At 38.6% G+C, this 72,089-nt stretch overlaps 6 protein-coding genes and 1 non-coding gene across 7 annotated transcripts; 4 read left to right on the top strand and 3 right to left on the bottom strand.

Moving 5' to 3' along the window:
• The first annotated feature begins 8,833 nt into the window (after positions 1-8,833).
• LOC119002674 (olfactory receptor 51F2-like) lies at positions 8,834-9,782 on the top strand. Its single transcript, XM_037068695.1, is given in 2 exon segments — positions 8,834-9,492; positions 9,494-9,782. Coding segments are annotated over 2 exon segments (948 nt in total).
• A 7,195-nt stretch (positions 9,783-16,977) lies between these two features.
• On the bottom strand, positions 16,978-17,928 carry LOC119002673 (olfactory receptor 51F2-like). Its single transcript, XM_037068694.1, has one exon. It carries the CDS (start codon positions 17,926-17,928, stop codon positions 16,978-16,980), a length of 951 nt encoding a protein of 316 aa, XP_036924589.1.
• Positions 17,929-29,660: 11,732 nt separating this feature from the next.
• Positions 29,661-38,967, bottom strand: LOC119002672 (olfactory receptor 51F1-like). Its single transcript, XM_037068693.1, has 3 exons — positions 38,907-38,967; positions 37,440-37,495; positions 29,661-30,626 (listed from the first exon to the last, which is right to left on the bottom strand). Exons 1-3 carry the CDS (start codon positions 38,965-38,967, stop codon positions 29,661-29,663), a joined length of 1,083 nt encoding a protein of 360 aa, XP_036924588.1.
• Positions 38,968-42,064: 3,097 nt separating this feature from the next.
• Positions 42,065-42,228, bottom strand: LOC119002681 (U1 spliceosomal RNA). The gene has a single exon (XR_005069791.1). It is a non-coding gene; the product is annotated as a U1 spliceosomal RNA (small nuclear RNA).
• A 1,311-nt stretch (positions 42,229-43,539) lies between these two features.
• On the top strand, positions 43,540-61,534 carry LOC119002652 (olfactory receptor 51E2). The gene is made up of 3 exons (XM_037068669.1): positions 43,540-43,734; positions 57,065-57,363; positions 60,113-61,534. The coding sequence occupies exon 3, from the start codon at positions 60,163-60,165 to the stop codon at positions 61,114-61,116; it is 954 nt and encodes a 317-aa protein (XP_036924564.1). The 5' UTR covers positions 43,540-43,734; positions 57,065-57,363; positions 60,113-60,162; the 3' UTR covers positions 61,117-61,534.
• On the top strand, positions 50,240-51,184 carry LOC119002671 (olfactory receptor 51F2-like). Its single transcript, XM_037068691.1, has one exon. The coding sequence runs from the start codon at positions 50,240-50,242 to the stop codon at positions 51,182-51,184; it is 945 nt and encodes a 314-aa protein (XP_036924586.1).
• A 9,251-nt stretch (positions 61,535-70,785) lies between the features above and the next one.
• On the top strand, positions 70,786-71,771 carry LOC119002645 (olfactory receptor 51I2-like). Its single transcript, XM_037068655.1, has one exon. It carries the CDS (start codon positions 70,786-70,788, stop codon positions 71,746-71,748), a length of 963 nt encoding a protein of 320 aa, XP_036924550.1. The 3' UTR covers positions 71,749-71,771.
• Positions 71,772-72,089: the final 318 nt, after the last annotated feature.

Raw genomic sequence — 72,089 nt, 5'->3', positions numbered from 1 at the left:
TCCAGAGGTGCCCGAACAGAGACCTGAGGAGAGAGTGGAGTCGAAGAGTGGACCATTGCAGAACCACCGCCAGACTCCCCACGACCCGTGAGGACCCTGGGCACCGGCTTGTCGCCCCAGGGAGAATCTGAGAGTCCCTGCCAGGTGCCTGCCTCGAGACTGTGAAGAATAACCCGAGAGAGGAGAGTGGAATGGACAATTGCTCCTGGGACTATTACACCATCATTGGACTCCTCACCATGGTAGGGGGACTTGAACTCTGGTATACTGCCCCAGAAGATTGGACCACGAGACCGAGTAACCCTAGGGCTACTATACCTAGGTTTGGTTTGTATATTCATAGCTATTGCTTGCTTTGTCTAACCCACCCAACATGAACCCCTGGCAAATGCTCTTAATCCTATTGCCCCTGCTAGCCTATGGGTCAGCCCACTGGGAATATAATGAGACCATCGTAGTCCAAGAATATAGGAAACAGGGGAGGTGGACAACCATAGCCACCATAGGCACAAAAGAGTGCCTTGCGCCCTGCAGAGGAAAATTAGTACTCAAGATCTTTGGAGGGTCCTTCCAAAGCCTAAATGGGTGGGTTTGGTTCAGGGACCCGTTTGTCTGTTTCAAAGAAGATCAGACTGATGAGTCATGCAATCGGTGGCCGGAGACCTATAGGGGTTGTGCCTACAAATATTGCCAAGTCCACCGCACAAATGGCAGAGAAATTGTTATAACCCTAGATAAGGCAGAAGACCCTATCTGAGGAAAAGGAGTTAAAGGAAAAGTCTACATAGGCATGGCCTTTTCAGGACCAGTAGGAGATATAATAGTTTTTAAAAGGAAAGATCTATACCTTGTTCTCCACATGCTGAAAACAGTTCAGAAAACCATTGAAAGGGCTGAACCCCAGGTCAGCCAAACAGATACTCCTTTCTCTTGGATAACTCTAATCCAGGAGGGAGCAGCCCTCCTTAACCTCAGTGACCCAGGAAACTTCACAGATTGTTTCCTCTGTGCCTCCCTAAGCAAGCCCCCACTAATTGCAGTCCAAGTTAATGCCACTCCTCAGAATACAGACCACGGCAGCCAAGGTAGACTCCTAGGGCCCGTCCAGGGCCCCCTCTATCAGTCCCCAGAGAGGAGTTTATACCCGAACAGTACCAGCTGGTGCAAGGGGGACAAATCACCTCCCCTTGTACCCCCACCGGGGCTATTCTTTTGGACTAATCAGACATTAGTCCCAAGTATCAACTGTTCGCACTCTCGTGTTTACCTCCTAGTAGCACTAGCCCCCCACCTACTAGCCTACTCACCCGGAGAACTAGAAACCAAGTATATAAACTCCACTCTCCACCAAAGAACAGTATTCCTCCCTGTACTGGTAGGACTAAGTTTCGATGCTTCACTCGCCAGTATCAGTGTAGGAGGAGCAGGATTAGCCACAAGCTTGCAGTCCCAAGAGGCCCTCGGCCAAGAACTCCATGAGGCCTTAGGATCAGTAGCAACCTCTATGGCCTCCCTGCAAGGCCAGATCCTATCTCTAGCTAGAGTGGCCCAGCAGAACCGGGGGGGGCCTTAGATCTCCTAATGGCAGATAAAGGAGGGACCTGTATATTCCTAGGAGAAGAGTGTTGCTATTTTGTTAATGAAAGTGGCCTAGTTGAAGAGAACATACAACACATAAATGAACTTAAAGACAGACTACGGCCTGGAGCCAGGATGGGAGCGACCTCTTGGTGGCAGAACACTCTTTTCTCCCTCCTAGCCCCCGTCCTAGGACCCCTGATCATCCTCATCCTAGTTATTACCGTAGGACCCTGGGCCATCAGGACAGTAGTCAGCCAGTTAGAAGGAGCACTAGTACGGAAGACCACTAGCCGCATCCTTATGCTCCAGCAACAACAAGAGCAGAGAGTCCCATTATTGGATGCTGAGACAGACGAAAGTGCTGTCTAAGCACCCACAGGGGGGAATGATAGGGAAAAAGCAGATTCCCGGGCAGGGCACATGCCTGGGTTGCAGACCAGTCCGTGGCAAGGGGCCAGTTCCCAGCAGGGGAAGCACAAGAGGCAACCATACATTGATATTTCTCTCCCACTCTCCTTCCCTTCCCCTCTAAAGATAAATAAATAAAATCTTTTAAAAAAAGAAAGAAAGAAAAGAAAACCAGTCAGCTAACTGCTCCATCATGCAGCCTTCCTAAAAGCAGGCTTCACTGTTGCCTTCACTCCAACCTTAACATTCACTCCTCCACATTAAAATTCTACTTGTATGTCAAAGCTCATCCTTAAACATCTTCTTCATTAAATTTTATGACTGCTTCACTGATATCTGAAGCAGTCATAAAATAGCAGTCTATCTTTTCTTCTCATAATTGGCCTTTTATTTTTTTTTCGTTTATGTGCTTTTGGCTCTGTTTTATATAAATAGTGGTAGTACTAGTATATCCATAAAGCTTTAAATTTCTTAAGTTAAAAAAATACCCTATAGTCCATTAATATTTGACAAAGAGGGCAGAAGCATAAAGTGGAGTAAATCCTGAAACACCAGTTCAAAAGAACCTATGCATCCCTCTGTTCATAACAACACTATTTACAATAGCCAAGTGCTAGAAACAGCTTAAGTGCCCATCAATAAATAAATGGATCAAAAAACTGCAGTACACTTACACAATGGAATGCTATATGGCAGAAAGAAAGAAGGAATTCTTACCCTTCGTGATAGCATGGATAGAAATAGAGAGTATTATGCTAAATGAAATAAGCCAGGGAGTGAAAGACAAATACCATATGATCTCACATAAGTGGAACCTATCAACAAAACAAACAAGCAAATCAGAACTAGAAACATGGAAATAAAGAACAAACTGATAGAGACCAGAGGCAGGGGAAGGCGGAATAATTGGGGAAAGATAGGGAAGTGTCCAGTCAAGGAATATATACAAAGGACCCATGGACAGGGGCAATGGGGTAGGGATTGCCTTTGGGAGCAGAGGTTGGCAGGATAGGGGAGAGCAACAGGGAGAAAAATGGAGACAAGTGTAACTGAAAAACAATTACAAAAACAGAAAAAAGAAAATGTATGTTTATGTAAAACAATTACAAAAAATGAAAAAAGAAAATGTATGTTTATGTAAAACTAAATGCCTTTATTTTCTTTGATGCTGCTACAATACCTAAAAAAAATACTTTTAACATAACAGATGCTCAATGATGGCTGTCAAATTGAACTGAGCATAATATACTATTAAATAGGTCATCTGAATAATTTCAGTGATAAGTCACTCATTTCAATGTTTGGCATGTATAATGTAAGAAATTTGTCTTATAACTGATGTCAGCTTTTCTATCTCTATTATATAACAATCATAGCTCTGACTTTCCAAAAATATATAGACAAAAGGCAATTTTTGAGCTGGTAATCTCAGTCTCCAGAACTAATCCCAGTTTCCCTTGGGCCCAATTTTACTAAGAATAATTCAAGTCATTTTTTTCATGAATAAGAGATTTCCCAGAACTAAGCACTATTATGTAATTTCTAAAAAATTCCCAGGTGCAAAGAGAAAAAATAATACTCACTCACCCTTTGCTCCTATATCCAATTGATCTGTACCATATTTTGTTTCCACTCTAACATGGAAATTTTTTGTAATATATTTCATTGATTATACCATTACAGTTGTTCTATTCCCCCCCCTTCATTCCCCTCCACCCTGCACACCCCTTTCCCACCCTTCCTCCCCCTTTAGTTTATAACCACGTGTCTCAAGTTCTTTAGATTCTGTAATTCCCCTACTATTCTTGCCCTCCCCCTGTCTATTTTCTACCCACCATCTATGCTACTTATTTTCTGTATCTTCTCCCCCCTTCTCCTCCTCCCACTCCCCTGTTGCTAACCCTCCATGTGATCCCCATTTCTATGGTTCCACTCCTGATCTACCTGTCCTCTTAGTTTGATTTTGTTTTAGGTGTGGTTACTAATAACTGTGAGTTTGCTGTCCTTTCAACCTTCATACTTTTTATCTTCTTCTTCTTAGATAAGTCGCTTTAACATTTCATATAATAAGGGCTTGGTGATGATGAACTCCTTGAATTTGATCTTATCTGAGAAGCACTTTATCTGCCCTTCCATTCTAAATTAAAGTTTTGCTGGATAGAGCAATCTTGGATGTAGGTCTTTGGATTTCATGACTTGGAATACTTCCTTCCAGCTCCTTCTTGCCTGTAAGGTCTCTTTTGAGAAATCAGCTGACAGTCTGATGGGAACTCCTTTGCAGGTGACTGCCCCCTTATCTCTTGCTGCCTCTAGGGTTCTCTCCTTCATTTTAATCTTGGCTAATGTAATTATGATGTGCCTTGGTGTGTTCCTTCTTGGGTCCAACTTCTTTGGGACTCTCCAGCTTCCTAGATTTCCTGGAATTCTATTTCCTTTGCCAGACTGGGGAAGTTCTCCTTTATTATTTGTTCAAATAAGTTTTCCACTCGTGGCTGTTCCTTTCCCCCCTCTGGTACTCCTATAATTTGGATGTTGGAACATTTAAAGATGTCCTGGAGGTTCCTAAGCCTCTCCTCATTTTTTTGAATTCTTGTAACTTCACTTTGGTTACTTCACTTTGGTTTGGTTGTTTCTTCCTTCCTTCTGGTCCATCCCCTTGATTTGAGTCCCAGTTTCCTTTCCATCACTATTGGTTTCCTGTGCATCTCCCTTCATTTCAATTAGTTTAGCCTTCATATGTTCCTCTAATTTGTGGCTAAAATCAACCAGTTCTGTAAGCATCCTGATCACCAGTGTCTTGAATTGTGCACCTGAGAGGTTTGCTATTTCCTGGTCGCTTAGAGTTATCAGCTCTGGGGCTTTGAGTTTTTCTTGAGCCATATTTTGGACTGTTCATGCCTGTTACGTATGAGGAGAAGAGCCCTAGGTGTTCACCAGGGCCAGGCCACTCAGTCGCTGGGTTGTGATGCTGTATGTGGGGGCGGGGCCAAAGGAAACTCTTCCCCTGCCTTTTCATTCTATTCAGGACTTTACTAATTGAATGAAGGCTACCCACTTTGGAGAAGGTAATCTGCTTTACTAAATCTACTGATTCAAATGCTAATGTCTTCCAGAAACACCCTCACAGACATACCCAGAAACAATATTTAACCCCATAGTTGGGCATTCTGTGGCCTAGTCAAGCTGGCACACAAAGTTAACTACACATACACATGCAAACGTGCGCACACAAATCCATTTCTTGACAACTCAGAATTCAGGTTTCAATCTAGGCATCATAAATTAGGAAAAACAAGTTTTTATTCTCTACAAAGAGCTTTTTGTTGTCCTCATACATGCTAGATTCACTCTTTACCCTCTCTAATTCTGTCTTAATTTGTCTGTATTCTCTAGTTGACTAGTTGTATTTAGGGCTAGGCACATTTTTCTATTGAACATTTAATTTTCCAGCCCTGATCTGCAGTAGATGTGTGATATATGTTTGCTGAAGGACTAAATGAATACATCCATCTCATTTCCAGAAGTTCTGTTTAGACAAAGTGAGCATTGTATCACGTAGTATTGGAAGGTCACTACCGCACTGTTTCCGGCTCATTCCATGCATGAGAACACTGCTTAACATCTTACTAGCATCCTTTCTGCTGGTTCAAGGTTTACCCTATGTACGACACACAGGTCAAATGGAATTCTTCTCAAATACAATACTTCAGTCATTCAAACACAATGATCTGTTTGTGCTTAGTTTTCTCCTCCTGGCTGATTATAAACTTTATAATTTCTAAGTGTTCTTTTTTTATATACACTCATCATTATTCCTTCAGTTCATCTTGTGAGTAATAAGGTTAATAAAATTAATTTTTTAGGCAAATGGGAAATAATTTGACAAAGTTAATGTAATTTTGTGGAAGGAACTAAAATATTTCCAAGACACTTTCTAATTCTAAAATTCTAGGATTCTGCATTACACAAAAATGCTGTAAACCAAGATATTTAAAGCCAATGTCTTAAATCACTTTAAAGGAAGTTTCCAAAACCAAAATTGTTATTTTTAAAATATTTTACTTATTTCTTTTTAGACAGAGCAAACGGGAGGGAGAAAAGGAGGAAGAGAAACATCAATATGTGGTTGCCTCTGGCACACCCTGGACTGGGGACCTGGCCTGCAACCCAGGCATGTACCCTGACTGGGAATCAAACCAGTGACCCTTTGGTTCGCAGGCTGGCACTCAATCCACTGAACCACACCAGCCAGGGCCCAAATTGTATTTCTTCCTGAACTCTACTGCTGTTATATTCCTGCCTGTGGACACTGGCCTTAAATATTGACTTTCCTGTTAATTTATTTTATTTAAATAAAACCTGCTTAAATTTAGATTGATTGTTTTAGCTTCAAGATCATTATTTTTCTATGACCTTCTCCCATTTTTCTATATGTGCCACCTTTAAAATGTTTTCCTAAAATTTTCTAATAAGAGATTTTTAGTTTTGCATATTAATTTTTAAGTGATGCTAGAAAATTGAGTCAGAAATTGATGTTTTTCATTAAATAATTTTCACTCAAATAATTATGAAGTTAATAATTATGAACTTCATGAATCAGCTTATAAACAACATAGTAACTATATCATAATCACTATAATACACATTTATTATTTTCAGCATGGGGCCATTTCTATATTTCTTACATATTTAGGATACTGAGTAACGCCCTCAAGCTTATTTCTGTGATGCCTTTTTAAACTGCAATTGCACAGAATAAGAAAATAATAATGGATATTCTGAAATTCAGTCATCTTTAATATTAACATTAGATAACATCAAAAGCAGGAGACTCTTTTGTGATGAACCCAAACTGAGCAGCCTCAGATGTGAGATATGGTGAGATCTCAGTAGCCTGTGAATGCAGGTATAAAATTTGAGACTCGAAGGCAATAGTAGCTGAGGATTAAACAAAAAGTAGTCAACACTAAAATAAGTAGAAAAGCTGTCATACACTATGATTTGGAGGCAAATGCTTCAATAACTAAGAAGGTAAAACTGGGTAGGTATAACAAAGCTATAGAAGTATAAGGGGGGACCAAAAAAAACCAGAATTACCTTCTGGAGGTAGCCTCCTTACAGTACAGGCTTCCCCCACTAGGTGAGTGTTCTAGGAACCCATCTGTAACATCAGTGAGTAAGTTAGCATAATTGTGAGTGGCTGTGTTCAGCTTCAGTGAATTTTTTTAAAGACTCTCAACACCTTTGCACATTTCATGACAGGTGATTTACAAGAGCACCTGCCCACACTACACCGAGTGTTCAGCAGTTTTTGAACAAAAACCAGCATGACACCCATGCCTCACCTTCTCTATTCACCTGATCTCTTCTTGAGCGACCGTTTCCTGTTTCCCTGCATGGAAAAAGTTCTTGAAGGGAAATATTTTGCTGATGTGGAAGAGGTGAAACAAAAAATGACAGAAGAACTAAACGGTGTCACAATCAACAAATTCGAAAACTATTTTGAGAAGTGGGGAAAAAAGTCTTGTTGGGTGTATTACATCAAATGGAGAGTACTTTGAAGTTGACTGAAGGTTAAACATGTGAGAATAAATACACAACTTTTTATAAATAAGTTCTGGGGATTGGGGGGTCCCTCCTCATGTGTTCTCCAAATTAAGTGGCAAGTGGCATGACTCTGAATGTTGGTGAAGGACCAATTGGATGCCAGCCAATGAATGACTGAGGCTATGAGAAAAGAAAACAGTCTTTGAGACTCAAAAAGAAGAAAATGTACAGTATTCAGAGTACCACCACATTGGCTTAGTGGAGAGTTTAGCAAGATTTCCAGGACATAAGGGGACTAGATTACAAGAATTAAGTCAATATGGGAAAGGAGAAGAAATATTACCCAGGACCTTGCCTACATAATACGTCTTATACCAGATGTGATCTAATGTTAGAGTGAAAGCTCAAATGTGTTATTTACCTTAATGAAGACATGCTCTGTAAGTTTATTTTTCTGAGGTTATATATGAGTAAAGGGTAGCAATGATTGCAAAAACACTAGGCTATAGAGGGAGGTATCTAATACCAGGCCTCTGTACAGCCAGTTCACTCTTAGCCCTGAAATTTAATACAATTGACTCTGGGAGGACAAACTGTCAAAGGTGATATTATAGAGAATGTTCATTGATAGTTATGCATCAACACAACTGCAGAGAGACAATAGCTAAGGAAATTTAAAAATGAAGATCAGAAATGTAACCCTACACTAAAAACAACCATAGCAAAAGAGGAGTAAGATCCATTGACAAGGAAATAATAAATAGGATATTTTTGACTTGTGTAAAATTATTTTCTTAAATAAATTTATTTTCTGAAAGCTATATAGCTTTGAAATGTGTAAGTTCAATGATGATGTACTAGTATTAACACAAATACTTCAACATCCATATTTTTGTTCAATAATAATTCTTGTTAAAACTAATTTTACTTTGAGATCTTTATTATATTTGTAGTATTTTCAGATTATCTTGATCCAGTTTTCCTCTACACAGGGGAGTACAATGGAAGGGGAAAAGAAAATGCTTAAGGTTGAAGTAGAAGGTAACAAAAAGTACCTCTGAGATTTAAAAAAAAAAAAGACTTCCTCTTGTGAATTGGTTAACAAGAATCATGGAGAAAAAGATCAATATAGCCAAAAGAAAAGAAATTAAAACTTAGGAGCGAAGAGAAAAAAATAATGTCCACTTTGATTTATGTAGCTACAGTTAATATAAGTCATAACAAAATTGCTGAATTGTATTTTCATTTCTCATTCTAGGACAGTTTATTTCAACAGAATAATTATTCTGTAGTAATCATGTCATCTTTTCCTAACATCACTTCCTCTTCTCTGACCTTTTTCCTGACGGGAGTTCCAGGATTAGAAGCCTTCCACCCCTGGATCTCCATCTCCTTCTGCTGTTGCTATATAACTGCCCTCTCTGGGAATGGTATCATTCTATTTGTCATCATCACTGAGTCAAGTCTCCATGAACCTATGTACTATTTCCTCTCTATGCTCTCAACCACTGGCCTGGGCTTGTGTATTTCAACACTAGTCACTATGCTGGGCATATTCTGGTTCAATGCAAGACAGATCACTTTCCATGCCTGTGTTGTCCAGACTTTCTTCATTCAACTCTTTACTGTCATGGAGTCTTCAGTGCTCCTAGCAATGGCTTTTGACTGCTTCATTGCCATTTGTAACCCGCTGAGATACAATAACATCTTGACTGAGTCCAGAATCATCAAATTGTGGTTTGCCATTCTTGTCAGAGGGACAGTGATCCTAATGCCTCTGGTTCTGCTTCTTAAAAAACTATCCAACTGCCAAAGCCACGTACTCCATCATTCTTACTGCTTTCACCCTGATATAATCCAGCTCTCATGTTCAGACAATAAGATTAACAGTATTTTAGGACTTTTTGCCCTCATAGTCACTGCAGGAGTGGACTCCATCTTTATCCTTCTTTTCTATTCAGATTATCAAGACCATTTTAAGCATTGCTTCCCCAGAAGAGTGACATAAGGCCTTTAGCACTTGTATCTCCCACATAGGTGCCATTGCTGTCTTCTACATCCCTCTCATTAGCTTGTGCTTTGTCCATAGGTTTGGGGAAAAGGCACCTCCTTATGTACACACTCTTATGGCCAATGTGTATTTGCTTATTCCACCAGTGATGAATCTCATTATTTATAGTGTGAAAACCAAGCAGATCTGGAGAGCCATTAAAAAAGCCCTCTTTCCCGGAGTGTCTGAGGTCTGAATCTCACTCCTCTACAATAAAATCTACTCCTTAGTTTTCACTTCCAAGACCTAGTGTTTAATCAATAATATCTTTTCTATCAGTGACTCAACACCTGAAAAACTAGGTAAGGTGGAATGGGCTGGGTGGGGGAATGCCATTTGACAGAAATGCATTTTTTATTTTCAATAGAACTATTACTAATCTTCAAGTACTACTTAGGAATGCCCTATGAAAAACCCTAATATTATGAAAATGTTAGTAAAGTTTTAAAAGCATGAATGGCAATAGCTAAAATAAACACTTTGCCCACTACACCAAACTTCTAAAACTGTACTTAACTCATATCTTTCTGTCCTGTTTTGTTTTCTGAAAGTATACATAATAAAAAGTTAAGTTTTGTTTAATCTTAGATTAAATTAGATCCTTATTTAGAATTCTTGTGCATAATTTAATTACCATCAATTCATTTTTTAATTTACTGAGAGTCTACTATTTCTGAAAATTGTACAGTATGGTAAAGTGTCAGAGACAGACACAATATTGTCACAATTAGTGAAATATGTATATAAGAAAAGTAACCAGTCAAAATCTAAAGTATTTGAGTGACATGTTACAATTTACACATATAAGCAACCCCACTCTAACAAGACAAGCAACCCAATTAAAAAATGAGCAAAGGATTTGAACAGACAATTCTCCAAGGAGGCATAACAGAGGATCCAGAGACACATGAAAAGATGCTCAATATCGCTAGCTATCAGAGAGATGCAAAGTAAAACCACAATGAGATACCTGGTCAGAAAGGCCATCAGAAACAAAGCAACAAACAACAAATGTTGGAGAGGTTGTGGGGAAAAGGAGACCCTAGTTCACTGTTGGTGGGATTGCAGACTAGTACAACTATTATGGAAAACAGTATGGAATTTTCTCAGAAAACTAAAAATGAATCTGCCTTTTGACCCAGAAATTCCACTGTTAGGAGTATATCCTAAGAACACTGAAACACCAATCCAAAAGAACCCATGCACCCCAATGTTCATAGCAGCACAATTTATAATAGCCAAGAGTTTGAAGCAACCTAGATACCCATCAGTAAATGAATGGATAAAAAAACTATGGTACATTGACACAATGGAGTTCTATGCAGCAGCAAGAAAGGAACTCCTACCCTTTGCAACATCATGGATGGAACTGGAAAGCATTATGCTGAGTGAAATAAGCCAGGTGGTGAAAGACAAATACCATATGATCTCACCTTTAACAGGAAGCTAAACAATAAAACAAACAAGCAAGCAAAATATGACCAAAGACACTGAAATAGAGAACAGGCTGACAGGGACCAGAGGGGAAAGGAGAGAGAATCACAGGGGAAAAGGGGAAGGATTTACAGGAACAAGTATAGAGGACACATGGACAATAACTAAGGTAGGGGGGGAATGGGAGGGAGATGGGGAGCACTAGGGGAGTGGGCAGAGTTGGGAATATAAGACAGAAAACTGCACTTGAGCAATAATTAAATAAATCTTTAAAAAAATAATATATAAAAGGAATGTGTAATCCAACCTGAGACAATCAGAAAACAATTACAATGTGTTGTTTGAACTATAAAGTCAAGAACTGGAGAGATAAACATTCAGAATGGCAATGAGGAGAGCTAGGAGCTTGGTCCCCAGGAAAACTATTATAAATAGCAAAAATCATGTATAATACAGGTACATGAATTTAAATTCTTAGGAAATTGCCTTAAGTGCATGCATGCAAATGAAAGACTATTTATTTAAGAAAATCTGTTAAATCACTGAGAACAATGAGAGTCACTGTTCACTTGAATTGCAGCCAGCTTTTGCCTCTCCCTTTCCCCCTGGTTCAGCCTATTGATAGCTCCACTCCAAGTAGGTGTAGCCAAGAACACAGGGCTTCCTTCCCCACTTCTCTATCCCACGTTCACCAGCTCTCAGCGTATGGCTATAGTATCTTTTTGAAGAAGGGTAGGCCACAATATTTCTCATTCCCCATATCCCAGCTCCAATTATGGAAGCTAAATTCTTGGTGAGTATAGTCAAGAAGTCAGAAGCTCTCTTTATCCACTCAGCCCCACTTATATATATAATAGAGGCTCAATTCCAGATATGGCAGTCAGAGAATATTGCAGTGCCAATCACCCTTTCCTAGCTCTATCATAAAGCAGAGCTGCAAGCTGAAAAGCTGAAAATACTGTGTGTTATCCAGTCTAGTGCTATGCATGCAAAGTGGCTCCAAGTCTAGTGGCTCCAGTCTAGTGGCTCCAAGAGAAGTGAGTGAAGATAAAATCAAATGATAAATCAACAAAAAAAATTAGAAATTCATAAATATTGAAAATTAAACACTACATTCATAAATAATCAATGCTCAAAAAGTAAATCACAAAGGGAATTAGAAAATAGTTTGAGATGAATAAAAATATAAGATGAAACAAAAGAGTGCTTATAAGAAAATTTATAGCCATAGATGCCTCTATTAAAAAAAGGAAATATCTAAAATCAATTACCTAAACTTCCACTTTAAGATATTGGAGAGAAAAAGGGGAAATGAAACTTAAGTTAAAAAAAAGAAAAAAACAAATTGATTGGACTGCCGGCCAAGATGGAGGTGTAGGTGAAAACACTGTGCCTCCTCACACAACCAAAATTAAGGACAACATAGATTTAGAAACAAAAACACAACCAGAACAGACAGAAAAATGAACTGTACGGAAGTCTGACAATCATTTATCCAGACCAGTAAGAAGGGCAAAGTCAGCAGCCAGTGGAAAGGGGTTGCAGCAGGAAAAGGTGGTGGCTGGCAGACCCAGGTGCAGGGAGGCAATGGGCAGACCCAGTGAGGTGTGCAAGGTGGTTGCCTAACTGTGGAAACACATTCTCATGCAAACAAACCGGGCAAAAACAGGCAGCAAGACAGACTGGCCCAGCACAACCCAGGGCCCCAGTGACTGGAAATAAAGCCTAAAGGCACTGATTGAAAACACTTGTGGGGGTTAAAGTGCTGGGAGAGATTCCCAGCCTCACAGGAGAATTCGATGGAGAGATCCACAGGGTCCTAGAACATATACAAGTCCACCCACCCAGAAACCAGCACCAGAAGGGCCCAATTTGCTTGTGGGAAGCAGCAGAGGGGACTAAAATCCGAGAGAGAGTGGAACAAGCACAATTGTTCCCTCTCTGACCCCGCCTCCACATACATCATCACAACCCAGCAAACTGGGTTGCCCCACCATGGTGAACACTTAAGGCTCCGCCCCTCATACATAACAGGCATGACCTGACAAAAAAATTATGGCTCAAACAGAAAAACAAATCAAAGTCCCAGAGCCAATACTTTTAAGGGACCAAGAGATAGCCAACCTATCAGATGCATTGTTTAAAATACTGGTGATCAGGATGCTCACAGAACTGGCTGATTTTGATCACAAATTAGATAAAAAAAATGAAGGCTACACTAAGTGAAATGAAGCAAAATGCACAGAGAACCAATAGTGAGGGGAAGGAAACTGGGACTCAAATCAATGGAGTGGACCAGAAGGAAGAAAAAAAACAGCCAAACAGAAAAGAATGAAGAAACAAGAATTCAGAAAAATGAGGAGAGGCTTAGGAACCTCCAGGACACCTTTAAACGTTCCAACATCCAAATTATAGGGGTACAAGAAGGAGAAGAGGAAGAACAACAAGTGGAAAACTTATTTGAACAAATAATAAAGGAGAACTTCCCCAACCTGGCAAAGGAAATAGACTTCCAGTAAGTCCAAGAAGCTCAGAGAGTCCCAAAGAAGTTGGGAACCCAAGGAGGAACACACCAAGGCACATCATAATCACATAGAAGCAGTAAGAGATAAGGGGGGAGTCACCTACTAAGGAGTTCCCACCAGACTGTCAGCTGATTTCTCAAAAGAGACCTTACAGGCAAGAAGGGGCTGGAAAGAAGTATTCCAAGTCATGAAATCCAAAGACCTACATCCAAGATTGCTCTATCCAGCAAAGCTTTCATTTAATATGGAAAAACAGATAAAGTGCTTCTCAGATAAGGTCAAGTTCAAGGAGTTCATCATCACCAAGCCCTTATTATATGAAATGTTAAAGAAACTTATATAAGAAAAAGAAGATAAAAAATATGAACAGTGAAAGGACAGCAAACTCACAGTTATTAACAACCACACCTAAAACAAAAGCAAACTAAGTAAACAGCTGAAACAGGAGCGGAGCCACAGAAATGGACATCACGTGGAGAGTTAGCAACAGGGGAGTGGGAGAAGGAGAGTATGGGAGAAGGTACAGAGAATAAGTAGCATAGACGGTGGGGAGAAAATAGGGGGAGGGCAAGAGTAGTTTGGGAAAAGTAGAAGCTAAAGAACTTATGACACATGGACATGAACTAAAGGGGGGGATGGTGGGGGAGGGAACATGCAGGGTGAAGGGGAATGAAGGGGGGAAAGTGGGACAACTGTAATGGCATAATCAATAAAATATACTATTAAAAAAGGAAAATAATGATGACTATGTTGGTGGAAATTAATAAAATAGAAAATGAAATAAATAGTAGATCATGTAAACAAACCAAAACGTGGTTCTTTGATGACACTGAATTAATAATTTTACCAACTACTTCCAAAGAAGAAACACGCAGGTCTAAATGGATTCACCAAAGCTAGATCTAGATGGATAGATTCACCATGTTTAAATGGATGAATTAACTAAATACCTAAAAAAATATTAATTTTTTACAACTTTTCTAAAGAAACAAAGAGGAAGGAACACACTCTAACTCTTTTTATGAAACCATTTACCTTGCAGAGAATATTAGAAACCTGTATATTTTATGACTATAGATATAAATCTCCTCAGTTAAATAAATACTAGCAAACAAAATCCAGCAACATATAAAAAGGGTTATATATCATGAGCAAGTGGGATTCATTTCAAAAATGCAAAATTGATTTAACATTGGGGAAACAATAGAATGAAGGACAAAAGCCACATGATAGTACCAAGTGATGAATAGATGCAGAAAAAGCTTTGGACAAAAATCAACACCAATTTACAACAAAAACATTTAAAAAATAGGTAGAAAAGGGAATTTCCTCAACTGATAATAGATATCTATGAAAAATCCACAAGTAACATTATACTAAATGATATAGACTGAATGCTTTCCCCTAATATGATAAACAAAGCAAGGATGTCCATTTTCACCAATTTATTTCACATTATGTACATTCTAGCCAGTCAACTAGGAAAAGCATTGAAATACAATCTATCCAGATTGTAAAGGAGGAAGTAAAACTACTTTTATAAGCATATGATCTGATTTTTTGAAGAGAACATTATAAGAAATTGACTAAAAATTATTAAAACTAATAAGTGACTTAATCAAAGTTCACAACAGCAACATATAAAAAATTAATTATATTTCTTTACACTAGTAATGAACAAATCAAAAACCAAACTTAGGAAATAACTTTTTTCCTAAGGTATGGTATTTTTGATACCATAGCATCAAAAATAATAAAAATACTTGGAAATAAATTTACCCAAGGAGGTGCAACATTTTCATATCAAGAATAATACACACACATATACACACACGAAAAAAATGCTTTAAAGAAATTTTAAAATTCTTAAGCAACTGGAAAGATATGCTATATTTGTTGATTTGAAGACTTAATATGGTTAACACAGCTACACTCACCAAATTGATTTGTAGATGTAACATGATCCCTATCAGAATTTAAGTTTGTTTATTTGTATTTTGGGATAGCTGGTCCCAAAATACATGTGGAACTTTAAGACTTAATATGGTTAACACAGCTACACTCACCAAATTGATTTGTAGATGTAACATGATCCCTATCAGAATTTAAGTTTGTTTATTTGTACTTTGGGACAGCTGGTCCCAAAATACATGTGGAACTTTAAGCTAAAATCATCATGCAAAAAAAGAGAGCAAAGTTAGACAATTCATACTTAACAATTTAAAATTTTACCACAAATCTACTCATCTAGACAATGTGGTCCTTCATAGGATAGACATAGAGATTAATGGAATAGAATTGAGAATACAAAAATAAACTCTCACACTTCTTGTTAATTGATTTTTGACACAGGTGCCAAGACATTTCAATGAGGAAAGAATAGTGTTTTTAACAAACGGTGCTGTCATTCAAGTGTTCATTAACTAAAAATTAGCTATATATAACATGACAGATTCATACAATGCAGTATTTGCCAATGAAAAGGGTTATGTACTTGCACTTACTATGAAATAGATGACCCCTGAAAATATTATGCTAACTGAAAAGGCCAGTAGCAGAAGACTACATTTTATATGAGTCAATTTATATAAAATGTCCAAAATAGGCAAATTTATGGAGACAGAAAGGAGCTTAGTAGATGCCTGAGGCTGGATGTGATGGAAGGTAATGAGATATGACAGTTCATGGGTACAGAACTCCATTTGTGGATTATAAAAATAATGTAAAATGTACTGTGACAATAGTTGCATAACTCTGTAGCAGACTATAAAATATTAAACTTTTGCATATTAAATAGGTGAATTATACAACATGTAGATTAAATTACAATACAATAAAACTGTAATAGTTTGTTAAAAATGAAGAAGATTGGAGATTACATGAGGAAGGTGGAGAGAGTACACATGCCCAAGCTATTCTTACCTTAAAAAGAGAAGAAAATATGTCTGGAAAAAGATAATTCAATACTAACACCAAAATATAAGTACAAATATAATCAGTAGTATATGAATTTGGGGAACACATGAAATATAGAAAGAAGATCAAATAACATTGATAAGCAAAACTGTAGTTCAAAATAAGTACAAGAGAATATTGAAGGGGAAATGGAGGCTACTCTAAGGGATGTCCAAAGTTCTGAGGTGTAGGATTAGAGAATTCTAGTAAAATATCCAATCATTCTATTTCTGTTTCTCTAACTCTAATCTAGCTGCATTTTGCCACATTTTAGGGCACAGGTAAACTTGCCTACCTGAAGAAAATAGTGATAGAGAATTTTGAACCTAAGTTTTTTTTGTAGACCAGTCTTCTTACCTAAGGTGACCTTTTAGAATCCTTTTATCCAAGCCTGAGACTCAACATTTTAACTGCTCTAAGTGGCATTTTACTTACTCATCTATGCAATAACCAGAAATAGGAAATTTAAAAATCCATCTAGTTCTTCACTGCCATGGGATGGAGAACTTTCAGCACAGCCCTGCGTATTTGTTTGGTCTTCACACTGTAGATGATGGGGTTCATCACAGGGGGGATCAGCAGGTAGGCATTGGCAATCAGAGTATGTACATAGGGTGGGGCCTGTTTTCCAAATCTGTGGACAAAGGACAGACTGATCAATGGGATATAGAAAACAGCAACAGCCCCAATATGGGAGATGCATGTGCTGAAGGCTTTCCTCCTCTCTTCTGGGGATGCAATGCTGAGGACAGTCTTAATGATCAAAATATAAGAAAGGATGATAAAGACTGAGTCTACCCCAGCAGTGGTGATCAGGGCTGTCAACCCAACTGCACTATTAATCCTGGTGTCTGTGCAGGAGAGCTTCATCACATCAGGGTGGAAGCAGTAGGAGTGGTGCAGCACGTGGCTGCGGCAGTAGGACAGTCTTTTAAGAAGCAGAACCATAGGAGTCAATATTAGTGTCCCTCTGGTGATGATTGCTACTCCAATCTGTGCTATTTTAAGATCAGTTAAGATAGAGGCATATCTAAGAGGATTAGAAATGGCTACAAAACGATCAAAGGCCATGGCCAACAGCACTGAAGATTCCATGACCGTGAAAAGTTGAATGAAAAACATCTGCGACAAGCAGGCATTAAAGCCAATCTTCCTGGCGTTGAACCAGAATATACCCAACATGGTGACTAGGGTGGATACGGACAAGCCGAGGTCAGTGGTGGACAGCATGGAGAGGAAATAGTACATGGGTTCATGGAGGCTGGGCTGAGTGACAATGGCAAAGAGAATCAGGCTGTTTCCTGAGAGGGCAGTTATATAGAGGAAGCAGAAGGGAATGGAGATCCAGGTGTGGAAGGCTTCCAGCCCAGGAACACCAGTTAGCAGGAAAATGATGGAAGAGGATGTGGTATTCTGGAAGTCGGACATGTTGAATTCAAACTGCAGAATCTTAAACTGAGTATCCTGCAATGATAAATTATACCTCTTTATAACACAGTACTTGAAATTAATTTTATTGGGTAAACATTCATAAACTATAATATCTATATTATATATAAAGCTCATAAAGAGTGATTAAAAAAGAAAACTTAGACCATATCTAATTAAGGAGCAGAAAATAGAAAATGAACAATTATATGAGGATACAGGATTTGTACACAAACAAATCTAACAGTGGCCCATTTTATTTAAATTCACATGTCTGTTCAGGGAGATTATAGCCACCACTTCCTTACTTCACTTGGCAGGCTGCCAATGAATGTTGTTGAAACATGTCTGTAGGGTTCTATGCCATTTTAGATGAACAGCAAACCGTATATGCTGTAATTCAATTTAGGCAATAAAGTAAGTTAACTTCCAGTGACCCCCCCAAAATATTTTCTTCATCACTGTGATACTTTCTGTCAATCCACTTGATTATATCTAATCATAAGGAAGAGATAATGTTTGTTGAATCCCTAGTAGTGGTTCGTGGTTGTGATTATATCCTGTGTGAACATACATCCCATTTGTAATATTATAACTTGAATTGTACCTAATTAACTTTCATACCACACATCAAGTCTAAGCAGTCAAGACAAACAGAACTATTTGAGTACAGAGGGTCTCAAAGGTCAGTATTATGAATATTCTGATATTATGAATTTTTATTTGGCATCCCAAATCAATTTTTTAGGATTATATATTCTAAACTCTTATGGGTTCAAGTATGAAGTGATATATTTATTGGCTGAGTAATCCACATGATAAATAACTAAACTGTGTGTTCCTAAAATTCTCCATCTCTAAAGTATTAATACTATAATACCCCACAGAATTATTGTGAGAATAAAATTAGTTAATGTATGTGAAAAACTTGGCTATCACACTGTGATGTGAAAGGTCACCAAATATTAGCTGTTGTCACTTTAAAAAATTAAAACTAAAACATTATACAATCATTTTTACATTTCCTTTTACACTTCTATCTGCATACTCCTTACATTTATCCATGTGTTTTATCATCTGATAGGTGAGGGAGAAGATGGGAATATTCTTTCTCTGACTTAGGCAGTGCCCCCTGATTAATTCTTCTTCATTTGGTTTCTTCTTCCTCCACAGCTATGGTTTTCTGAACCTTTCTTAATTCTTCCCTTATTCAGAAGAAGAACTCCTGCTCCTTGCCAAAGATAACGCTACCACCTGGCTTCTCCATCAATTTTGGAATTAGTTTAATGTTTTGGAACATTAAATTACTGAGTGTATCCTTTAACCAAGACAATAGGGATGCAGAATCAAATTAGGTACCATACCTTCTCTCAAGGATACTTATCAAAGGATAGGATAGTGAAGAAAACAAACAAAATGTTGTGTAATAGACACAATAAAGGGTTTGTGTTTAAGATACAGAGTCTGTATATATTAAAAAGTTGTGTGGGGAAAGGTCAAGAAAGGCTTCCTTGGGAACATGAAGATTACTTGTGCAGGGGATAATAAGTAAAAATCACCATTACAAACAAATGTTCTAGGCATGAAGATGTTCTAGGCATGTCCAAGTGGTGTATATTTAGATATTCCAGAATGCCACTACAGTATGAGATACAAAGGGTTAAAAGATCACATTTGAAGGCAACTGGGATCCAGCATGGAATTATCATTGAGAGGGTAGGGAATGTGAAAATTCTCTAAACACTGACAAAAAAATGAATACCTAGATCTCTTTCTACTTCAGGAAATAACACCAACATTTTTTTCTTTTTTCTTTTAATTTGTACTCCCTTTCATTGGTAGCAATAGCATAGTCTCTAAATATGCCAGCTTCTTTTTTAAAACTAAAACATAATGTAAAACAAACAAGCAACAAAATCCTCTCTTATTAACCATGGCTCCCTGTAGCATGAATGCACTTCTCTTAACCAACAACTTATTGAATTTTTGTTTATCCTCATTTCCCTCTTTAATCATTCACACCTACAGTTGAAATCTGGTTGTTTTTAGACTGAGATGTACTCTATTGAATTAGTTCTCTGTTGCCACATAAAAACTAGCACAAATACATGGCTTAAAACAAGACACATTCTTTATCTCTTGTCTCAGTAAGTCAGACATCTGAACAGAAGATAAATGGAATCTTTGCTCAGGACTTCATGAGTCTACAATCAAGGTTTCAGGCAGGACTGTGTTCCCAGCTGGAGCTCAGGTCCTCATCCAGACTCATTCACATTGTTGGCAGAATTGAGCACTGTGTGATACAGGACTGAGGTCTCCATTTTCTCACTGGTGTGGGCTGAGGGTTACTCCCAACCACGTGGACCTGTCACAACAAGACATTTTGCATCTTCTAATTTGGTAGAGGACTCTCTCCACTGCTTCTTGTCTCTTTTAAAGGTTCAAACGATTAGGCCAGTTTAACCCAGAATAATCTCCTTTTGATTGACTCAAAGTTAAATAATCAGGGACTTCACTTCCATCTGGGAACTGCCATACAATATAACAATCATAGGCGTGATACTCCATCACATCCATAGGTCAACTCACACTCAAGGAGTGAATTTACACTGGACAATGATATAGGGGTAGGAAACTTGAGGGCCCTTTTCAAATTCTGCCTACACAACTGTCTAGGTCATCCAATCTCCAAACTTACCTAAGTTCAAATCTTACATGGTCTTTGATTGACTGTCTTTATCCTCCAGTTCCATCGCCTCCATTTCAAAATAAAACTCTCATTAGTCTTCACAGGAACTACAGCAATATTCTTATAAATAATTTCCCTGTACTGACTTGCAAGTGTTTCTAAATTCTCATATTGATGCAAGTGTGATATAAAAAATCATCTTCATATCACTCCCCATGCAGAGTTCTTCATTGCCTTCAGCATGAAGTTGAATCTCTTTATCTCTCTACCGCAGCAATCAAGGCTATTCCCACTACCCCCTAACACTACTCCCAACTCCATACAGTCAACCTGCACTTTTTCTTACTTCATCAAACTAACAAATGTAGCATGTTCTTTCACAGTGCTGTAATTTTCTTCATTCGTATATATTTCCCACTTTTCTTTGAACGAGCCTAAATTCCAAATTCTAAAGATTCACTGTTTTCTCTTTTGGTTTATTTTTGAATTCAACATTAATGTATTACTTCTAGAAGCATTTTGTGGCATCACCTTTTCTAGATCAAGTCAGAAAGAAATGCTTCTTCCTCTGAATTCACCTTCTTTTTGATTATACATCTGGATTAGTAGTTGTTCTACTGTGTGATCATAACTTTCTCAAAAATATGTCTCTTCAACTAAAATAAGCTATGGTGAGGGGTGGGTACATAATTGCTTATCTACCCTTATATTCCCAATATCTTGCATTGTATTGTTCAGTGTGAGAAGATAATAGATACTTTCTGATATAATTTAAATCCAAGAGTTATAAACTGACCAAGGACTCTGGAAATACATCAGGATCTCCATACATTCCAGTGTTGACAATTCATGCCACATACCCTGAAATTACTCATGTGACTATTGGAAGAATCTCACTGAACTTTCTTTTATTCTAAAAAAATGAGAGTACTCTGTGTATGTATGCTTGTGTGTTGGGGGTTTTTATGGAAGGTTCTGTCTTAGTATTTTAAATAAACTTTTATGTGCTTCCCTCCATTTTTGATAATTATTCTCCCTTATGTAAATATAATATTCCAGCGCACTGTGGAAGCATGTTGCAGGTTCTGTGAAGGACTGCCTCCCCTGAATATAGAAAGTCACTAATATGGTTATAGGATCAGGCACACCTAGGCTCAAAGGCTGGCTCTGCCACCAACTAGTTGAATCACTCCAAATAAGCGCTTTACATTATATTCTACTTCTGTGAAACTAGTAGCTTACCAAAAGCATTCATATGTGAGGATTAAATGAGATAGTATTTATAAAACATTTAATCTGCTAACTAGTGTGTGGGATTCATTTAATAACAGTAAATGTGGATGAGGATGATGTTGGTGACGGATAAGGGCAGTGGTGCCAATGCCCTGATGGTGGTGTTAAAACATGACACAACCAACTGGAAAACTCACCATTGCAAAGGCAGGCTAACAACTTGTTGTAAGCATCAACACGTATGGTCCATAGATCATAGAAACCAAATCAGTTAGAGTATGGTGTCCCCAAACACAGATTTAAGGGGAAAACTTTCCACAGTTTTCCATAAGCACCCATGAGCACACATTTCAATTAATAAATCTCCCCCATCCTTAAAGGAAAATAGTATGTGTAAAGTCTCATTTTTCCCTGGATGCAGTAGTTTTACTTACAAAGTATGGAGATGTGGTCTTTCCTGCCCTGTTCGTCAGGAAGGGCCTCGGCAGCTGGGGACATGTTATATTTAGGGATAGATGACATATATAAGGAGCCAAAACTCAGGCTGCCTGAAACCTCTTAATCAGAAAACTCCTGGGAAATAGTAGGACTATCTTGCACAGGGATCTCCATTAGCAGAGCTTGGGAGCAGGGATAGCTTTCCTTTTGTTTTTTTCTTTTCCTTTTCACATCATCCTATTTCCTTTCTTTTGCCAAATGTGTGTTTCTTCTCATATTGCCTGAGAATGCTGCTTAAGTCTTTTTTGATTGGTGAAAAGTGTTTATGTAGAGGATTATAAAACAAAATTGAAAAACTTTAAAGTATATTAAAATTAATAATATCAATTTTAATTATAGGAATAATCAAAATGAAAAATGTAAAATATCCCATTATTTAATTTTATTGTTGTTGTTTTAGAGCGGTTTTTTTCATTGTTGTTCAAGTACAATTGTCTCCATTTTTCTCCCAAAATTCCCCCACCCCACTCTTCTCCACCTCCCACCCTTGATCCTACCCCCCTTTGGTTTTGTCCATGTGTCCTTTATATGTGTTCCTGAAAGCCCTCCCCCCATTTTCCCCCTATTATCCCCTTCCACCTCCCCTCTGGTTACTGTCAGTGTGCTCTTACTTTCAATGTCTCTGGTTTTAGAGCAGTTTTAAATTTTTAATTTTCCTCTCACAGCAAAATTGAGAGGAAAATACAGGGAGTTCCCAAATATACCCTCTCCCCACACATATATAGCTTTCCCCATCAGCACCATCCCCCACCAGGCAGTGCGTTTGTTACAACTAATGAACCTGTATTGATTCATCATTATCACCCAAAGCCCACAGATCACCTGAAAACTCCTGTTTCTTAGATTCTGTGTTTCTTAAACCACCCTTGAGTTTCCTTGCACTGAAACTACTGAGCCAATATAAATAACTATTTTTGGAAATAACTCTTTCCCCCTCTGAGAATTATTTTCCATAACCAGACCACCAAGATCATAAAAATAGGTAGCTCCCAGTACAAAGCTTCACATCCACTGCTATCACAACAACATGCATTGGTCTCATTAGTTCTTTTTTAAGGTAGAAGAACTAAGGCAAAGATTAGAAAACAGGCTCAGAGGAATCAAGTTCTCACACTCACCCAATAAGCCAATGGCAAATTCAGGAATTGAACTTTTTTTCCAGACTCCAAATGCCATGTTTTTGCCAATCCTTACTTTAAAAGAACTTAATTTTTTTTAATTGTGGAATAAATGAACACATGTTCATGACTATATTTGTAATAAGTATTTTAAACATTGCAGCAATTATTTTAAAATCAGCATAGCAAATGAACACATTGAATATATGGTATGCTAACAAGTTTACTAATTTCTGAACTGTTGTCTTATAAACTATCTGAAGATTATACAGCCCCCAACATATTCAGAAAAGATTTCAATGCACTAAACACTGACCTCATGCAAAAAAAAAAAATTGTGGGTCTGGAAGGGGAGGTCATTTAGTTTTATCCTGTTCTCATTGAAGAGTCATTCCAGGGAACCGTACTTATTTGTTTGTTTGTTTGTTTGTTTGTTTGTTTTTGGATAAATGTGATGTGTAACACTGTGTAAGTTTAAGGTGTACAGTGTGTGTTACTTTGATATATTATATGATTTCTGATATACCAGTATTTATTGCATTAATAATTATAGTATAATATTGTCAGTGGTCATTATACTGTGTATTAGAGCTCTGTGGCATTTTTACCACTCATTACAAGTTCATACACTTAGACACCATCATTATTATTCACCTCCTACTCCTTGGTAATCACCATTTTACTCTGTTTATTACAGATTTAGCTTTTCTAAATTCCACATGTAAGTGATATTGTACAGTTCTTGTTTTTGTCTAGTTTATCTTACTTAGCATAATGTATTCAGGATCCACTCATGTTGTTACAAATGAGAGAATATATTATTTTCTCATGGGTGCACAATATTCCTTTGGGTGTATGTACCACATTTTTTGTTCATTCATCTGTGAATGGGTATTTGTGTTATTTCCATATTTTGGCTAGTGTGAATAATTCTGCGATAAGCATGAGAGTACATATATCTCTTCCATAACCTGTTTCATTTGTTTTGGGTGTATACCTAGAGGTGGAATTGCTGGATTATGTGATAGATCTATTTTTATTCTTTTGAGGAACCTCCTTATTTTCTATAGTGGTTGGACCAATTTATATTTCCACAAACAATATATAAGGGTTCCCTTTACACTACATCCTTGCCAGACCTTGCTGTTTCTTGAGGAGAGAGCCAAGAGAAAGAGAGAGAGAGTGGGAGAGAGAGATTGGGAGAGAGAGATTGCCCTCTTAAACCATCTCCAGAGAGGTTCTCTTTTGCCAGAAGACATAGGGAGTTCTCAGGAAGACAGAGTGACAGATCTATCACATTTGTCAAAGAGAGCTCTTATAAAGAGCCCTGGTCTCTTACCAGAGCTGTCTGGTAAGAGACATTTTCCCAGCAGAAACACAAATTCCTAGGAGAGAACTCTATATAGCTGTGTCCTGCTAACCTTTTGTGCCCCGGATGACAGAGTACAAAGGGCAATTTATTTTCAGTCTAGCTCACTCTTACTTCCCCAAATGTAGTCCTAGGGAAGAATTTTAATTCAAGTTCAACAGCAATTTGACCCTGAAGAGCTGCAAGTCAAAACTTTCATAGGGCAAAAGTAAGGAACAGATGGTGTTGATGAATTACCCATGGGTTTGCTCGTGGGTGGTTTGCCAGTATCAAAGCAATCCTACCGTATAGAACCCAGGTAGGAAAGAAGTTGTTCGGCATTTCTTTTACAATTATGAAAGTATCCTAAAACTTTTTATGATGATAGTTGCACAACTCTGTGAATACAACAAAAACCATTAAATTTTGCACTGTCAATGGATGAATTGTGTTGTATGTGAATTGTAAAACAGTAACAACACTGTTAACATGAAAAACAATGATGAATTGAAGATTATAAGAAAAGTGGAGAGAATACACATGCCCAAACTACTCTCAACCTAGAATAGGGGAAATGTGCATTTGAAATAAAGATTAAATCAATAGTACATAATAAATCAAGAGTATAATTAAAGATCTATAAATTTGGGAAAATCATGAATGACAGAATAAATTGTTGACACCAGGCTTCTTTTCGGACTGAAACATACTTTGTTGCATTATTTGCTATTGCTGCACAAAAACTAGCATGAATTAATGGCCTAACACAAGACATTCATTATCTCACATTTCAGTAAGCACACAACATAAACAGAATCTCTGTCCAGGATTTCACCAGCCTAAAATCAAGGTTTCAGGCAGGACTGTGTTCTCATCTGGAGCTCAGGGTCCTCATCCTGACTCCTTCACATTGTTGGCAGAATTGAGCTCCTTGTGGTATAGAACTGAGGTCTCTGTCTTCTTGCTGATGTGAGCTGAGGGTTGCTCTTAGCTTCCAGCTGTTTGGGCCTGTCTGCAAAAGGACATTTAGCATCTTCTAATCCAGCAGAGGAGTCCTCTGTTGTTTCTTGTCTCTTTTAAATGCTCAAATAATTAGCATATTCTCCCTTTTGATGAACTCAGAAGCAAATAATCAGGGTACCTCATTTACATCTGTAAACTTCCTTTGCTATACAATGCAACATAATCACAGATGCAATACCCCATGACATTCATAGGTCCACTCACACTCGAGGGGTGAACTAGCATTTAGGGGTCAGGAACCTTGAGTGATCTCTAAGAATTCTGCTTATACAACTGTCCAGGTCATCCAATTTCCAAACTTACATAAGTTCACATCTTACATGGCCTTTGATTGACTTTTCTTATTCTCCAGTTGCATCACCTCCATTTAAAAAAAAACTCCCATGAGTTTTTGAAAGAACTACAACAATATTCTCATAAGTAATTTCCCTGTCCTTAGTTGCTAGTGTTTCCAAATTCTCCACATTGATGCAAATGTGATCTCAGAAATACATCATCACATGAGTTCTCACACAGAACCAGCTCATTATTGCCTTTAGCATGAAGTTGAAACTCTATCTTTTCACCACAGCAGTCAAGGATCTTCCCAATATCACCAAAACACACTCTCACTGTTACCTAACCTCTTCCAAACCCCAGAAACCTTTTTATATAGTCCACCTGGTTTTTTCCTAGTCACTAAACTGCCAAATGCAGCAGGTTCTTCCGCACTGCTATGCTTTCCTTAATTCATGTACTTCCCACTCTTCCCTGAATGAGCTAAATTCTTCAGGCTCATTATTTGCTCCATTGACCCATTTATGAATTTAACATTAATTTATTACTTTAGGAAGATTTTTGTGACATCACTTTCTCCACTTCAAGTCTGAAGAATTTACTACTTCTCCTGGAGAAACATCTGTTTTTATTTATACATTGGAATAGTTGTTATTTCATTCCATAATAATAAGTTCTTTGAAAAAAATGACTCTCTAACTAAAATAAGCTATGGGATGTGAATCATCGCTAATTCATCATTATACTTCAAATACCTTGCATTCTTTTCTGTATAATGCAGGATAACAATATACACTTGATGTAAGTTACAGAGCTGTAAATCAAGGATCTGAAAATATATCAGGACCTAAACAAATTCTTGTTTTGTCTATTTCAATTATGCTGTGCTTCCCCGAAATCACACAGGTGGCTATTGGCCTTATCTTACTGAGCTCTCCCTCCTTCCCACAGAGTAATTTGTGTTTGTGCCTCTGTGTGTATATATGGTTTTTTTTTGTTGTTTTTTGGATGAAAGATTCTGTTCTTTTATTGTACACGTTTATGTCTTCCCTTCCCCATTTATTGATAGTAACTTTCTCCTTTTATAAATTAACACTGCAAACCCACTGTAAAAGCATGTTGCTAGTTCTATGGAGAGCTACCATGAGTTATCTCTCTCTGTGATTACAGAGTCAGCTATATATTGATAGGGTCGGGCAAGCCTAGATTCAAATGCTGGAACTGTCACCAACTAGCTGAGGTTCTCCAAATAACAACTTTACATCAGATTCCACTTTTGTGAAATTAGTAGCTCATTTGTAAAGCATCGAATATACTATCACATTTAACAGTAGGAAGCACTTAATTATAGGAAGTGAGAGTGAGGACAAGGATGGTGGTGGTGGTGATGGTTAGCAGCAGTACAAACAGCTGGCCTTAAGGGACAGTTTTAAAATGTAACTCAACCCAAAACTCTCATTTCATCAGTTTCATGGGCACCTACCACCTGCCCCAAGCAGCAAAACATATGTTCCATGGATTAAGTGGACCCCATGAGTTAGAAGAGAATGTACCCACAATACAGATTGTAGGAAAGAGCTCTTTGCAATTAATAAATCTCCCTCATTCTTATAGAAATCCAGTGTATGCCATCTGATTTTCCCCTGAGTGTAGTATTTTTACTTATAAAGTATGAGATGTGGTATTCCTAGATGGGGTATTTCAGTTTCAAGGAAAGAGCCTGAGGAGCTGGGGAGGTGCTTTACTCAGCAGTAGGTGACATACATAAGAAGCCATGACTCAGGCTGCACAAAATCTATTAATTAGAAAACTCCTGGTGTTCATTTTTGTGGCCCCTGAGTGTGAAGCTTCCTAAGGTTCCATTACCCCTCACAACTTCCTTCCATTCTGTCTCATTGCACTTTCTTTTACAGGGACTGATGTTATAGTTTCTTGATTGTAAGTCTTGAAAAGATTTTGTTACAAGTTTGTGAGGGTAAAATTTGAAACAAGAACACCTGTTCTGTACATGGGCTCACTCCTGATCCCCACACTATGCCCTCACTCTGCTGATAAATGTATCCTCCAGCATCACATGGATGAATTTTATACTCTTTTTAGAAAACTTTTTATTGCTGCCAAGAACAAATAAATACATAAAACCTTCACCAATTCTCTCACAAACACTTTATCTACCACATTCCAGAGTTTTTCACTGGTGATACAGAGAATAGACCAAAGTCACTTCCCTTTAAATGCTCAAAACCTAGTAAAGAGACAGACATAAACTCGGTGATTACAACAGGGCATGTTTATGATGAGCACAGTAAAGCATGTTTTCATCTGCAGGAAGATCAGCCCAAGTCTGTCAGGAGACAAGGGTGCACAGAACATAGAAAGAACAGAGGTGACTAATATCATGTTCCAAACACCTGGAATCCTGGGTTGAAGTCAGGGAGCAAGTGAGGAAGCTAAACCAGAAGGCAGGATCCACGTCATGGAAATCCTGGCATTCTGAAGCATTTGAGTCTAAATAACATAATAGAAATAGCTCAGCTAAGAGTTTAATCTTTCTCCTATCTTAGAAAAACAGATTTCTACAGCTCCTTTTGAAATAACTGTGGAAGTCAGGTACCTTACTTGAGGCTCCAAAATATACTGCAGTTCCCTGCTCAATGTCAATGTCAACCTGGATGGCAAGACTATCAAAATTTCCCTCTAAGCCATAGTATATCCATTATGCAGAACTATTGATTTAGAAATATTTGCAAACAATTTCAATGTTCTCAAAAATCTTAGCAGGCTCTTCATCACTTACTCTTCCAAATTTTGTATCAGATTAACCAGATTTATTTTCAGCATTGACTCAAACAGCCTTGAGTGAGCATTGTTACAACAGGTCTGTTAAAGCAAAACTTATAAAAACATATAGACCTCTGACAACAGGCTCTTCTTTTTTTGATGCAAGTGCCTCAAAAATGGCTATTTGAGGAAAATACACACACACACACACACACACAAAACTGCAAGCCACAAGACTAGATAAAGAGCCAGGTTGCCCCCCTAAAGAGACCTAATGGAATTTTTGGATTAGCAAGTAACTTTTCTACTCACATTTATTCTTGTTTGTTACACTTACTCATGTCCCTTAGCCATGAATAATCTGTTTTGGAGAAATAATAATCATTACCAATTAACTGTTAAGAAGTACTGAAACCTAGACTTTCCTACTGATCTAAATTACATCAGATATCCCTTGAATAGCTACATGCTCTAGAGGTGATGAGAGTGTCTAGACCCCAAAGCATGACTTCATCCATCCAGGCTTGTAGACGTATTTTAGCCATGGGCCTATTCTGTGCCCAGTGAAGTATCTGTGAAAGCACCAGAAGTCCACAAGACCCAGTCCTTTTTCTCAGTGGATTTACTGCGTAAGTAGCAGGTTACCAGTTCATCAGAATAGAGTGAAAGTATGCATACACATGCTTTTTCAAGGTATACTTGTAACTTACACCAGTGGATATGAGTTAGAGGAGACTTTGTAAAGCTATAGTATTCTAAAAAATTCCTAAATTAGTTTAGAAAGAAATATTTTTAGTACAGCCTTGCGAATTTGCTTGGTTTTTACACTGTAGATTATGGGATTCATTACAGGAGGGATAAGCAAATAAACATTGGCAATGAGAGTGTGCACAATGGGAGGGGCATGCTTCCCAAATCTATGCACCAGTGACAAGCTAATCATGGGGATGTAGAAAATGGCAACAGCACTTATGTGTGAGATGCATGTTCCAAAAGCCTTTTTCCGCTCTTCTGGGGAGGCAATGCTGAGCACAGAGTGGATAATTAGAATGTAAGAGAGAAGGATCAGGACAGAGTCTAAACCAGCAGTAGAGATGACAATAGCCAGGCCAAATGCACTGTTGATCTTGGTGTCTGTGCATGAAAGCTTCATCACATCTGGGTGGAAACAATATGAATGGTGCAGGACATGACTACGGCAGAAGGACAGTCGTTTAAGGAGCAGAAGTAAAGGCACTAAAGCTGTTGTTCCCCTAATAACTATTACAAAGCCAATTTTGATGATCCTTGAATTGGTTAATATTGTGGCATATCTCAGTGGGTTAGAAATGGCAGTGAAGCGGTCAAAGGCCATTGCCAGAAGTACTGAAGACTCCATGAATGTAAAACCATGGATGAAGAACATTTGGCCAATGCAGGCATTAAAGCTGATTTCTTGAGCATTAAACCAGAAAATACCCAGCACAGTGACCAATGTGGAAAAGCACAGTCCTAGGTCCGTGAAGGATAGCATGGAGAGGAAGTAGTACATGGGTTCATGAAGGTTCGCCTCAGTGATGATGACAAACAATATCATGCTATTCCCAGAGATGGCAATTGCATAGAGACAACAGAATGGGATGGAGATCCAAGCATGGTAAGTTTCAAAACCAGGGATGCCAGTAAGAAAGAAAACTGTAGGGTGGAAGATGCTCTGATTGAAGAGCATGATGAGTGAAAGAAGTAGATTACTCTAGAGGGAGAAAAAGCATATCTGTAAAAACAGAGAAGAAAATATTTGCCACTCTCTTCTATATATCAAATAATTTAGGATCACTAGTGAACTTTTTTCCATTCTTCAATGGAAGTGCATATCCAGTTATTATTTTCTTAGCTTTGAAGTTGATCTTGGGTGAACTAGGGGAAGGGACAGAGCACTGTAGAAGACAGGTAGGTTTTAGCAAGACTTTCACGTGTAATATCGAGGCTCAGTACATTTCAATATACATATAAAATAGGAGGTTAGATAGATAATGGCAATATGTTTTCCAGGTTTATAATTCTATGATCATGAAGAGATGAGGTATTTCTGGGAAACCATATGACAACACAAAATACAATTAATCCTGCTTTTCTTCATTTCTGTTTCCAAGGCAAAAACCCTTAAGAGTACAATAAAATTTCTAAGTTCTTTTTAAGTATATTTTATCAACTGTGTTATTCCAGTTGTCCCACTTTTCTCCTCTTTGTTCCCCTCCACCTTGCGTCCCCCCTCTCTACAGCATTCATCCCTCTTAGTTCATATCCATGAGTCATACATATAAGTTCCTTGACTTCTCCATTTCCTATACTATTCTTAACCTCCCCCTGTCTATTTTGTACCTATCATTTATGCTTCTTATTTCCTGTACCTTTTCTCCCATCTCTTCCCTCCCTAACCCCACTGATAATCCTCCATGTGATCTCCATGTCTTTAATTCTATTCCTGTTCTAGTTGTTTGCTTAGTTTGTTTTGTTTTTGTTTTGTTTTCTTAGGTTCAGTGGTTGATAGTTGTGTTTGTTATCATTTTACAGTTCATAGTTTTGATCATCTCTCTTTTCTCAGATAAATCTCTTTGACATTTCATATAATAAGGGCTTGGTGATAATGAACTCTAAGTGATAATGAACTCTAACTTGACATTATCTGGGAAGCACTTAATCCGCCCTTCCATTCTAAATGATAGCTTTGCTGGATAGAGTCATCTTGGATGTAGGTCCTTGCTTTTCATGACTTTGAGTACTCCTTTCCATGCTGGAACCCTGTGTTGTGCAGTCTGTCTTGCTCCCTAGTCATTCTTCCTAGTTTATCCGCATGCAAATGTGGGACCACCCAGTCTGCCAGCTGCTACCTCACCTTGCTTCCTCTCTGCCCCAGCTGCCCATCTCTGCCCCTCCTACCAGTCTGGTTGAATGTTTCTTCTTAAATTCCTTGGTTGTCAGACTTCCATACAGTTTGATTTTCTTGCAGTTCTGGCTGTTTTTTGGTTTTAAATTTGTCATTGTCCTTCTTTTGGTTGTGCAAGGAGGCAAAGTATATCTACCTATGCCTCTATCTTGGCCAGAAGTTCAAAATATATAAGTCCTTGTGTACCCAGTATGAAAATAAGATAATAAAGATAATATTAAATATTTGTTGTAGACCACTCTGCCTGGTTTTAGGAATTGTATTTGTACCCCTTGTGGCTAAGGGCGAGGGACAACCTCTGGAGTGCCAGCCACAGGAGACAAAGCTTGTCTCTGGTAGCAAATGCTGCCTCAGTTTCCTCTCCCTGCCCCCAAGGCTTGGTCAAAAGTCAATAACAGGTAAGACCCCTCACAGTGGGGGGCAACCTAAGCCAGACTCGATCACTTGGGAGGCCTTCATGGAAGAACTCGGGGGGCTGCAACAAAGAGCAATGGACTCTCGCCGCCCCCCAGCTTTGTCAAAGCCCAAGCGCCCATGTTCTCTTGGAGAAGTGCTTCCTGGTTCTAATCCCCTTAAGCCTGAATACCTGTTGGGGGGAGGTGCAGCTCCTTGCCTTGCTAGAGCATGTCCTGGGGGAAAATCTGGCATCACAAAGACTTGCTGATAAACCTGTGAATTCTGCTCCGCTAAGAGTGCTTTCATTCATATGATAAGGGTCGGAGAGGATATGAGTGTATCTCCCAAAGTTTCTGCAACTCTCTTCCTGACAGACACTGACTCAGACTCTGAAGTCCTCAGATATTTTTGAAATGTTATCTACTGTTTGATCCTTGCTGCCCTGTATTCCTGTGTATTAGAACCCAATAAAAGCCTTGAAGCGGGGGGCTTGGGGCCTTTTTCTCCTTGGAGAAACTGGCCGCTGCTGGCCTTTGTCTCCCCTGAGAAACTGGCCACAGCTCACTTCTCCCCAAGCAGATCCGTCATGTCTCGGTCATTATTCACTTTCGTCTGTGGCACCCAGGGGAGACTCGTGAGAGAAGTCGCCCCCACAAATATTCATCAAAAAACTCAATCAGAAAAACACTTACGATTGATCAAATATGAAGCAGCTATTGATAAAATCTAAATATCAGGAAAAAACAGTTAAAATTGTGCAAATAGACCATAGTGAGTGATAGATATTAAAATGCTTATACAGGCAGTAACTTGAACCTAATATTATTTAAGGAAAATTCTCCTGAAAGACAGACATCCTAAAGGTAACCTCAACAAAAACAATAAAATTCAATGGAAGCTCTCAGACATTAATTGGAGAGGATGTCTCAAAAGCTTGAATTTCCACCTTTGCCAAAGGGCATTGAAAATGTATTGGGGCAGTGAGTTTCCTAAGAAACCATCACTGATGCTGAATTCACCTCTATTTAGATGAAGGATGATGATTATGAATCATCTTCTTTGTTTGAGGATATAAGCATGCATTTACCCAGCTCAATAATTCTATAGAATCAAAGAAGTTCCTCTATATTGATTTTTGTACTCACTTTTTCTGATACTCTACTTTTATCTACAGAAGGAATGTATGGTTTCTAAAGTCTGAGTTCCTCTTTCAATCATTGATGCATGCATTCTCTCAACAGATATGTTTATCTCTATGAAATGTCAGTGTGTACAATGGACAGAATTAAAATTTGACCTGGTACTCCAAGAAGGTTTGTACATGACTCTAGCAAAGAAAATATCTGAGTATAAGTTAACTCGATAAGTCTCATTCCACCCCCAAATCGAATGAACAGGTAGTGGCTTCAACTTGAATGAGAATAATTGGTTATAAGAGATGTAACCAAGAAGGTTTTTGTCTAGGTATTTGAAGAAAGAGAAAAATGCTCAATATAGAAAGCCTCTTGAGGATTCACACACACACAAAAAATAATGGCTGAAAAGCTTGACTTGAGACAGTGCAAAACAAAAATAAAATCCAGGAGTTTGGAGTGAGCACTTTGACATCAGTTGGAAGACAAGCCTCATTTTTTCACCCGTGACATACTTGCAAGAACCTCTGTGATGCCCTCCTGATAATGTCTTCAGAGTTGTCAAACTGGGGTCAGGATTGAAGTCACAGAAGTGGTAAAAATAAGTTGGAGTAATAAAATCTAAACAGAAGGAAGTCTGAGGAAACAACCCTGAGAAATTTAACAGTACTCAAGGAGAAGACAACGGAAATATCTATTATTAAGGCTGTAGAAGCATAGCCACTAAGGCAAAAAGGACCCCCAGGAAAATGCAAGGACCTCATCAGTTTTGCCCAGGCCTATAATCTCAGAGCCAGGAAAAATGCCTGGCACAGCAGCATCTAAGAATATCTGCTGAATATATGAATGAATTGCATCTAATCATAGTTAGAGACCCCAGACACTTAATGTCAGGCACATATTGTGATCCCGAAATATGACCCCCCTCAAGTTAGATGTAAAGTCATGTAACCATGTTGGCATATATTAAAAGAGATGACAAACTAATGGATTTCTTATTAATCTGGTAATAATTCTCGATACTAGGACTTCGTACAAATTTAGACATACTGATAAAAACTTCTCTTTCTAGATAAAATGTTAACAATCTTAAAGGCATAGTTCTTAAGTTTAAAGATGTGGAAACAGCTCTCAAGTTAAGGCTCTTTTTATAATAGCAAATAAATGAAAAGACCCCAGGGGGTTATCTAGGTTTCCAAGCTAGCCTTCTCTTTAATAACAATAGTAATACATGCTTCCTATGTGTCCCCAAATTTTCTTTATTATATTTTTCTCAGAATCCTTCTTTCCACTGCCCTGCATGCTTCTCACAATATTCTTTTTCAACTCAACTTATATAATCAGAGGAACATAGTAAGACTACTCCAATGCAGGGAACTGTATCAGTGGCTAGGGTAGCTTTTGTTTATTTTTTATTTTTAATTATATGATTTTTTTTCTATTTATCTTTAGAAGTGGGGAAGGGAGGGAGAAAGAGAGGGAGAGAAACATCAATGTGTGGTTGTCTTTCACATGTCCCTAACTGGAGACCTGGCCCACAACCCAGGCATGTGCCCTGACTAGGAATTGAACCAGTGACCCTCTGGTTCACAGGCCAGCACTCAGTCCACTGAGCCACACCAGCCAGGGCTTAATTCTATATTTCTTAAATCACCCTTGAGTGTTCTTACACTAAAACTAATGAGCAAATGTTAAATAACTATTTTTGGAAAGATATATTTGAATAATTTTTTCTCTCCCAAGGAGAATTCTTCCAGGGCAATGATTTAAATGTGCTTGTAACCAGACCACCAAGAATATAGATAGACTTCCCCAACTATAAAGCTTCATATTCATCCCTATCACAGTAACATGCTTTGGGTATTATTAGCTACTTTTTATAGATGAGAAAATTGACACTGAGAGTAAAAAATCAAGGCTCAGAAGAACCATGTTACTTTCTTCTCTCTGACTTTAAATCGTATGCTTTGTCACTCCTTATTTAAAAAGAACTTCAACTTTTTAAAAATGTGGAATGAATACATGTTCATGACTTTATAACTATAGTCTATATTTTAATGACTATTTTGAACAATACTGAAATTGTTTTCAAATTAATAAACCATATGAATATATATAATATCTGCATGTGTTGAATATATACTAATGAAGTTATTAATTTTCTTTAAATGTTTTCAGAAAATACTTCAATGTACTGAAATACTGACCTCATACAAAGAAAAATTCCTGGATCTGGAAAGGGAGTGCATTTGATCTTGCCCCCTGTTTTTGAAGAGTCATCTCAGACAGTAGCAGAGAGTCTTTTAAAGTCAGACGGAAAGGGGCTAAGGCTGGGGAAACAGTCTCTCATCAGTCTTTCCCCCTTAAACCGTCTCCAAAGATATTCCCTTTTGCCAGGAGAACTCATAGGGAGTTCTCTGGAATGGAGAGCTATCAGATTTGAGAAAGAGAGCCTTTATAAAGAGCCCAGAATCTTCCTGGTGAGAAACATTTACCCATTAGAAGCAAATTCCTAGGAGAGATCTCTATACAGCTGTGCCCTGCTAATCCTCTGAACAGCTATAAGTCAAAGCTTCGACTAGTATAAAATTAGTACCACTTAAGAGATAAGTGGTATTAATGAATCTCTCATCATTCATGTGATCATGAGATGGGAATCTCTCATCACATGATGAGTTTGCTCCCATCATTTGTCAGTAGCACAGCAATCATAAGACAGAACCCAGATGACAAAGCAGTTTCTGAGTAACTGTATTTACTGAGAGTAGTGCAATACTATGTGGTTCAGAGCCCAAGGCCTTTCCTGGGCGTTATGAATATCTTGGGGGTTGTCACTAACTTATGCACAGACATAACAAATGATAACTTAAAAGGAAGCAACAAGCATATAAAAACATGTTCCACATTACATGTCACTAGAAAATACAAATTAAAGCAACAATGAGATACCACTACACACCTACTAGAGTGGCCAAAATCCAGAGCACTAACAGTACCAAATGCTGGTGAGGATGGGGAGCAACAGAAACTCTCATTCATTGCTGGTGGGAATGTAAAATCGTACAGCCACTGTGGCAGAAAAGTTTGGTGGTTCCTTACAAAAGTAATCGTACTCTTAGCACACAGTCCAGCGATTCACTTCTTAGTATACACCCAAACAAGTTGAAAACTTATGTCTACACAAAATTTGCACATGGATGTTTATAGCAGCTTTATTCATAGTTGCCAAAACTTGAAAGCAACCAATACAGGGTCCAGTAAAAGCAACACCTGCTTTTAGTGTTAAAAGTAACACCTCACCTGAGTGAGGTTGGTAGGGTAATGATACAAGTGAATTAATTTATAGTTTTAATTTGAACATTTTTCTTAAAATGCCATAGGGTGATGCTTGATATGATATTGTTATGTTACAAAATTACATACTTATGATTTTATAATAAAAAGATTTTTAGTGTTATTTGTGCCAAACTTGGTATATTTTTCAGGTTAATGAATAAATAAACTTTTATACATCCAGCCAATAAAATATTTCCTGTGCTAAAGAGAAGTTAAACATTAATTATAAAAATACATGAAATAATCTTAAATGCATGTTGCTGAGTGAAAGAAGCCATATAATTCCAATGATATGACATTCTGGAAAAGGCAAAACTACAGAGACAGTACAAAGATCAGAAGTTGTTAGGGGCTGGAGGGAAGTTGGATTTAATAAATGGAGCACTGGGGATTTTTTAACACAGGGAGAACAATGTGTGTGATACTATAATAGTGGATATATGTCATTGTACACTTGTCCATACCCATGTAATGCAAAAGACCAAGAGTGAACTCTAAAGTAAACTAGGGACTTTGAATAATGATGATGGACCAATGTGGGATGATCAGTTATAACATGAACCACGCTGGTGGGGTGTTGACAATAGGGGAGGCTGTGCACGTGTGAGGGCAGGTGATATATGGTCAGTCTACACACTTTTCACTCGATTTTCTGTGAACATAAAACATCTTTAAAGAATAAAGTCTACTCTTTAAGTGACTAAAGAAAACTACAAAACTGTTTTAATCTCTTATGTATCCATCAAAAGCTTACCAAAGCACTAGGCTGTTCTGATAGGTAGCCTAACACTAAAACCAGTGCATTCACCTCTGTGATGAAGACAATTAAGCATGTTTAACAGAGTTTATGCCAAAACAGTGGAAACTCATAGATGGCTTTTAGCCTTTGTCTATTAATACAGCCTTCAAAAATTAGTGGTAAACTGGAAGGGTTGTTAAGTTTTAAGAATAATAACTAATGAAACATACTTCTTGGCATACAAAGCTGTGCCAAGATTTATGTTGCCTTGTAAAGATCTGCTATATGGGCAGGGGGTGAGGTAACTATTTCCACTAGCATTGCTGCAGAGCAGACACTTTAATTGTTCTGTTTAATTTTTTTCTCCTTTTAAAAGATTCTAGATCCCTGGGAAAGTCTGGAAAGATACATTCCTTTCCAGAAATTCATCAAGAACTTAACAAAATACGCCATTGTTTTTAGATAGCTTCTGGACAAATAGAAACAGGCTTTCCCGAGAAAGCCCTTCAGCGAACCGGTGAGACATTTTCATAGCCTGGGATAACATTGCCATGAAATGTATGAGACTCAGTGGGAAAAATCACAATTCGTATAGAAGCTCCCAAGATACAAAAGCAAAGGAGATGCCCAGGCTGTTACAGAGATGCAAATGTGAAAATCTTGCTGCTCATGCTAAAGACTCCATCTGAATAGTGCTGGTCGCTGAGCAGGGCTGCAGGAAACGGTGCAATTAGCAGAACCTCAGCTGCTTTTTCAGACCAAACCCAGGGGATTTAAATCATTTGCCACTCCAGGCCTAATAATCAGTGGAAACAGAGACAAAAGGCATAATGAATGGCTAAGTTTTTTTCTTTTTTTTTTTCTTGTCCCAGGCCCTGAATATTTTGAACACTTTCCATGCATTCACTTACCCAATTAAAGCTGACATAGCATTGGTTACACTCAAAGTATTTGGAACCAGACAGCCAGGGTCCAACTCTGCTTTGTCACTTAATGTGTGACCTTGTGCTAACTATGTAACCACCCCACCTCCATTTCTTCACTTTTTACATAGGGAAAATAATTATATCTAATTCACATATTTACTTTATATGATACATAAAATAACCCAATATTAATTAGCTCATGGAAAAGTCTTAGCATTAGTACATTCTGCACGCATTCAAAATATATTATTTGTCACACTATTATGGTTTTTCATTAATATAGCAATTTAATAAACTTTCATTTAGTGCCAAGTATGTGTCAGATACTGTGTTCCAGACATGAGACATAAAGGTGTAGTCTCTACCTTCTATCAGAAGCTCACACTTCTGATAGATAAGGCAACTGTTACAATAAGACAGATCTGATTCAGACATCGCTCTGCTTCTGACCTTTTTGCTTCCTGGTTCCCTGAGGAATCTGGCCTTGCAGCCCCCCTGGCCCTATCCTGAGAGCAGTGTCTTTCCACCTTCTCTGCTTCAACCCTACTGAACTCACCTTCAGTTCTCTGAATATGGCATGCTTTGCCCACCTCTGAGCCTTGTCTCAATCTGTTCATTGCGGTAGTACTAAGGTGTTTATTGATTCCTTGGTTCTGCCCCAAATGTAACTCAAAGGGATTTTACTGACATAAAATTTACATTTGTATAACAATTAAAATAGTTTTTCCTAAGTTTTCTGATTTCAAAACTGAAGATACATGAATGTAAATTGAATGTTGTGGGTTTTTTTTTTAATTTTGCTTTTTGTTTTGTTTTTGTGTTTGTTTTCACTTGCCCTGCTCCATGGTTTGCCAATACTGTGCTGAGTTTGCTTGTGGGATGAAACACCACAGCTGCTCCCTGTGCCTAAAACATTTTCTTGACCTTCTAACAGTCTGTTCACAGTACCCTCTACTCTCCTCCCCTCCTCCCTAGCTCCCCTGGAAATAGTTTCTCACCGTTTGTTTCTATACAGCAGATTTTTGCAAAGCAATGTAGTTCTTGGCACAGCTCTTTATACCAAGAAGTATGCTTAATTCGTTATTTTTTTATTTACTTAGATCTCCTTTTAGCAATTATATTTGATTAGCTTCCCTTGACCACCCGGGACTAGGTTGTCCCAACACCTATGTGATCTATATGAATTCTTCCCAAACATGATTGTCACAAGAGTCCCTTAAGTATCGTCCAAAAATGCAGAATATGATTCAGTATATCTAATATATTGCATTTCTAACAAGAATTCAGGTGATTCCTATGCTACTTAGTCCTTCAATAGCAAAGATCTTTATTAATTCCCATTTTAGAGTGACTATAACACAGTATTGTAATTTCTCATATACTTCACTTTGTCCTCCACTAGACTTTGTATACCTGGGGCAATGTCTATTGCATTCACTGTTATAACCTCAGATCTTGTTTAATAACAGATATATGGTATGCATACAATATTTTTGGAATAATGAGTAAAGAATGCTGATGGAAGCATTACAAGATGTAGTAGGAGCAGAGAGGAATTAGATAAATAGGAATAATAAGAACAGCCAGAGAAGTTAAATGAGAGAGGTAAGAATGAGCTACATTTCCTTGTCCATTAAAATTGAATGGTTGGCGTTGGCCAAACCAACAGGATAGAAGAACTGCTAATAATTTCACATGGCTGGATCCAGGAGGAGAGGAAAATGAGACTTTCATCAGACCCCGGAGGGTCAGTAGAAGTTGTAGGACCCTGATATTTTTTTAAATAATGGCCTAAACAGAACCATCATTAATGCAGTGACCATTTTTGTTGTTATTGTTTGCTTGCTTTAGATTTATTTCTACACTTTGAGTACATTAACCCTAGATTACCTGATGTGCCTCAGGGCTCTTGCTCCTGTCTCATACTTTCTGTTTCTTTCAGAACTTGCACTATGCATTGCCTTGTAAGACTCTTAGCCCTGATTTCTGCTTTTCCACTTCCTCATTCAGCATGACCATCCATATAAGCTGCTACATGCGTGAATTTTGAAGGTTGTATACCATTTTATGACTGGATACAACATTTTATTTTTATGTCGCTGAGAATTTTTGCTACCTACAGTTTTGACAACTGTGAATAATGCTGCAGTTGATGTTTCCTTCTGGAAAACATAGTCTGCATCTCTGATAAATTGGTTTGGATGAACTTTTGGAAATAGAATACTATAGGCATGTTGAGGTGATATACTGGAAAATTCACCTCCAGAAAGTTCACACAAACATCATAAAAATACTGCTTAGTCCACTATAACACAGAAACACAATGTTGTGTATTTTGTTTTTAAAAGTATTTGTTGATTTGACAGGCAAAATATTTTACTATTTACCGTAGTAAAATATTGATAATAAATAACATTTATTGCAAGTTCCTATGGCACAGTTTTCTCGTTTCTAATTCTGTTCTTTCTTTTTGGATTAACAAGTTTGGAAAACATGAATATGAAGGCAAATGATGTCACAGACTGGCATGTTTCCATGGTTGAATGGTATTGGTTTTGACAACTGCACATTCCTGTTGCTATGTAATTTTATTGAGGGACATTTTGCTCAGACTTTAGAAGGCTGAATCAAATTACCAGTGACTCTTTCACTGGGCTGGGTGGAGAGTAGGTTGGTGAGAAGAGCCCATGTACCAGTGTGAGTCAGCACCATTCCAGTGCGCACACCATCTCCACGTGCTCGCACCAAGCTCCAGCACGGAGTGCACATGATACTCCTGCAGTACTATTGCTCTGAGAAAAAAGTCACATTCTTTTGGCCAGTGTAAATATAAATGTGATCCCTTCTAAGTCATTTCTGAGACTAATGGGAATTGAGTCACTGCCCTAGAATTTTCCCAGCCTGGTAGAGAAAATGTTTTCAAAAGTCTCGAGTAGTTCATTGTAAGCAGACACAGCAGAACAAACCTTTGTACGTCAAATATAAGCTTACACAGGTGACAATGTGTTAACATCTTGTCTGGCACACAACATGCACGTGTGCTATCAAGTTTAGAATTACTTAAACTGGAATTAGTGGAAGAAGAATAGTTATGTGAAGATTCTCTAAGAAATGAATTTTAAAAACCAAAAGGGTCCCCAAATATCCCAAGCTTTGAATATTGGTTGTGCCACTTGTTAACTGAGAGACCTAAGTAATTACTTAAACCATTTAATCCTTGGTAACAGCATAAACCACAGTAATAATAGATTCTTCTACCAAATTTATTATCTTCCAGTTATGTGGGTTAGAAGTCTGAAATGAGTCTCACAGAGCTAAAAATCAAGGTATCAGTAGGGCTGCCTTCCTTTCGATAGAGCCTGGGAAAGAATTAAAACTCTTCCATTTTCTCCTTCTAGCCACATTCTTGGCTTGTGGTCTCTTTCTGTCATCTTCAAAGCCAATAACAGTGGATCAAGCTCTTCTTATCATGCCATCTTTCTAGTTCTCTATTTTTAAGAACTATTGTGCTTAGATTAGACCCACCCAGGATAATGTTCCCATCTGGGTCTTCAACTTGAATCATATCTGCAAACTTCTTTCTGCCACATAAAGGTAGCATATTTACAGGTTCCAGGCATTAGGACACGGACATCTCTGCGGGTCATTATTTATTCTACCACAAAAAAAATTGATATAAAATCTTAGACATAGAATGCAACATAAAATAGTTTTTGGGGGGAAGCATGAACACAGCCCCCACTACCATGAATTATACAGTCAAGTTTCCCACATTTGGGGAAATGAGCAGAGCTCAGCACATCCAGAGTGCAAATGATAAGCCTGACCCTGGGAAATCCACCTTGGTGATCACAGTGTCTCCCCTGCTAGATAAGTATTATTGTTATTGTTTTTGTTACATTATAAAGAATAAAATATTTCAGGCCAACACATTTACTGTGTTAAAACAGACTGGGTAGTAGAGAGAGATAAGCCCAGAAGCAGGGAGAATAGTTAAGAAACTGCTGAAATTACCCAAGTGGGAGACACTTGTGCCTTGGTATGTTTGGAGGTGATGAAGAGTACTAAATTCTGGTAATATTTTCAAATATATTGGCAGAATTTTCAGGTTTGTATGCAGAGTATAGGAGAAAGAAATCAAGGATGACTTTTATGCTCAGCATGGTCCAAAAATGGTGGGGGTATCTGAGGATCTAAAGGGGCCATAAGGCTACATCAATCTGTGGGAACTATTTACTAGAGACTAATGAGGACAGTAGTTACTTCACCTCAGTTGACATTACTGGCCAGATCCATCACCAACATACCCAAATTCTGTGATATAATGCATAACCCTCAATATCCGAACACAAGTGGGAAAAATCTCAAATTATTGTGATTAGTTTTTTCCATCTAGTGGGCTTCATTCTAAAATAGAAAATAGATTGAATTATGAAAAAGTAAAACTTTATTTCTGCACACCTAACTTGCAGACTGAGATTTTCTTACTATATGTATCAAGCACTTAATTCACCCCTCAAAGATAACCTTATCAATAGTTGTCAACATTGATGGCTACTGGTTAAGCTGTTTTCTAGGTTAAACTGGGAGACTCTGGGCAGTAAGAACTACATTACATTCTTTTTTAAATCCTCAGCACTTAGCATGATGTTTGGAATATAAGGGCACTCTTATGAAATATGTACTAGATACACGTGAGGATAAGTCAATTGTTTTTTCTGCTTGTAAAGAGAGGACACTAGAAAGTCCAGGTAGGCTAATGAAATATGACTGTTGTGAGTAACCATAGATGCTAAAGCATTATGGGGTAAAGTCTGATTTACATTTGCAAAGGCAGATGCCTTTTAGCAACCTGTTATAAAATTTCATCTTAAAAATTCCTCCTCACAGTGGCTGTTAATTGGCATGAGGTTGCTTGGAATGATGAGAATTTTCTAAAATTGGACGGTGATGATGTTTGCAAAAGTCTGTGAGTTTACAAAGACCTACTGAATTGTACTTTAAGTGTGTAAATTTTAAGGTATATGAATCATATCTCAAAAGTGTTTTTACAAAGAGCCCTTCCATAAAAGGGCACAAGGACAATATCCCAAGCTGATAAAGTATGTATCAGCCTAGAAAACACATTGCCACAATAACTAACTGCATAATGGAACAGATATAAAAAGACTTGTATGAGGGAAAAAGAAGTCTTCTGGGAGCATCCAGACACTGGAGACACAACAAGTTACACCACCAGCTGGAACTGGTCTCTCAGCTCCGTCACTGTCTCTACGAGGCTGGAACAAGTTCCCTCATAAGCTCCAATCTCTTCTGGAACCTACAGCCTCCTCAGTCTTCTAAGTCAGACTAAAAGGAACAGACAGAACTGCTGTATGGGATCTGTAAGTAAATCTGTTTCGTTCAATGAAAACACTTGACTCTAGATGAACTGAGGTTTCATATCCACAGGACAGAATTTCCTCACGCTGTACAAATCAGGTTAAAGAGTGAGGTGGTAGACTGAGGTAAATGGAAGAATTTGTAGAATTATTTATTTTCAGGAAATCTATATTTTGTTTTGTCTGGTGTAGGTTGGATGGCTGGTTGTTCATTAATCAAATGACTTGATCATTGTGCTAATATATTTATGGTGTTTAGTGGTTTGGTGCTTGAGAAAACCAAAGAGGTTGTCAGGGCCTTAAAATCTCATTTCTAAGCTCAATGTTTCTTAATAAAAATGAAAAAAATGCCCTTTTGAATACCTACTGCATGCAAGGTACTGTATTAGGCATATTATACCTCATAGATGATGAAAATGGATCAAAAAAAGTTTATATTACTTGCAAGTGAAATAGTTTTTAAAAGCATAAGCCTTGGAATTAAGAAGAACCAGGTTTGGAATCTCAGCTCAGACATTCCCTAGTTGTGCATGACCCTGTATACATCTCATAATCTCTCTGATACTCAGTCTCTTTAGCAGAAAATATAATTTAAAGTGAATTTAATAATATTTGCCACATGGTATTGTACTAAGAATTAAAATTATATGTTTGTAACATACTCAGTGCAGTAATAGTCATAGAACAAGTTCCAATAAGTGGCAGCTATTATTGTTATGATTAATATTTTTATTAGCACTGCTGTACAAAGTCTCAAAACTAGTTAGTGTTTATGCAAGGATCCAAACCCAGGTCAGTCATACACATTGACAATGTGTGATAATGACAATAGTGATATTGACTTGAACAATAGTGATAATGACATATGCTCTACTTCAGCAGTTAAAGACATAAACACAAACACAAACTACAGCTCACAACAGTGCAACAATGAAGAGAATAATTGTGATCTAAGTGGACAGGAAAATTAGTTGAAAGACTATAGCTTATTTTTCACAAGAGAAAAGGAAGGTTGTACATGGACTGGAGTAGATGAATTAAACAGGTTTGAGGGTGATGGCAATGCAAAACAGTAGCTCAGGGGAATTTTATTGCTTCCTCCTAATCATATCCATTAATCTTTTTTTATTCTTTGATATAAACAGTAACATTCCTTCAAAGTAAGAAAGTGCAATGAAATACACCTTCAAGTACCCACTACCAACTATATTGCTGGTACTTTGACTTCATATGTGGAGCACCTGATGCTCTAGTTTTTGACATTTCACAAGTAGAATCAATACAAAATGTAATTAATATTTATATATAGGTGATGAGAGAGGGGAAAGAACGGGTGTATAGGACATCTGTGTGTGTGAGGATGGTAATGCTAATTAGATGATTTGCTAGAGTTTGATGTCACTTACTAATAAGTAAAGCATAGGAGAGGGAGTGAGGTTGGAATGGGGAAAGGAACACACTGGATTTCACTCACACTGAGGTTGGGTTATCTGAGGGATTGTGAGTGAAGATGTGCCTCAAGAGGAGATAAAATTTTATTCACCTTTTACTCACCAGCACCCATCAGTGACCTTTGATTTTTTTCTCCTGCTTCAAATTATTTTTTCTAAATCGTTGATGTGATCTCCTCACTCTAGTTCCACAATTTGTTACTGCCTTCAAATTTTAAACTTCACCACAGCTTTAAAAATTCGATCAGCTCTTGAAATATAGAGCTCAGAAGAGTCCACGATTAGATTTCAGTATTGCAAATCATCTTGATATAAATGCTATTTAATGTCATGGAAATAACTAAGATATTTCAAGAAAAGTGTACCATCTAAGACAGAAAGAAAAGAAGAAGGACTTCTTGGGGGTGGGGGGAGAAAGACTCCTAAAGAATACCATAATCAGAAGACACAGAACAAAAATATTGTTTGGTAAATGGGGACAGGGGAAACCCACAGAGTAACTGTTATTGAAAGTAAGGAAGGAAAAAGTTTCCAAGAGGAAGTGGGAAACACGAGAGGAAAATTGAGATGAAGGGGGAAGAAAAACAAACCTGAAAATAAACTTTTAGATTTGGTATTTAGAGACTCATTAGCGACATCAGTTGGAGAATTTTCTTTGAGCCATTGGAGAAAGATTCCAGATTGTTAGTGAAGGTGAAAGAAAAATAAACAAAAGCAGATTGTCCAAAGAACATTTTTGTCATAAAATATATGGCATGAAACAGAGAGAGAAACAAGGTTTATGTCTTATCGCGTCCTCACTGACTAAGCACAATGGCCAATCATAATATATAGTTGATATGTCTTGGTTAAATTGGGTGTGTGTTGAAAACATCTATAGAAAAATGTGGAAAGTTTTCATTATTGGGTTGGGATAAAACTTGAATATTGTAGAATGCTGAACAAAAAATAGTAGTATAAAATAAGATGTTAAAAAGGAAAGGAATTTTGTTGTAGTTAAATTAGAAGAGACAGAAAATGATTTGTTTACTTACTCATAAAATAGTTGGAAATGCCTGGTTCTTGATGCTTTGCAACTAAAATCTTAGTTCCTCATTCTTCCATAAATGCAAGAGTTTCATGTCCTGCCCCTCTGCCCTGAGTCCTTCAGCTTCACATGTAAGGGTCAGCATGGCAATTCTCTTGTATTTCCTTGTTTCCCTCAGTCTCTACTCATGTCTTTATCTACATCAAAAACACTCTCTCCTGCTTTTTATCCTCATGAACTTACTGTATTCATCAAAACTTTTCAGGGAGGGTTATTTATTTTTATTTTATTGTTGTTCAAGTACAGTCATCTGCATTTTCTTTCCACCACTCCCCACTAGCCATCCCCACCTCCCTCACCTGATCTCAGCCCCTCTTGGTTTTGTCCATGTGTCCTTTATAGTCGTTACTGAAAACCCTTCCCCCTTTCCCCCCATTCTTCCCCTTCCACCTCTCCTCTGCTTACTGTAAATTAGTTCTTAATTTCAATGTCTCTGGTTCTATTTTGCTTGCTTGTTTTTTTGTTGTTGTTGTTGATTAGTTTCCACTTAAAGGTGAGGTCATATGGTATTTGTCTTTCACCACCTGGTTTATTTCATTTAGCATAATGAACATAATGTAAGAGAGAAGGATCAGGACAGAGTCTAAACCAGCAGTAGAGATGACAACAGCCCAGGCCAAACGCACAGTTGATCTTGGTGTCTGTGCATGAAAGCATAATGAACATAATGAACAGTTCTATCCATGCCATCACAAAGGATAGGAGCTCCTTCTTTCTGCTGCATAGTATTCCATTGTATAAATGTACCACAGTTTATTGATCCACTCATATAGTGATGGGCACTTAGGTTGCTTCCAGCATTTGGCTATTGTAAATTGTGCTACTATAAACATAGGAGTGCATAGGTTCTTCTGGATTGGTGTTTCAGGGTTCTTTGGGTATAATCCTGGCAAGTGGAATCGCCAGGTCAAAACCCAGTTCCATTTTTATCTATTCATCAAAAGTTTACACAGTTATAGTTTATGTACTCTGTTAAGATTTCTTGGAACTAATAATTCTTGAAGACCTACAGACACATTCTTGTATACACAGACTCAGTATCTGTCACTTCACAATATTTCTGTCTTATTGCTTAGAAACATCATGTCCTTGTACACTCTACAAACCATGGTAGAGTTACATATCTTCTGATATGTAATTAATACAGTCCCCAGCATGCAGTAGGTATTCAAAACTTGTACTTTTTCATTTCTCATTTCCATAAGTCACTAGTTCTTGTTAAATATAAGGTTTTGGCTTTAAAAAGATAAAGTCCTGGCAACCTCTCTGATTTTCTCAGGCACCAAACCACTGTTGTTTTATTTGCTTCATATGCTCAGTGTTGACACAATACACAGTGTGAGCTCTCAGTTTACTATTGAAATGAATTAGGTGTTTATGGTAGATGATCAAGAGCTATGTGAAGTTACTGACTGTGAATAGGAATAAGGAACCCCCTGTGTCTGAGCCCAGCATGAATGAGGAGCAGGTGAAGGAATATACAGAAAGCAAGGGTGCTGGATTTGAAGGTGTTCTCTTCTGCCAGGCTCAGTGCAGATCATTTCAACCTTAACTCTCTGTTTTTCTTCCGAGCTCCAAGCCAGAAATGGAAGGGGAAAACTGACAAGAAGAATGCAATGAGCAAGGAGTAAATTGTTTCAATTAATGAAATAATGTAAAGGAAACCATGAACAAGTTAGAATGAGTGAGAATTCTTCAGCTAGCAATTAAAAAAATAACTGATCTTATAAAATTACCTAAAATTCAGTGATCAAAATTACAACTCAATCATCACATGTATTATCATAAACATCATGAAAATCATAGTGATAGCCAGAATTAATCAACGCATGTGAAGGCCCTCTGTACTCTCACAACCATTTTTATTATTCATCATTGTATATTAGATATTAGAGTTATTTAGGAATAGTGCTAGTCTTTCTCCTTCACTTGATTATAGATTTTAAGGGGGGTTTTGTTCATGCTATGTCATAGTTTCTACTGTGCACAAAGTAGGTGCTCAGTAAGTGTCTCTGAGAACATAAGGCAAGAGCAAAGGCAAAAATATTACAAGTTCATTCTGCCACAATAATTTTTACATATGATTTTCTAAAAGCTTGGGAATACGTCTCAACTTACACAAAATATAGAATTCTTTTAAGCATTGATTTTTCTAACTAACCATCTCTAAATACCCAGATACTTTTGTACATAGAATTAAAGAATTCCCTTTTTCATGATTACTCTACCTCCCACTAATTCCAGGAGTTGACTTCAAATTCTGAGTCCCAGGTTTTGTAAATCACTAATAGTAAATAAACAGGTCAAAAACACATGGGAAATGAGCAGTGCACCTACTATGTAAAATTATCATATGTATCATTTATTTAATAAATACCGTTTTACTTTGTCCTTCTGCTCAATATATAATTTTCTCAAGGCTAAGTATAGTTACTAAAAATGTTTCTCAAAAATCAATCTATTTATGAAAAGTACCAATAGAACTTGTTAGCCTATTAAACTTTCACAACTTATTGTGAAATGCATACCAGTTGGGCAAGGCTTGATTTCTGTATAATGTCAATGGTATTCATGACATTTAATAAACAGTCACTGGAAGTAATGTCAAAAAGATATTTCCTTTCTTAGTGCATGCCCCACCTCCTGTTAACTCTTATTTTCATCATGAGGTTGGATGATGCATTCCTGACAGTAATTTCACTGGTTCCCTGAGAACACTCTTGTAACCCTAAACTTCAGTCTCACATTAGAGTTCACTTACTTAACTCATGTAACTTAATATTTCTTGTTTTCTCTAATTTTTTATTCACAATTTCCCAATTTTTAAACTATGTTTTTTAGGGAATCCTTGAGGTGGCATTTTATCTGATGAATTTGTGTGTGCTGAAAACTTTTGGGTTCGCCAAGGAACAGTTCTCTTAATGCTAGCTGCTTCCCAATGATTGAACCCTCTCTCCAGCCACAAGAGATGCCCTCTCTGTTTTCCCCAGGGCCCCTCTTCCAACTCATACATACCCATACACCTAGTTTGAATTCTCTACTCAATGAAAAAAGCCAGAAGATATTTGCCATCAAGTTATAGCTTTCCCTTCAAAGCAAAACAGTAATATTGTATTAGGAATCTCTTGGAAAGTATGTCTTCACAAAAGGGAGAAAATCTGTTCTGGAGAACAACACATCTTCAAGCAGATTGAAGAGAGAAATATATCTGAACGTGGCAGCACATTGTGTTAAGTGGGGACAGAGGTCTTTGTCCCTACAATGGTAAGTCTGTTCTGACTCTCCGTCTCTCTCAAATGTGATGCCCGGTGCTGCAACCTAAGAGCCACTGTGAAGGTTAGATACTATAGTAAGCTGCACATGATTGCACTGGTCCTAAGCCATTTATTACAATGTTATATGTTACTTGTATTATAAACAAGTATCTCTTTCTCAGTATTTTCTGGTTTCCCAAATTGTCTTAAGATTCTCTGCTTTCTACAGTTCTGGCTGATGTATTATTGCTCTTTCATAGCCCCAATCTGTTTTTCTCTGAGGCCAACTGTACAGGAAAACCAACATGCAATCTCTTTATCACAATTTAAACATTCCAGAAAGGATGAAATATGATCAGTTAGCCTTGGATAAATGTCTTTATTTAGTCCAGTCATCTCTCACTGGAGGAATGAAAGGAAAGATCACATAGTATAAACATAGCTATGAGCACAGGGCCCCAGGGAAGAAAAATTGTGGGCTGACATAAATACAAAAAAAATAAAAATAAAAATAAATTTAATGGTACCTACTACAGCAGTTAAAAACTTACAATTCTTTTTATCAATTTGAATGAGTCATTCATATTTGCATAGTATATGGATATTCATCTTTGGTTGGTTTGGGGTTCAGTAAAATTATTTGAAACTAGATTTTTTAATGTAGTTTTTTCATCATTCCAGCATTTCACCTTGGAATTCTGTACTTATAATTCAGCATGTCCAACTTCCAGAATACCACATCCTCTTCCATCATTTTCCTGCTAACTGGTGTTCCTGGGCTGGAAGCCTTCCACACCTGGATCTCCATTCCCTTCTGCTTCCTCTATATAACTGCCCTCTCAGGAAACAGCCTGATTCTCTTTGCCATTGTCACTCAGCCCAGCCTCCATGAACCCATGTACTATTTCCTCTCCATGCTGTCCACCACTGACCTCGGCTTGTCCATATCCACCCTAGTCACCATGTTGGGTATATTCTGGTTCGACGCCAGGAAGATCGGCTTTAACGCCTGCTTGTCACAGATGTTTTTTATTAAACTCTTCACGGTCATGGAATCTTCCGTGCTGTTGGCCATGGCCTTTGATCGTTTTGTAGCTATCTCTAATCCTCTCAGATATGCCACCATTTTAACTGACTCCAGAATAGCTCAAATTGGAGTGGCCATTGTCCTCAGGGGAACACTAATGCTGACACCAATGGTAGTCCTTCTTAAAAGACTGTCCTACTGCCGCAGCCACGTGCTGCACCACTCCTACTGCTTCCACCCTGATGTGATGAAGCTCTCCTGCACAGACACCAGGATTAATAGTGCAGTTGGGTTGACAGCCATGATCTCTACTGTTGGGCTAGACTCAATCCTCATCCTCCTCTCTTACGTTTTGATCATTAAGACTGTCCTCAGCATTGCATCCCCAGAAGAGAGGAAGAAAGCCTTCAGCACATGCATCTCCCATATTGGGGCTGTTGCTATTTTCTATATTCCATTGATAAGTCTGTCCTTTGTTCACAGGTTTGGAAAGCAAGCCCCACCCTATGTACATACTATGATTGCTAACACCTACCTGTTGATCCCCCCAGTGATGAACCCCATAATCTATAGTGTGAAGACCAAACAGATACGTAGAGCTGTGATAAAAATTCTCCATTCCAAAGACACATAGACTCATAGAATTCTAGAGACAGCCTACATCAGACCATGTTATTAAAAAACAGAATTAGTAATCATTAAAGCTAAGTGATCAAACATTTAAAATTAAGATTGGTTTATATGTAGGACATCAGCTAGTTTGACTCTATTTTAAAAATGCGGAGACAGAGACATAAGAATGGAAGGAATAAACAGCCTAAAAGGTGTTCTCCTCATCACCATTTGTTCTAAACTGTTGTTAATCCTGCCAATAGTCTTTCTCTTTTGACTCTATCCACTTCACAGCAGTTAGAACAACACATTATGAAAAAAATCACTCTTGTATGAGAATTAGGTAGTATTTCCTAACTGTAATAATAATTTTAACTAACATTTACTATTTCCTTTGACCAGTAATGGTTCTAGGTGTTGTTTACATCTATTAACACATCTTATACTCAAACAACATTATACAGTAGTTACTTCTAATATCAATGAGAAAATTGAAACACAAAATGCTAAATAGCATGCTTAAGCAGCTGGTAACTGACAAAGCCGTATTTCACATCCCTGCATACTGACTCCAGGGTCCCTCACACTCTTAACTTAATGGTATATTACTGCCTATACTGTAAACTACAGATATTATTATACAACTAATATACATATATAGCAATTATTAGTGATTATATATATAACTATACATATATACATATGTGTATATACATAATGATATATGTATATAATTATACAATTCTTTCCTCTCGAAATTTTCAACCAAATTATGGAGGTTTAAAAAGCCCAAACAAATTTTTCAATCTCACAAGCATATTTCTACCTATTCTCTCCCAATTAACTATGTTCTAGAATATGTTTCAAACCTCCATCAAGTTTCTGCCCTATCAGAAACTGAAAAATGACTATAGATTTCAAATGAATTATAATTTGTGTCATTTACTTAGAAATATTTTCATCTATGGCATATATTTTATGTAACTGCCTAATACAACAAGTTAACTTTCAAGTTGGATATATCCATTAAGTCTCAAATTTTTAAAGCACATACTTCAATGGCACATTGGAATCACTCAGTGAATGTGGGCCCTGTCGGTGGTATTAGCTCCAACAAAGAAGTAGAAGTCACATCTACAGGGAACTCATTAAGTGACTATATCACTATTTAATAATAAGTATGATGTCAAAATTCTCAGTATATTTATCAATAACATTTTAGTCTCAGTTATTATAATCACCATCTCCTTGATCTGTGCACGCTGAAAGGTCCCAGGATTTTGTTCCCAGACCTGTTGTTTTCCTTTGTTGTATTTCCACTTTGGTCATCTCATTTGGCTTTATGGCTTTAAATACCATCCATATGCTGACAAATCCCAAGCTAATATTTATATTTCAGACTCATATCTAACTGCCTATGTATCAGTATTTCCACCTGAATGTCCAGTAATAATGTTAGACTCATTATGTTCATGTACTCACATCAAAACAAAAACATGATCGACCACAGTCTCCTGAAACTCAGAAAATCAGACTTCCAGCCAAGACGGAGGCATAGGTAGACACACTGTGCCTCCTCGCACAACCAAAATAAGGACAACAAAAATTTAGAAACAAAAAAACAACCAGTACTGACAGAAAATTGAACTGTATGAAAGTCCAACAATCAAGGAGTTAAAATAAACACATTCATCCAAACTGGTAGGAGGGGCGGAGAGGGGGTTGCAGCAAAAAAATAGTGGTGGCTGGTGACCCTGGGCACACAAGGCAGCAGCTGATGAACCCAGGCATGCAAGATGGCAGCAGGTGGACCCCAGGTGCACAGTCAGCAGCTGGAAGGCCCTGGGCGCCAGGTGGCAGCAGGCAGACCCAGCGAGGTGGCGGATTGTGGATGGGTGCAGGTGCAAGGCAGTTGGTGGACTGGGTGGTCCCATATGCTCACACAGATAAACCAGAAAACTGGGGAGCAACACAGGCCATGCAACCCAGGGCTCCAGTGTGGGGAAATAAAGCCTCAAAGCACCAATTGAAAATACCTGTGGGGATTGAGGTGCCAGAAGAGACTCATAGTCTCACACAAAAGTTTGTTGGAGAGACTCACAGGGTCCTAAATCTCTAAGAGAGAGAAGCAAGCACCATTGTTTCCTCTCTGATCCCTGCCCCACATACAGTGTCATAACCCAGAGAAATGGGTTGGCCCACCTTGGTGAACATCTAAGGCTCCACCCTTCATACATAACAGGTGCAAGAAGACAAAAAAAATGGCCCAAATGAAAGAATAGATCAAAGCTCCAGAAAAAAATACAACTAAGCGATGAAGAGGTAGCCAGCCTATCAGATGCACAGTTCAAAGCACTGGTGATCATGATGCTCACAGAATTGGTTAATTTTGGTCACAATTTAGATGAATAACTTAAGGCTATGCTAAGTAAAATAAAGGAAAATGTACAGGGAATCGATAGTGAGGGGAAGAAAACTGGGACTCAGATCAATGAAGTACATCAGAAGGAAGAAAGAAGCAACCAAGCAGAAAAGAATGAAGAAACAAAAAATCAGGAAAAAATGAGGAGAATTTTTTTCAGGACACCTTTAAATTTTTCCAGGACACCTTTAAATGTTCCAACATCTGAATCATAGGGTACCAGAAGGAGAAGAGGAAGAGCAAAAACTAGAAAACTTCTTTGAACAAATAATAAAGGAGAACTTCCCCAATCTGGCAAAGGAAATAGACTTCCAGGAAGTCCAGAAAGCTCAGAGAGTCCCAAAGAAGGTGGACCTGAGGAGGAACACACCAAGGCACATCATAATTACATTAGCCAAGATTAAAATGAAGAAGAGAATCCTAGAAGCAGCAAGAGATAAGGGGGCAGTCACCTACAAAGGAGTTCCCATCAGACTGCCAGCTGATTTCTCAAAAGAGACCTTGCAGGCAAGAAGGAGCTGGAAATAAATATTCCAAGTCATGAAAGGCAAGGGCCTACACCCAAGATTGCTCTATTCTGCAAAGCTTTCATTTAGAATAGAAGGGCAGATAAAGGGCTTCTCAGACAAGGTCAAGTTAAAGGAGTTCATCGTCACCAAGACCTTATTATATGAAATGTTAAAGGGACTTATCTAAGAACAAGAAGATAAAAATATGAGCAGTAAAAAGACAGCAAACTCACAATTATTAACAACCACACCCAAAACAAAAACACAAACAATCTAAGCAAACAACTGGAACAGGAACAGAGCCACAGAAATGGAGATCACATGGAGGGTTAGCAACGGGGAGGGGGAGGAGGAGAGAAGGGAGAAAGGTACAGAGAATAAGTAGCATAGATGATAGGTAGAAAGTAGACAGGGTGGGTAAGAATAGTATGGGGTATGTAGAGGCTAAAGAATTTGTAAGCATGACACATGGACATGAACTAAAAGTGGGAGAATGGGTGGAGGGGGTGTGTAGAGTGGAGGGGAGTGAAGGGGGGAAATGGGACAACTGTAATAGCATAATCAACAAATTATATTTTTTTAAAAGAAGAATTACACTCCCCCTAAAAAGCCCTCAGAAAATCTGCTTTTTGACTTGCTGAGAGAGAAACTTCAAGCCATGGTGCATCTCTCTCCCATTCCATGGCCAACTTTTCGGCAAATGCTGATAACTCTTTCTTCCAGATATTTCAGATATCAGTGTCTGAAATCCAACTTTCTACCACCTCCACTGCTATCACCATGATCCAATTCATCGTCATCTTCAAACTGAATATGATAGTCTCTTGGTGGATCCTCCTTCACCAGGAAACAACACAAACACACAAGACAAACCATGTCACTTCCTCTGTTAAACATGTTCCAATAGACTTTTGTTCTACCCAGGGGAAATCCACAGTCATTATATCTTATGCCTGACTCCTTTTCACCAACTCAGCTTCATCTCCAACTATTCTTCCCTTTGTCCACTCTCCTACACCTACCCACATATAACCGCCAAATATTTCTTTACACTCACCAAGCATGCTTCAACATCAGACTTCACATTTGCTGTTCTCTCCACCTGAAATGTTTTCCCCCCAGGTACCCACATGATTTACTGTCTCACTGTTTCTGCTTAAGCATCATCTTATTACAGGCCCTTGACATTGTAAAAAATAGCAACACCTCTCCCCTTTAATTCCTGTCTGCATTCACTCTTTTCCCTACCCACCTTGTTTTCAGTTTCTAGCACTTTTATCCCTCAGCATATTACACATCTGTTTATTTCTTTTCTTGTTTCTCATTACAAGGTAGAATCACTGAGTATAAGTCCTTGGTTTTATTTATTCTGTCTTCTAGATATCAAACCAGGGCTTACATGTAGTAAAAAGAATAAAATCTCTGATGACCTGGCTCTGTCCCCCTCTCAAGCTTTATCACTTCCCCTCTGTGTGCTGCTCCAGGCACAAAAGACAACTAACATCTCCTGAACCCTGATAACTCTATCTCACTTTCAAGCCTTTGGCAAGCTGTTATTTCCACTTGTAGTACCCTTACTGTCTCCCTCCTCCTGACTCAGAGTTTGAATTTTCTTCAGAGACTTTTTATCTGACTTCTCAAGTCTGTCTGTTGTCCTTCCCAGGTGCTCCTACAGCACTGTGTTTTTTTCTTGTGCATGACATCCCTCTTCAGAACCTGCTGTAACCATCTCCCCCCAACAGATTCTGTGCCCACTTCTCAGGACCAGGCATTTATTTTATTCACTGTTAAATATAAGTGAAAAAGTTCAGAGGATGTGGAATTACATTCTGGGAGCCTGTTTCAACACACAAAATATGATGGAGTATGGACAGAGGGAAGAGAGAAAGAGAAAGAGTGATGTGGGCCAGAGAATAAAAGGGTGGGGCTACTCAGAGTCCTAACAATAGAAAGGAGAAGAAGTAACTTCAGACTCAAGAGCCAGACAGCCAAGATGTCCACACTACCTCTACAGATGTTTCTCTCCCACCTCACTCCCACACACTAATGTGTGAACAGCTCCAGAGGCTAACAATCTTTGAAACTTATAAACTTACATCTCTAAGGAGTGAGTAATTTGGACATTTCAGAAATGGGTGATTTGCAGAGCAAATATCATGTTCTGACTAAAGTGGGCAAGCTCACCATGAATCGGAGACTTTCCTGAAAGCCAGACCAATAGCAGACACATGAGAACTATTGTGGCTACTCAAACCCAGAGTCTAAATGAAACCCCTTAATGTTCTGTAAGTCCTATAAGGGCCCATATGACTAAATTCCCCATCACCTCTGTAATTTCTTCTCCCTACTATTATCCCCCCTTGTCTGTCTTCTCAGGCACACTGGTCTCCTAGTTGCTCTAAACTACCAGATATGCTCCCTTCTTAGAGCTTCATTTGTAATCTCTGCATCTTCTTCCTGAAATGGCCTTTCTCAAATATCTCCATAAATATATCTCCCCCTCCCTTCAGTCTTCTCCTCAAATGTCTCCCTTTTGTAAGGCCTTCCCTGGCCACTTCATTTAAAATTTCAATTGCCCCCTTGATAATTATCGGTTCCCATCTTCCTTTTATTATTTATCCTTAAGATTACTTAACATTCTATTGGGGTTTTCATATTAACTCCATTTATTGTCTGTCCCTGTCACTAGAATGTATACTCCATAAAGATGAGAGGTTTTTATTTTTTTCCGGGGGAGGGCAGGGAGGCTGTCTATTTTTCTTTTTACACTATGAGCCCTTGATGAGTAACTGTTGGATGTGAATGAGTAAACAGTCAGAAAAACTGATTCTCATCAAGTGAGAATAACTGATATTATCACTAATTAGTGATAATAACTGTTATTATCACTAATAACTGATATTATCACTAATTAACTATGTGACCTAACACAGCAAGCTTTTTTCTCACCTAACCTTTCTCTATAATACAGGTGCAATAAAGAGTGACTTCCATGCATCAAGGTCTGTTTCATCACTTGAAAGGAAACATGGAAAAAGAAAAGCTGAAGAAGTGCATGCCCACCCTTTGAATGAAAAGACTACATTTTTTGTGCACATCTTGGTCTTTAAAGAGGATTTGAACTTCTAGAGTCCAAGGACAAAACTAATAAATGCACCTTGGCTGTCGTGTTTGGCCAAGTGGCTAACAAGGAAAAGCACTGACTGTGGCTGACTGTGGGAGTTTGAGTCACCTGCAACAGGGAGACAGATTGTCGAGAGCCATATATCTGTAAGTGTGGGGTGATGGCAGAAGCAGTGGGCCCTTGGTGATTTCCCCTTCCCCCCAGAGACAGAAACAGTGTGAACCTTGTAGGAATGACACATAAAAGAACATAGAGTTATTGTATCATCCACCACACCCCTGGAGCCTCACTTCACGCTCCCAGCCTATTCCCATGGGCCTCCCGGGCAGCATTATGAATAAGCCTGTGCCAGAAGAGGTGAACCAGCTCCAGCTGTTCCCTCTCGGTAAGACTGCACCATTTTCAAGGGACTGCATCCTCTCCTGGTTTTAGAAAGCCCAAATCCTGCCATCCTAAGGGAACTTGAAGACCTCAAAAATCACCTCATGGCAGGGCAGGGGAAGTCCTTATATGCCACTCATACCTTCATAAGACAAAAAGGAATGTCCCAGAGTATTAGCTGACTATCCAGTAAAGCAAGTGAGTATGAATACAACAGCCACATTTGGACACAAAGAGAAGTAGAAATTGAGTCTAGTCAGGGGTCATGTTAGGCAGAAGGCCAGGCACCATGGGAGGGAGACATGAGGTCTTCTGGAATAGGTAACTGGGGAAACAAGATGATGGCCCAAATCTTAGACTGCTACCAGCAAGGCAGAAAAGATGCCCTGTGGAGAGCAGGGTAAGGACAGTACCTGACTCTGTGGCCAACAGAGACCCTTATATCTGTGAGTGCTGCATGCAGTACCACGGGCAGGAGGCCTCTGGAAAGGGAGGCTATGTTACTGTGCTCCCCTTGCTACCTTCCATGCCTACCCTTTTCTTCACCTGGGTCCCATTTCTCTTGGACACAGAGATCCAGTGATCTGGCCTCCCTCCAGGAAAGCTACTTTAGCATTACCACACACTTTTCAGCCTGATTTTTTTGGATTTCTGAATCACTTTACCCAAGGTACCTATGATAAATCATAGATGATTGGGTGGATACAATATATAAGCTACATTTTACTTCACTGAAACCTGCAATTATCTGCTTCTGAAAAGGGCTTTTTATTCTCTGACGGTAGCTAGGGTCCAAAGTTGGGATCTGTACTTGTCAAGGAGTGTAGCTATTATGTCAAGTTCTGAGGATGGAGATGAGCAAATAGTGGTCAGAAGTATGAATTTTATAACCCTTAAGCCCTGGATCTGTTCTTCCTGGCTTATCCACGATGAAGTCAAATCTTAGTTTGCAATTTTCATATTTGTTTTAAGACTACTGGTTTCTAAACTCTACACTGAGGCCAAATGGGAGAGCATCTCCCAGTTGCAGTAAGGACCCAGGTTAGGAGCGAAGAAGAATCCTAGGAAGATGAACAGTTGAACCTGAATACCACTGATAAAGACTCCTGCAGACTTTATTCCCAAGATTCAGAGGCTCTTCTCGAAAACAAGGCCTTGGCTCTTTAGAGAAAATTAGCTGTAAAACCAGGGCACTAGGGGCCCTAGTAGGGAAAACATTTAATGAAGTCAGAGCACATGTGTTTAGGCTTGGGGAGGTGGTGGGGCAGAACAATAGTGGGTTTCCAAATAGCAAATGTCTGCCCTAATATGAATGATTTGTTGGAAAGACAAAGCTCTAGGAGTATCTGGACTTGGCCCCAGTTCTCCCTGAGGCAATGAGAATGACCTTGGAGGCAGCTCTCAGGTATGTAGGAACCCATCAGCCAGGGGCAGAGAGAAGAGCCTTCACAGGGACCGTGCCAAACAGCTAGGATCTGCTGGAGGCCACACAACCTGTCAGCAAGGGAAGTCATAGGACAGAGCTACTGCCTTGATCTTCAGGGAAGTCATAGGACAGAGCTACTGCCTTTCATTCAATGACCCCAGATGTTTCCTTTTTTTTCTGAGTAGATTTATTTTCAGTCTTTATGGCTTTGTATTTTTCCTTTTAATTCAAAAAATGCTGTTGTGTTTCTACCCACCCCACCCCCAAACACACACACATACCACCACTGACCTTAGATCTGGGGGCCTGGAATCTTAAAAATTTGAAGAAAAAAAAATGCTCCGTATTCTCAATGGCTTAATATGCCCTTTATCCCCTTCTCTGCCTGTTTGAGTTCTATTCATGTTTCAACACTGAATAGAAAAATCATCTTATTCGGGAAGGTTTCTCTGATCATGCCTCTCCCCTGCCCATGCATTAAATACACACTTTATGCTAACACTTATCCCAAAACTCTAATAATTTTGTTACTTATCTGTCTTCCAACCTAGGCAGGGCATCTGAAGGGTAAAAGGTGTACAGAGGTTTTTCACCTCTGTACCAGTAACATCCAGCAAATAACTTTGTATGTAGTAAGTCATATAAGTCAATGCTTATGGAAAGAATGAATAACTGAAGGGAAAGATGGAGGTGGAGAAGAGGAGAGGAGAGGAAAGGACACAGCCCTATCCTGAAACACTTCCTAATAAGGTATCTCCAAATACCTATCTAAGTAAGGGACCACCCAGTATCTACGCAATGAAGGTATGAGCTAGAAGAAGGAGTCCAAGGGAACTTGAGAAGGATATATTTTTGGATAAGCATTGCTCTTCCCAGGTTCCCTTTTAAATATGTAAATGGACCTTAAGAATAGTGATCAGTAAATGAATGCAAGTTGTCACTTTCCCCTTTGGAAGATGGCTTCATAGCTTATGAGAGCCTAAATGGCTTGGAAGAAGGAGGAGAGAATAAGGGAAGGAGAGCTAAAGTGCATTCAGTCCCCCAGTTTCCAGGTCTGGCCTCTCTGATTGTGCTCCATGTCCTACCAGGCTGCCAGTGTGACCTGACCTTCTCCAGTGCCCCCTTCTCCGTGCCAACTATGAGTTCCTGCAACTTCACACATGCCACCTTTGTGCTTATTGGCATCCCAGGACTAGAGGAAGCCCATTTCTGGATGGGCTTCCCCCTGCTTTCAATGTATGTCATGGCAGTATTTGGAAACTGCATCGTGGTCTTTATCATAAGGATGGAGCGCAGCCTGCACGCTCCCATGTACCTCTTTCTCTGCATGCTGGCAGCCATTGACCTGGCCTTGTCCACATCCATCGTGCCCAAGATCCTCGCCCTCTTCTGGTTTGATTCCCGGGAAATTACCTTTGATGCCTGCATTGCCCAGATGTTCTTTATTCATGCTCTCTCGGCCATAGAGTCCACCATCCTGCTGGCCATGGCCTTTGACCGTTATATAGCCATCTGCCACCCACTGCGCCATGCTGCAGTGCTCAACAATACTGTAACAGCCCAGATTGGCATAGTGGCCCTGGTCCGTGGATCTCTCTTTTTCATCCCACTGCCTCTGCTCATCAAGCGGCTGGCCTTCTGCCACTCCAATGTGCTCTCACATTCCTACTGTGTACACCAGGATGTGATGAAGTTGGCCTCCACAGACACATTGCCCAATGTGGTCTATGGTCTTACTGCCATTCTGTTGGTTATGGGCATGGATGTCCTATTCATCACCTTGTCCTATTTTCTGATTATCAGAACAGTTCTACAACTGCCCTCCAAGTCAGAGAGGGCCAAGGCCTTTGGAAACTGTGTGTCACACATCAGTGTGGTATTGGCCTTCTACGTGCCTCTCATTGGCCTCTCAGTAGTGCACCGTTTTGGAAACAGCCTTCCTCCCATTGTGCATGTTCTCATGGGTGATGTCTACCTACTTCTACCTCCTGTAATAAATCCCATCATCTACGGTGCCAAAACCAAACAGATCAGAACTCGAGTTCTAGCTATGTTCAAGATCAGCTGTGACAAGGATCTTCAGACTGTGTGACTGTCTGAAGGTGACTGAAGGTGATGCAGGTGACTTTTACCACTACATTTTCCCTTATCTTTAATAGCTTGATATAATGACTTACTAATGCTCAGTTAATTTCAGTTTCTTATAAGTGTTTTAGTGCTTCTCTCTGGTAAGATCTCTAAATTCTGTCTCAGGTCAGAGTGATATTTAAGGAAATATCATGATTTTCTCCCATAGATCAAAACATTACTGATATCCTTATTATATAAAAAAATTAATTAGAAAATCTACTGATGCTCCAAAAAGTATTCTTTTAAGTATAGAGTAACAAAAAAAGTGCAATTGGCTTTAAAACATGTATGTCCAACCTGCAGTCCACGGGCTGCATGGAGCCCAGGATGGCTGTGAATACAACCCAACACAAAATCATAAATTTACCTAAAACATTATGAGGTTTGTTTTGTGATTACATCTCACAAAGTATTTAATGTGTGGTCCAGAATAACCCTTCTTCTGTCAGTGTGGCACAGAGATGCCAAAAGGTTGGACACTCCTGCTTTAAAAGAAGAGAGAAATTAGCCCTGGTTGGTGTGGCTCAGTGGATTGATTGCCAGCCTGAAAACCAAAAGATCATCGGTTTGATACCCAGTCAGGGCACATGCCTGGGTTGTGGGCCAGGTCCCCAGTAGGGGGCATGAAAGAGGCAACCACACATTGATGTTTCCCTCTCTTTCCCTCTATCTAAAAATAAATAAATAAAATCTTTTAAAAAAAGGAAAATTACTCTATGTGACTAGTAATCCAAGGCCTCATTTTTGTCTTTCAAATTAGAAGTTTTATTAATGAAAATTCACAGTGAAAAAGGAGACTGTATTAAAGTGTATATCCTTGAACATCACAGCTGATGGCAGGCATAATTGGCAGGATGCAGCAAGAACTTTTTAAAAGTTATAGGCTTTAAGGCTGAAATCTCACTTTTGAAAATGTGTCCTAACACAATATTTCTAGATGCAGGAAACAAGTTTTTCAAAAAATATATTAGTTAGGTGCCGAGATTGGAAATTGCATTTGCTGATCAAACACAGTTACTTAACTTCCATGTTACATTGCTTCCTGTTTAACATCTGCCATTTATTTCCTCCACTCGTGCAATGCTATTTTCTCTCTGCTGTGTGCTTTATGAGATGAATGACTATGTGTTCCGAGAGGTAACCCTGCCCTTGTTGTGGGCTACATATCCAGATCACTCTTCATGTTTTACAAAAACACCTTTCATATTCTACTTTTGACTTCTTGCCAGGTTAAGGGAGAATAATACTTTTGTCTATTTATCTCTTATACCTTCTCAATTGTGTCTCCCATTTTTAGTGTATTCTGTATCTGTCAAACATTTCAAATGTCTGGATTTTAACTTAATTATAAGATACAATAAAAGTATATTTTAAATTTTGCTAAGTGTTATACCTATTCTTTTTGTATTTATAGAATCCTCTAAACTCAGATTTGATGATATGAGAGGTTTCCTAGTCTTCTTTCCCACTGGTGCAGTGTATTGGTAATACATCTTTTCTCAGGATATGATGAAAACCTGAAATCTGACTATAATCATTGGGCCTATTTCCCCTCAGTAGTTTCACTGAACAAATCTTGGGTGGAGGATGGGCAGATAAACCACGGAGGAGACTCCAACCTGTGGGTTCTCACTTAAGAGAAAGGAACCTCAGAGCATCCAATCATGATTACCTGCTCAGAACAGCTAATCAATACATATAGAACAGGGCTGAGGGAAAGAGAGAGAATGGAACACAGAGGAGACTTCCCTATAGAAAGAAAGGCATGCCTGTGCTTTGTAAAAGTGGAGATTCGGGTATTAGGACTCACTCCAAATAATGAGGTAAGGGGCCTCATTTCATGATGTTGAACCATCTGTGTCTCTCTCCACAACCCACATCTGCTTCTCTCTGCCTGTGCATTACTGTATCTCAGTGACACCCTCCTGCCTACTTCCGGGTACCTAAGAGCAAGGCCAGACTGATAATTTAATAAAGTGGATATCTCTTGCTCCCAAATTCCCCACTGTATACCACCACAATTCAACTTACTAATATTCTTCATGTCTTCCCTACCCTTCCCTTTGCTCTAAGATTTTTATTTTTAAAAGTCCTCTAAAGACTTATATGTCAATATTCATAGAAGTTTTATTCACAATAGTCAAAAAGGTGGAAATGACTCATGTGTTCATCAACAGAGGAATGAATAAATAGAATGTGGGGTAGACATACAATGGTGTATTGTTCACCCATAAAAAGAAACAAAATTCTGATACATTCTACAACATAGGTGGACCCTGAGAATATTGTGCTAAGTGGTACAAGCCAAGTGACATAGCTAGACACATAAGAGCAAATATTGCATGACTTCACTTATACAAAGATCCTAAAACTGGCAAATTTGTAGAGACAAAAAGTAGAATAGAAATTCCTGGGGGCTGTGGGGAGGAGAGGAAGTAGAATTATTGTTTAATGGGTGCAGAATTTGTTTGAAGTGATGAAAATTTCTAGAAATGGACAATGGTGATGGTTCACAACAATGTAAATACACTCAATCCCACTTAATTATACACTTAAAGAAATTTCAAATGATAAATTTTTGTTATATATGTTTTACTGCAATAATTAGCAAAGAATGAATGTATGCTATTTCTCTATCAATTTTATATCAAGAACAGGTTGAAATGATTGCATTTTGGATATATTGGATTAAAGAAAATATATCCCTAAGTGTTTTTAAAAAGGAGCCTAAAGAGGATGATGTTTAATCTCCTGCATTCAGAGGGGACAAAGCCCTGGGAAAGGATTTGGAATAGAATGTTGGTTGAGCTACGATTTCTGTTCCAACAATAGGTGGGTAACATTGTCTACTCCATATAATCTTTTTGAACTCTACTAAAAACTGGTTATTAAATCAGATGACCTCTAAATCCCATTCCCATTCTAAATATCATGTGCCCTGAGCATTAAGAAACCATGAACAACCAATTCCAAAGAGCCTGCAAGGCTGAAACCTTCCAGGGACCCCTTTCCTGAGGCCACACCTGCGATTTGCCCAAGCATAGTACCAACTTGACTCCCTGCCTTCTGAATCTTCTTCCATTTAGGGCTCTTTCCAAAAACCAAGACTGTTATCAAAGATTAGGGATTTTCCACCCCAGAGGATATTCATAGCTCTCTAAAAGGAAGCCCAGTCAAACAGAAATATCAAACAGTTGAGTGACTTATGAAGTCAACATACTCTCTGTGAGGCTTGTTATCCTCATCTGTTTATTAGGAATGATAACAGTATCTACCCCTCAGTGTTTTTGTGAAAATTGTATGCAATCATTAATGTATGACACTCAGGATAGTATTTAGTACATAGTATAAAGCCACTAAGTATTCATTATTATTACTTCCATGGAGGAGGCAGATAATAATCCTTGCCTGAGAAGGATATTGAAGGGATAGAAATGTGTGTTTCTGCCTGTGACAAGCAAGCCACACAGATTTTTTTAAGTACTCATTGAGTCACATTAACCTGAGAGCTTGGAGTTTAGGAACAGGACTTCCCCAACCTGCCTCTTACACCAGTACCAAGACTAAGGCTGGGGGATGGGAAGAAAGGGATGGAGTGGGGGGGATGAGAGGGGTGGGATTTAAATGGGATTCAGATGGGATTGAAATGACTGATGTTATGCACTAAAGGAGGAAGATCAACAGAAAGGTCATCATTTTCAAAGCTTTTCCAGGAGAATGTGGTTGCATTCTAGAAGTGAAAAACTAAAGGGCAGCATTGTCATTGCATATTCCTTATTTGGTCCTGGGAGAGTGTTTGCATTCTGCTTCCCATTGATAGGGAAGACCTTCCAGGAGGATGCCCTCTAAGTGCTTGGGGAGCTGAGTTAACTCACAGAGGTGGTCCTAGGCAGCCAATGCTGTGAGAGAACTCTGGGTCTCAGGCAATTGCTCAATGCAGTAAGCATATCTTTCCCAGTGAAAAAGTATCTCCAGGGACCAAAAACTGTAAAAACACTACTCTGTTCCCAGCCATGTTTATGTTGGCTAGACAGTGGAAGGCACCAGTTTAGGTACCCAATTCCCTCTGAGAGACAGAGTCTGAGGTTTCCCCATAAGAAGAACAGTCCATCCGCCATTAATTTCCCTTAGACTCCATCTCTGAGCAGCATATTATCTACACCAAACTGGACTGACAAAAAAATAAGAACAGAACACAAATGTGTTTGTTTCTGGTATCACACCTTTTTTATAATCAGAAGGCAAGATTTATGCTCCAGCCTTTTTATAATCTGAAGGCAAGATTTATTGCCCATTCATATTTATGAGCAGAGATTACCAGCATCACATATCTGAGATTCTTTCTGACAATGATGACCACCAATTCTCCAGCTGGTGTAAAAAGTCATGCCCAATGGTCATTTCTTTGACGTCATTCAATGTTGAACATTCAAAAATCATTTTGATGTCCCAGACCCTCTAAATGGTGAAGAAAATACAAAAATAAACAACACTGGATATTATAATGGGTGTCAGATACCATCCAAAAGATAACAGACATCAAACATTAGTGAAGATGTGGAGAAAAAGGAACCTTGTGTGCTGTTGGTGAGACTGTAATTGGAGCAGCCACTGTGGAAAACAGTATGTGGGATCCTCAAAAAGTAAAATACCTTATGATCCAGCAATCTCAGTTTTGACTGGGTGTATGTCCAAAGAAAACAAAATCATCATCTCAGAGATATCTGTACTCCCACATTCAGTGCAGCATTCTTGGCAATAGCCAAGATATGAGAACAACTTAAGTGTCTGATGAATGAGTGGATAAAGAAAACATGACATATGTGTTATATGTGTGTGTGTGTGTGTGTGTGTGTGTGTATACTCAGCCTTAAAAAAGAAGGAAACCCTGCCATTTGCAACAAAACGGATGAAACTGGAAGGCATTGTGCTAAGTGAAATATACTAGACAGAGAAAGACAACTACTGTGTGACATCACTTACATGTGAAATCAAGAAGAAAAAAGTCAAACTCACAGAAACAGAGATTTGAATGTTGGTCGACAGCGGCCTGGAAGGTAGGGAAATAGAGAAATGTTGAAAAAAGATACAGACTTTGGGTTACAAGATGAATAAGTGCTGAATATCTAATGTAGAATGTGATGACAATAGTTAATAATACAATATTGTACAATCAAAATTTGCTGAGAGTAGAACTTAAGTGTTCTCAGAAAAAAATTTGTGAGTTGATGGGTGTGTTATTAACACAATGGTGGGAATCCTTTCACAATGTACACATATATCAAATCACCACATTGTACACTTGCAATGTATTACCACTTTACTTGTTAATTATACCTCAGTACATTCAAAAATTAATTCAAAATTGATCACTGATCTAGGGCAAAGGTTTCTTACTCTTGACACCAAAGGTATGATTTATTTAAGAAAAATTCATAAATTGGGCTTCATTAAGATTAAAAACATCTGTTGTATCAAAGACTCAATAAAGATAATGAAAAGACAACTATACAGCGAGAGAATATACATGAACATTGCATATCCAATGAAGGTCTAGTATCTAGAATATATAAAGTATTCTGAAAATTCAACTACAAAAATAACAATCTCATGATAAATAAACAAAAACCGTGAGGAAACATTTCATTTTAAAAAGATAGGCAATTAAATACATGAAAGGATCATCAAAATTATTAGCTAGTAGGAAATAAAAATTAAAACCACAATGGGCTACCACTATACATCTATCAGAATGGCTAAACACTTTTTTAAAAGTAAAAACATCAAATGCTGGATGTGGGGAAATCGGCTGACACATATATTGCTGGTTGAAATGTAAAGTGGTATAGCCGGACACACAGGAAAACATATTTGCAGTTTCTGAAAATACCAAATGTCAACAACTAAGATGTGATTGAGCATTGACACTCCTGAGTATTTATCCCAGAGAAATGAAGAGTTATGTTCACCAAAGACTTACACATACAGTGTAGGTTTATATCAGCCTTATTCATAATAGCCAAAAACTGGTAACAACACAGATGTTCTTCCATAAGTAAAGGGTTAAATGGTTAAACAAACTGTTGTATAACCATGCCCTGAACTATTACACAGAATTGTAAAGAAATGAACAATTATTACATGAAATAACCTTAATAAATCTCCAGAGATATACACTGAGTTAAAAACAATCTCAAAAGGTTACATACTGTATGATTTCATTTACATAACACTCTTGAATTGACAAAATTAGAAAGCTATATAGAACACATCAGTGATTGCCAGAGATTATAAAGGATATGTGGAGGGAGGAGACGGGGAGTGTCTGTAATAGGACACCATGAGGGATCCTTGTGGTGATGGACATATTCTGACCCTGACTGTAACGATGTCAGTATTTTTATTTTGACCTTGTATATTCTTTGCAAGCTGTGACCATTGGGAGAATCGGGTAACGGGTACATAGAATCAAAATAAAAACCTTTTTTAATATACAAGCAAAATCTTAAATCATCTTAGGTTCCAAGCTATAGCATTTAGATTTTTTTCCTGTAAGTGATAAGCAGCCAACAAAGAAGTGGTTAAAAGGACAGAGAGGGATTGACAAGAGGCTCCAAGTGCCATAGAGTGGTCTCTCTTGCAGGGTGTGGGAGTGGAAGTGGTTAAGACAGCAGATGGGTTGGGCACACTCGATGGCCTCCATTTCCTGCATGAAGTTAGGAGCAATAGCAAGTTACCCACTGAGAGTAGAGATGAAAGTTTGGATAGAGAGCTTGAGAATGGTGACAATTTAAGAACTGAAAGGAAAGAATTTTGAAGTGATGCTAACATCTCAGCTCAGGTTAATCAACATGAATTCATTTTGATACAGAATTTCAAAGCTGTGTGATTATTCCCTAAGTTTACTTATTACTTCTGGGGGAAAAGGCAGACAGGCTAAACCCAGTTCAGCTGGGAGGGTGCAACCAAAATCGATGAGAAGTAAATTCCTCCATAGAAAGCATCTCCAGCTCAATGACCTTAGTCCGAATTGACATATGAAACACCTGAGGCCAAACCTATTTGGCAGGGAGCTCTCCACAGAAAGTGGAAAAGAACAGAGACAGACCTTGTATGTGGTGAGAAACAGAGCAAGAATTGGAACCCATGTCTGATGGGCTCTATAGTGCTCTCCTCACTGTCCAAGCTCCCTCTCCTTTTGCATCTGTTTGGCATAATCTTTGCCAGCCCCAGTCTGAAGCTACAAGACCGGACTCCTGACATCTGTTCTAGAATGAGAGCTGAGTCTTTGGAACGGGGTCTGTGGGCCTTTCAGAAGTCTGCTCCTTCTCTACCTCCCCTAGGGAGCTTTCCCTGACTCCCTCAGCTGGGTTAGGCCAATAATTTAGGCTCTCAATACATCACTCTATATCCTTACCCTCTGCAAAGACTAGGAAGTCCTGTGGGGCTCATCTTGGAGCCTCACTAGGAATGTTCTCCTGGATGGATTTCAAATGCAGGTGGGCCCTTGAAGCTGATAATATTTGAATAGAACAATTCAAATTGGGGGGATATTGTAGAGTCTATGATTCTGTCTCTCTTTCCCCCTTAGTGTTTAGTTCTCTAAACACTTCCCCTGATTCCAAAAGGAGCCCCAGCGTTGTTATTCCCCGGGAATGTAAGTGGAGTGATTCCCCTGTGACCCAAACCTCTCTTTCCCTGGAGATGGGCACTGCCTCTAAGGCATCTCTGTGCAATGGGATAAAACTCAGTTCCTCTGCCACAAAGACATCCTGAGCTCCTGCATAACGTGGAGAGGCAGAGCAGCCTGAGACAACGGCCAGGGTGAGTAACCTGGGGTCCAACACACCCACTTCTCCACTTGCCAGATAGGTGACTGCTGGCATCTCAGCAGCTGATGGAGATGTTAATGGGAAGAATCTGGAAATAAAGCAGAAAAGGAGAAATAATCAGTCTTGGACAATGAAAGAGACAGTAGTCTCATCCTCTGCTTGAAAAAGAGAGCCTAAGGAGTCTGTGTTCCTAAGGTTCAGGGAGTTACAGCTCAGAGATGAGGTGAAATCTCAGACCACATTTCCAGACAGAGATGTCGCCCACAGCCTCTCCCAGCAAGGAATGCCTGAGAGGATGTGTCAAGTCATCCTCCCGTCTGGCATTCTCATCAGCTTCTTCTTTTTATTAGCAACTCATTTTTATACTTCACTATCACAAATTTTTTAATTTGGTTCATGATTTCTTTCATTTCTTTATTTAGGGACATTTTATACAGAATTTTTCTCTTTCCTGAATTATTCCTAATGTCCAAGAGTATTTTTACATACCTGTATCTTGTTTTGTCCCTTTGACTTTTTACAAAATATATCTGCTCAAATTCTATGCTGGACTTTCTCTGCTTTTCACTAATCTTTGAATGGGGTGAGCTACACCTTTGCTTCATATTTGCCAAAAAAAATATCTGAGAGAGAAAGAATAGAAGCTGACAGAACTGACACTATCAGCAATGTTATTTCTTTTGAAAATATTCTACCATAATATGCACAATCCTCTGCTCTAGAGGCACTCCCCCACCACCTAAAGGAAAAAAAAAGGTCATTCTTACCTGCAGAGCAAGCCCATTACATTGGCTAACTATAGCATAACTCTACAGCCCAGCATTCAGACTAAAACCTCTCTGAGTTCACAGGCTTACTTTTGATGGTTTTTAAAATGTCTGCTCAAAGACATTTGGGTGGCTGTTTCTCTTATGTTATTTTTATTAACCTACCTTTAAAGTGTTCTTGTTTATTTACTGCTTTGTTTGTATTTAGGATATAAAGCAACTCAGAAAACCAAAGATAACAAACCCATACTGTCAACCCTTCAGGCTTCTACAATATGTTAACAATTGTTTTCCAGGTGGTCACTCTTTGTTGTTTAAAATAGGGTGGTTTTGATTAGATGCTTTAGAATCATTTCACATATATTTTTAAATCATTGCTTTCTTCAGTACATGGATAGATTAGTGTTTTACAGATGAAATGATACTTTCATACTCAACAGATTAAAATGTAGTAATTCCCTAGTTTTCTTTTAGATGCAGTACGTTTTATATTAAATTTATTGGGCTAACATTGGTTAGTAACATTATATAAATTTTAGGTGTACAACTTAGTAATTCAATATCAGTATATTCTATTATGTGCTCACTCCCTGAAGTTTAGTGTCCTTCTATTATCATATATTTGACCCACTTTACCCTCTTAATCTTCCCCCACATCCCACCACCCTTCAGGTAACTGTCTTCTATTGTCTGCATTTATGACTTTGTTTGTTTGCTGTTTGCTCACTTGTTGCTTTGTGTTTTATAGCCCACATATGAGGACAGGAAAAGACAAGAATCATATGATCGCAGTATATTTTTTAATCTTTATATTTTTTCCCAATTTTTTTATTTAATTATTTTTCAAGTACAGTTTTCTGTCTATTAATCCCATCCCCTCCCCCACCCCCCATGCTTTATATTTGCTATTGCATATAAACCCGTATCACCGAATTCAGAGCTGGTGTTGTTTTCCAATAATTGTGTCATGTCTTCTTATTTTTCTGCCAAGATTGAAGTCATGTTTCTGGAGACCTCATCTGTCTTTCAAGGATGCTACCTCCCCAGTCCAATGTCAACATCTCCTTTTTCCAGCCACCTGCTTTCCTGATGATTGGCATCCCAGGGCTGGAGGCCTTTCATGGCTGGATCTCCATTCTTTTCTCCTGCATGTACACTGCAGCCCTCACCGGAAACTGCCTCATCCTCCTGGCTGTGAGGAGGACTCCCAGCCTGCACCAGCCCATGTACTACTTCCTGTCCATGCTGGCCCTCACTGATGTGGGCCTCACCTTGTCCACACTGCCCACCACCCTGGCTGTGCTCTGGTTTGACCATAGTCTCATCGCTTTCAATGCCTGCCTGGCCCAAATGTTCTTCCTCCACTCCTTCTCTGTGGTGGAGTCCTCGGTGCTCCTGGCCATGTCATATGACCGCTTTGTGGCCATCTCCAAGCCCCTGCACTATGCAGCTATCCTCACAAATACTATCATCATCAGGATTGGACTGACCATTGTGGCTAGAGCCACTGTGTCCCTCTTCCCAGTACCCTTCTTACTGAAGAGACTAAACTTTTGCCCTGGCAAAATCCTCCTATCCCATTCATTCTGCTTCCATGCAGATGTCATGAAAAAGGCCTGTGCAGACATTACCATCAATATCCTTTATGGGCTGTATGTAGTTCTTTCCACGGTGGGTGTAGACTCCTTGCTTATTGTCCTATCTTATACCCTTATTCTTCATACAGTGATGGGCCTAGCGTCTCCCAGAGAGCGCATCCGGGCCCTCAACACTTGTATTTCTCATATCTTAGCTGTTCTGGTTTTCTACATCCCAGTCATAGGTGTGTCCATGATCCACCGTTTTGGAAGGCACCTGCCCCCCATTGTACATGCCCTGGTTGCCTATGTGTACCTGGTGGTGCCTCCTGTGCTCAACCCCATCATCTACAGTGTGAAATCCAAGCCCATCAGAGAAGCTATGCTTAGAGTGCTGAGGGGGAAGGGCCAAGGCTGATAAAATCAAGAAGCAACCACAAAGTCTGGGGGGAAACATGGCCGAACAGTCATATCCTTGACCAGAAAGCCCTTATTTTGAGCCTTGATCCAGACACGCAATCACGGGTATGACAAGCAAATGGAAACCCTCAGACTGATGGGTGAAGAGCAGTCTTAATTCTTTTCTGCACTCATTAATTTCAGCTATTGTATCCAGTGTTTACTTGTGTAAGAATCTGTGCTCATTACTAGATATTAACATGAACCATGCAAGATCTTTTCCCTACTTTGGAGAAGAGAGGCTTATAACTACACCATTATAACCGAATATACTGAGGCTGTGCTAGGTACACTCCAAGT

Source organism: Sturnira hondurensis, unplaced genomic scaffold (genome assembly GCF_014824575.4).
Source record: "Sturnira hondurensis isolate 20B ecotype Veracruz unplaced genomic scaffold, ASM1482457v3 Scaffold0017746, whole genome shotgun sequence".
Lineage (NCBI taxonomy): Eukaryota > Metazoa > Chordata > Mammalia > Chiroptera > Phyllostomidae > Sturnira > Sturnira hondurensis.
The sequence above is the reverse complement of the archived record's forward strand: the minus strand, read 5'-3'. Positions and strand labels throughout refer to the sequence as shown.

What these genes read in the sequence shown, in the direction of transcription:
- LOC119002652 (XM_037068669.1), top strand. Translation starts at nt 60,163, where the DNA reads ATGAGTTCCTGCAACTTCACACATGCCACCTTTGTGCTTATTGGCATC.
- LOC119002645 (XM_037068655.1), top strand. Translation starts at nt 70,786, where the DNA reads ATGCTACCTCCCCAGTCCAATGTCAACATCTCCTTTTTCCAGCCACCT.
- LOC119002671 (XM_037068691.1), top strand. Translation starts at nt 50,240, where the DNA reads ATGTCCAACTTCCAGAATACCACATCCTCTTCCATCATTTTCCTGCTA.
- LOC119002673 (XM_037068694.1), bottom strand. Translation starts at nt 17,928, where the DNA reads ATGTCCGACTTCCAGAATACCACATCCTCTTCCATCATTTTCCTGCTA.
- LOC119002672 (XM_037068693.1), bottom strand. Translation starts at nt 38,967, where the DNA reads ATGAACAGATTGAGACAAGGCTCAGAGGTGGGCAAAGCATGCCATATT. An exon ending in CCATATTCAGAGAACTGAAG is followed by an intron (nt 37,496 to 38,906) that starts GTGAGTTCAGTA and finishes TCTTCATCACAG; the next exon opens with AGGTGAATGCACTGGTTTTA. An exon ending in CAGAACAGCCTAGTGCTTTG is followed by an intron (nt 30,627 to 37,439) that starts GTAAGCTTTTGA and finishes TTCTCCCTCTAG; the next exon opens with AGTAATCTACTTCTTTCACT.